General features: G+C 41.5%; 1 protein-coding gene and 1 pseudogene across 1 annotated transcript; one reads left to right on the top strand and one right to left on the bottom strand.

The window, feature by feature from the left end:
- The first annotated feature begins 23830 nt into the window (after positions 1-23830).
- LOC131223613 (U6atac minor spliceosomal RNA) lies at positions 23831-23974 on the top strand (annotated as a pseudogene).
- Positions 23975-44883: 20909 nt separating this feature from the next.
- On the bottom strand, positions 44884-46839 carry LOC131218694 (Bowman-Birk type proteinase inhibitor-like). The gene is made up of 2 exons (XM_058213399.1): positions 46680-46839; positions 44884-45290 (listed from the first exon to the last, which is right to left on the bottom strand). The coding sequence occupies exons 1-2, from the start codon at positions 46789-46791 to the stop codon at positions 45079-45081; spliced, it is 324 nt and encodes a 107-aa protein (XP_058069382.1). The 5' UTR covers positions 46792-46839; the 3' UTR covers positions 44884-45078.
- Positions 46840-60948: the final 14109 nt, after the last annotated feature.

Consider the following 60948-nt stretch of genomic DNA (forward strand, 5'->3'; position numbering starts at 1 on the left):
AGAGAATAGAAGAGAACCTGTGAGAGAGAGAAGGGGGTGTTAAAAAGGTTGTATATGGGCAGGTATAGTAGGGTCTCTTGGATGCCTATATAAGTCACTCTAGAAGAGTCAAATGAACATAAAATAGTGGAAATTGAAAACCACCATTGAAACATTCACGTGTAAAAGATATTCATATGCTTTGACATCGTATTTTAAGGCATCAGCACCAAAATGAGGCCATTCAAAGCTCTAGTGGGCCAAATGACATGGGAGAGAGGATTGAATAGCCACCATTGAAACATTTTGGGCCACCTTGAGATCTCTTTGAACTTTGGATCTACCTCATTTTTGGGCCATGCCCTAGCATGAGTTGGCAAATAGATTGACTGGGTGGGTTTCTCACAAACATCAAAGTCGACCACGTGCGTCGAAAAGAGAGAGAAGATAAAGAACAAGAGATATAACGGGTTTTACGATTGTACGTGGGTGTGTGAAGTAGGTGGAGTTTTAATGAGAGTAACTATGGTATTTTAAAAATATAAAACCAAAAGTGTACGAGGCATCCAAGAGAGTGATCTTGAGAGAGTGATTTTTACCGCGAGAGGATCTTACCGGCTGAGTGACTTGCATAGGCATCTAGTAGACCTATTTTCTAAAGTTCTTTCAGCATTGCATGCCTTTTAAATTATTAGCTATTTAGGTGATATGCGGTTATAAGCTGTTATCCTCCTTATGGCTATTTGGTTTTGTTTTTATATTTTTAAAGAGTTTTAGCCATTCACCGGCCAATCTATCTTCTAGCTATTCTAAAAGACATGCGTACTTTTAAACATTTACCCACTTATTATTTTAAAATAGGGTCAAAAAGTTGTTATTTTAACTTTGACTAACATCTTGCAAATGGGTTAAATTGTTATCTTTGTAAAAAGATTATTTTGCCCCTAGTTTTAAATGAATTGAACCCTTATATCATGGGGAGGTACTTATGTTGAATCCACGTGTACTGGGACAATGTCGTGGGCTCCACAATAATGTCTTAATTTGTTTGATCAGGCCATTTATCCTTGTTTGATAATTATTTTAAGAAATGAGATTAAAAAAAATAAAATTGAAGTAGATCCAAATATTAGGTGGACCCTACCATTGTTTTACAATTGAACATGTATCATGAAAAGCTACATTGGGCCGCTGTAATGTTGACTTGCCATCCAACCCGTTGATCAGGTCACACAGACCTGGAAGAAGGGAAAGCACAAATATAACTTGATCCAAAATGATGTGGCGTACGTACATAATCAGTAATTAGTACAGGGAGTTATAGGGCACGTGTTCAATCACCAATGCTTATAGAATGGTTTATTTGCAAGTGAGGAATTACACCATCCAACATTCGTAGATATAATTGTTGGTTGGAAACAAATTATCCCATCTACCAGTTTATTGGCAAAGTTCATTTTCAATCTAACAATTTATTTTAAGGTATTGAATGCGTGCGATGTTGGGTGAACACAGTGAGGGAGAAAGAGGAACGTTGGATGCGTGTGCGTTGCTTGAACAGCACCAGTGAGAAAAAAGGGTGGGTGAATATGGTATAGGTGAGAAAAGTACACGTGCGATTAAAAAGTAAAATGGCATTTATCTCATTTTTTAAATACAAACAATACTCTCTGGTTAAAACCCCACCTACCTCACCGTACGACCCTCAGAAGCAGTGTCCTTTCTCTCCCCTTCGCTCTTTCTCTCTCTCTCCGTCTTATCTCTCTTCTTTAAACCGTGCATGGCCCTACATTAATGGTTGTCAGAATTCCACCCGCCCGTTTAATTTCCAACCCATGCTAAGGGGAAAGGATTGGCTGCTCCCCTGCCACCAGCCCGGTGGCTGATGGTCGGTGCTCCGTGGGATCCACCATGATGTATGTGTTTCATCAATTCCGTTCATCCATTTTTACAGATCATTTTAGGCTTGATCCCAAAACTGAGAGAGATATAAATCTCAGGTAGACCACACCACATGAAAACAATAGTGATTAGATATCAACCATTAAAATCCTCCTTAAGGCCCACTATACTGTTTATTTGACATCCAATCTGTTGATTACGTCATACAGCCCAGATGAAGGGAAAAAACAAAAATCAGCTTGATCCAAAACTTCTATGACCCCTAAAATTTTTTTTTAATGGTCAACACTCAATCAACACTGTTTCCTGTAATGTGGTCCATTTGAGATTTAGATATAACTCATTTTATGTCTCATACTTTAAAATGATCTATAAAAATAGATGGACAGTATGAATGAAACACATACATCATGGTGAGACACATAGAGCCCCGACACCAGCCAAAGCAATCCAAAGATCAAAGTGACCCTATGTTTCCCCCAGATATTTCGTACGGTCCACTTTTTGGGCTCATGCCCTTTAAAAAAAAGCTAGTAAAATAGACTGTGTGTATAAAACACATGCATCACAGTGGGCCCCATAGAGTGGGGCCGGCAGGGATATCCCTAGCTACGTGGCCCCAAATGCATGTGAGAAATTTACCACGTCCCTCTACTTCTCCAACATGATCTCCATATTAGAACATGTTTCTAATAACAAGGCAGATCCAAAGCTGAAATGGACCACACTCCATGATTTATTTATTTTATGGGCTCCGTCTATCTATTTTATCACATAATTTTAGAGCTTTAGCTTAAAAATGAAGCATATCCTCGGGAAATGGTGTGAATTGAACATTTGCTGTCGAAAAGTTTTCAAGGAGATAAAAGTTTTGAATCAATTTAATATTTATTTTTTCCATTCATGCATGTCTGCGCGACCTAATGAACAGGTTAGGTAATAAACATCAGTGTGGGCCCTAAGAATCTTTCAACCGTAGAAATCATTATCCCCACATAAGCATGACCTGCCAGCACGATGATAATAATAGAGTAAGAATGTGTGGTCACTCTCAGCCAATTAGGACGGGAGTTTACAGCTGGCATGATTCGTACCCTGTCATGAGTCAGGTATTCTGTAAATGGATTGCTAATGAGCAACTCAGTGTGAGAAGTAAACTTTGTGAGGCCCAACATGATTTATTTATTTTATCATCTCAGATCATCTATTTTACTAGATCATTTTAGGACTTTAGCTTTTAAAAAAAAATTAAAATGGATCACACCATAGGAAATAGTGTGAATTGATCGTCCACTGTTAAAAATAAACATCACTATGAGCCTTGGAAGGTTTCCTGTGATGTGTTCACTTGAGCTTTGGATATACTTCAATTTTGGATTCGGCCGACTTGAAAAATGTATGGATGGCATGGATAAACCACATGCATTCAAGGTGAGCCTTCTAGAGTTTGCTCAGTAGGATAAAAGCTAACTAAATTACTTGAATGAAACACCTAACTGCAGCTGACGCAGCACCACCTTGGAGAGTTGGACAGTCATGTCTTTTTAATTTAAAAAGATGAAAAGATTATTTTTCTGCTTTATTTTCTATCTAAGCTTTATTCCAAGGGGTCTTTTTAATGGGAGTGTGGATTAGAGATCTCGGAACCAAGTTAGGTCAGTAAACCCGCTAGACTCAACTCGAAAAAGTTCAACTGAAGCTGAGTTCGAGTTGACTTGAGCTGATTTTTTGAGCGGAGTGCTCGGCTTGAGTCGAACTTGACTCGAATCGAATTGAATCAAATCGGATTCACTTAATATAAATAATTTGTTAATATTTATATATTGAAATCAATTATATATATATATATATATATATATATATATATAGAGAGAGAGAGAGAGAGAGAGAGAGAGAGAGAGAGAGAGAGAGAGAGAGAGAGAGAGAGAGGCATGCTCACCTATGCACGTGTGCACCATTGCACACATGTCCTGGCTGTCTAATCCGAACGGTCCATAAGATGCGGAATCCCATGAAACCTTAGGGGATGATTTTTCACTCTTATCTAAGATTCTGGTGAGCCATAGAAAAGAGAAATGCAAGTCAAGGGAAGAAACTGTTTTTACTTTTCATGGCCCACCAAAGTTTTGGTTCAAAGTAAAAATTGGTTCTGCTTCAAGTGGACCATTCAGATTTTTGACACGAATGATGTGATCTAAAAAGTTTGTAGGACCTCCATGAGAACTGGTTCCCAGGGGAGCATTCTCATATATATATAATCTTAAAACCTAAAGTAGAACCCAGCTTGTAGGCTTGAACTTGAACCCAAACTCAGCTCTAGTTGGCCTGAGCTATTGGCCGGGCCAAGCTGAATTGGCCAATCAAGCTCCAGGACCAAGCCAAGCCATGTTCAAGCTGGTGTAGCCTGGACGAGGCACGATTCGTTCAACTGTGTATAACTCTAGTGAGGATCGTCTAGGTTGAAGGCAACAGAATTTGAGTGAGGTGGCTGAGATCCGTAACTACGGACCACTGTGATGTATGTGCCTTATATCCATACCGTCTATGCATTTTGAAAACACATTTTACACATAATTCAAAAAGTAGATACAAATCTCAAGTGGACCATAATACAGGAAATAGTAGTAATTGACCATTGAAAACTTCCCGTGGGCTATACAAATCTTACTTAATATAAGTCAGGTGCAGATGTAAGTTTTGCCATCAATACCAATACAGCTCTCCGTGAAATTGTATTTTCTAAAATTCTATTTTCTCGTGCCATAGAATTTTTTTTTTTTTGGGTATCGTATCTATGTGTAATTAACTCCAAAAACATAATACAATATGCTCTTTTTGTTGGGTTTGTTTCAAGAGTGACGTGGATTGATCACCTACGTTGATTGTTGCAAATTAATTAAGAGAAACTAACCTTCGTTGTATATTGGCAACAGATTGCTGGTAACCTTCGCAAGCTGTCTCGATGCAATTCATAGTGGAGACAAATACCGTCTTAAAGAAAATAATTCTGTAACATGACTTAAGCCATTTTCCTTTTGCTTTAGTTTACAATTGGTTTATTCTCCTAATAGAGCTTTTCCGAATTTGAATATGTCATTTGAAATGCATTTGGCTTTCTTAAAATTGAATTGCTGAATTCTTTCATGATGTTTGAATGCAGCTGCCCATGGACAAATGCCACCATAAATATAAGGCATACTTGGCATCAATATGCAATCCAATCCATTCACCTGATGTGCCTTGTCAAGATGAAATAATAATAATAATAATAATTTAAAAATCACTTAATTTCAAATTTTAATTGGGCCACACCATGTGAATACAGAGGTTTTAAGTATACTTTTAATAGGGTGGCTCGCTTTAAGTGTTGAATCGACCAGTGCTTTGAGATAGGGGTAAAAAAAGGTGGTGTACCTAATGGATGGTGTTGATTTCATGCAGGTTTATGCTAGTACACCTTTTTACAAGTGCCAGCCCTAGCTAACAGAGGTCATAGGTTATAGCTCATTCTTTTAATTAGACTTGATCTGCAACATATGACTAGTTCAAAACAACTCAGATTCAATCCTACCCCATCTGATTGTATACCAAGACTCTCCCAATCAGTCTCAACCCAGCCAACATCAACCTATCCATTCATCAAGATATCTACATGATAGGAAATAGTAACACTGGCGTGTTATCCAATAATAACACAGCCTATTACAGAGAGAACCGGTCATCCTAGACCAAGCATCATCCTAAGATACTTTTCATTATTTAGACGCGCGCGCACGCGCACGCGCACACACACACATATAAGAGACCGGTATGTTGATCCTTGTTACTTCTCAATGCTTGGGGTCTTGCAAATCTCACAATTGCCCTTGATTACCGTACATGTGCATATGGGGGTATGGACTTGGTGCAAACACAATCATTCTTGCATTCCGAGGGGCAGCAGTTCTTCACATAGGTGCACCAACATTGCGGTGGCCAGATGCGAGGCAGAGGCGCAGAGGCACATGTCACAACATGGTTCATCTTCTCCGCCAAGTGCTAAAAAAACATTATGTTGAGATGTAGAGCCACATCTGGTGGCCGCTCGACTGGTCGAGTAGCCCACTCGACCAGTCGTGGACTGGCTCGACTCAAAGTCCAACGAGTATCGATTTTTTGGGTTCCGCGGTACTTGACCGGTCGAGGCCCATGCTCGACCGGTCGAGGGTCCGCTCGACCGGTTGAGCAGCCTGATCGACCAGTCGAGGTTACGCAGATTCGTTTCCGGATTTGATACGGACTGCGGATTTTTTAGTCGATTTTCGCAGAGGTGCGAAAGGGAAGTTGCCTAAACTATAAATAGGTGTCCCTAGGGCTTTTCTAAGGTATGAGAAATAATTCTAAGGTGTGGGCAAAGGGTTTTCTCTTTATTTCCTAGGGAGAGGTTAATATATTGCCTTGCAATCTTTCTTTTTCTTCATAATAGAAGTTTGTGTCACGCCCCGAACTCGGAAACCGGGCTCACAAAATTTCCGATTGCTGAATCCGGTGCCGACAGCCTCCGTAGAACCCCATTTTCGGATCCCGGCACCCATTCACCAGGTTCCGATCCTGGGATACTACAAGGAGGATTTCAAATCATCAGTCTGATTCATAATGAGCATAACAAAAGCATAACCCACAAATAATAACCACAAGAACACCACCACAAAATCCACTATGAACAAAAACTTTTGAGTACAATGCGATGGAAAGGGAAAATACAATGTAACAAAAGAAACAAAACTCCAGAAGCTCGGCTGCACGCTCCAACTACAGCGAGACTATGGCTGCGACTGCGTCCTAGCTTCACCTGCATGCATCAATCGTGCATAAGCTTATAGAAAGCTTAGAGGGTGGTGTGAGTATGTGCGCAATATAAGCGTGCTCAAAATGCAAGGTCAGAGTAATGCGAAAATCATGGTAATGAGCACATGAATGCAATCAGCCATACCAAGGCTATCCGGTACAAGATATGAATGCTATTGGCCATAATACGGCCATGCGATGCGAGATGCAACTCAAGCATGCCAATCCTCATCATGTATCAGTACAGTTCTCATTCTGGATAATCACCGGGGTTCAATACACTCCAAATGGCACTGTCGCTCTCCTAGCCACACAGTCCAAGTGAGCGTAAGAAACCTCACTATCCGCCTGGCCAATAGTCTGCCAATACCTATCCGGCACGTCGATAGCGGACCCATTCGCGAGCTGGTCAAACTCAGCCTAGTATTGCCCCCTACCCTCGGGCGAGTAAGGCCACACTCCTTTCCAACCGACCACGACACAGTGGGAGACGCGGCCTCCTGGTATTCGGCCCTCATGCGCTCATATATCCACTCGGTCTCGACGTTGGAGTCATCCTCTGGTACCATCGGGTTTAGGAATTTTCACCCAGGGACATCTATGGCGCCCGTATGCTAGAACCAAGTATTTTCGGTATCCAATCCTGCCATCCACGATGTGTCTGTGAAGGCTATGGCCCTGATGTCGCTAGGGCATACAGTAACTACAATCACACAAATGCAAGTGCATGAATCACACTCTCAGTCATGCAACAGTTTTGCGTGTACCATGCACTTATATGGGGCAACTCCGCCTATCAGGGAGCCCATAAATAATCCGCCCGAAGGCATATGCTATGATCGGTCACTCCTCACATCAGACATATATATGGTGCGAATGATCATGAATCATGGATCTATACTAAACATGTATAAAGAGATGGGCTCTACGTATAATGGAGATGGGCCTAGACGGCCTACTTACCATAATTATGGACCTATCAGTGGGCCTTAGGGAGAGTTATAATGCGGACATTTAACCAACATTATCCATTCAATATGGACATCAAACCAACATTGCTCCCAAGGAATGGCCTTCCATGAATCACACATTGTAATGGGCCTTTTGTACATCTAATTGGGCCTTAACCCAAGGACCCAAATACATCAAATGGGCTACATAACATGAGCCTCATATCTATATCAAGGTGGGCCTCAATGGGCCTCATAATATGGGCCTAATATAAGTCAAGGTAGGCCTTAACAAAGACCACCAATACATGAAGATGGGCCTCCACAATGGACCTTAAATTATCTCCAAAACAGTTGGACATTTGGATGAAACACATACATTATGATGGAGCCCACACTAATAGAGGGTGTGGTTTACAATACTTACATAAGTGGGGCCCACCAAAATACTCATTTTCCACCCAGCTTAAGGCCCAATATAATGTTTATTTTCTACCCAACTAAGGCCCAACATAATGTTTATTTTCCACCCAACTAAGGCCCAATATAATGTTTATTTGACGTCCAACCTGATCACAGGTCCACGCAGGAAGGGAGGGCCCACCGAAATGATTATTTTTCATCTAACCTGTTGAGCAGGTACGTGGGCAGGGAGCCCACTGTAATGTTTATTTAACGTCCAACTTGTTTTTAAGGGCACCTGGATGGGGGTGGACGTGGGGCCCACCGAAATGAGGTTCACAAATCCAGCCCATTCATTGTGTGTGTCCCACAAATGGAAGGGTCCAATTTAAGTTTCAATCACATCCAAAACTCAGGTAAGCCCCACCAACGATTTTTATATGTTTTAGGCATGTCTTCACATGATTTTAGATGGTATGGCCCGCCTGAGTTCTGTTTTCGGCTGAGTTTCTGGATGGACGGCTGGTCCGAGGGGACCCATCAAATGCACGGTGTTGATCGTCGAAACGCATCAACGTGGGGCCCACAGCTGGGGCCGTGAGCCCCAGCCCGTCCGTCCGTCCGGTTGTCCAGCGCAGGCAGCGCCTGCGCCTGTGTCAGTGACGGCAGCAGTTGCTGCTTGTTGATTTTATTTTTATTTTTTTAAAAATCTTCTTTCTGTGGTTTTCCACAGGCGGGGCCCACATCAGCAAGATCCACACCATTCATTGGCCCCTGTGGCTCGCTACAAGTCTATCGAGACCAATATTGAGTAGTTTTCTGATATACAGAAGCATCGGGGTGGATTTCAATGGTAGAAAACTTGTTCGCTATGCTATGGCCCACCATAAGTTCAGATTGAGATCATTTTTCGGCTCAACGCCTAAAATGATCTGAGGAAGAGGATGGACGGCTTGGATTACATAGAAGCATCAAGGTGGGGCCTACATGAGTGGCCCACCTCTCCCCTCTCTTTTTTTTTTAAGAACACAACGGGCTCGCCCGTTCAGCGTCCAGTGACGCTGGACAGTGTGGATAATCACATGCCTTGTGGTGGGTCCCACATGGACGTGACCCACCAAATATATACATATAATATATATATATATATTATATTATATATATAATACATATTATGTTATATATAATATATATATATATTATAAAATATAACATATATATAAATATACAAAAAAAATGCATTGGGCCCATCCAAACAGTGGATGGTGTGGATCATCACCTGTAATAGAGTGGGCCACACCGTCTGATGTAGATGGACGGGGTAGATGTAACACATATTGGTGGGATCCACACCATTATAAAGAAAGAGAGAAAGAGAGAGATAGAGAGAGACATACAGTGAGATAGAGGAACCCCGCCACTATGGGCCCTCTAGATTAAATCACATACATCCAAATGGGTCCCACCAACAAGTGGGCCCTACAATTTAAAATAATGGCAAATCACCCACCTTATCTTCCTTCTCCTTGCTCCCTTGGACTCCTTAGCTCCTTACCTTCACTTTTAATGGAGGTTGATGAAAGATGAATGGTTGAGATTGGAGATGCGAGGGTGGGCCACACTTGAAGTTGAGAGAGTATGTTGGATGTGTGAAATTTCTCATGGGATTTGGAAAAATTGCTAGAGAATGAGAGGGAGAGATAGAAATAATGGATGGAGGGATGGGTGGAGTGATGGTTGTAAGAAATGAGTGATGAGAGGTATGGTTTAATTTGAAATTGGTGGAGAAGAGAGATGGTTGTGGTTGAAAATTAGAAAAAGAGGAATGGTGAGGTGGAAAGATGGTGGACTTTTGGAAAAAGAGGGAATGGGTGTAGTACTTGATGTATGGGATGCATTTATGGTTGATTGATGGGACTAATTGTGTAGAGATTCCCTCGAAATTCGCAACGCACGGTGTTTCTTCGGAATAAACGCTGATCGGCATCCTCTTACCTGGGTATCGGTTCGGTGCGCAAGTCACGGCGTTGGAACCGCGGCGACAACGGGGTCGCTATGATACAACTTTCGGATCAAGCCAACGTCGGTGCGTGGGACCTGGCTTAGGATCGTGCGCAAACACCGAATACGGTGCGAAGGTTGCTGGAATTTGACCGGAAGGACCGCGGAAGCTAACGGAACAGTACGGATTAGGACACGGGTCTTACAGTTTGCATTCATGGTTTTTTACCCTTGTTGGCATTTTTTCACGTACATCTTATCTTGTGGTTTGTTTAGAATGCTTTGATTCTGTTTCTAGTCTATATTTCTTCTTGTTTATCGTTTGTGGGTGAGTCCAGAGATTGGATCTCGGTTCACTGCGTTGTTGACGTGCTGCGCAACAACTGGTATCAAACCTATTTGTTTAGTTCTATTGAGAGCGATGACGGAATAAGGGAAGAATAGAATTGAAAAGTTTGATGGTTCAAACTTTGCCGTCTGGAATATGCAGATGGAGGATTATCTGTATCAGAAAGACCTCTATATTCCTTTAGGAGAAAAAGAGAAGAAATCAGAAAAGATGACAGATGATGAATGGTTTTTATTGGATCGGGAGTCTTTAGGAATGATCCGATTCTCTTTGTTTAAGAGCGTCGCCTTTAATATATCCAAGGTGAAAATCACAAAAGAATTAACGAAAGCCCTAACCACCATGTATAAAAAACCCTCAGCGTCCAACAAGGTTCATCTTATGAAACGGCTATTCAACATGAAAATGTTAGATGGTGGAAGCGTGACTGAACATCTAAACGAGTTCAATACAGTCACGAGCCAGTTGGAATCCGTTGACATTATTTTTTAAGACGAGGTCAGGGCATTATTGATCTTGTCCAGTTTGTCAGACAGTTAGGATGGTTTAGTGATTGCTGTGATCAATTCTTCAGGGTCGATAAAACTGAAATTCGATGATATGGCCGGTCTAATTCTCAGCGAAGAATCTAGAAAAAAAGCATTAGGAGTTTGAGGAGATTCAGGGAATACTTTAAACGTTGAAAGAAGAGGAAGATCGCTGAACAAAGGAGGCAATAAACACGAACGTTCTAAATCAAGGAAGAAGTCTAAGGGACCGAAAGATAAAGACGGGTGTTGGCATTGCGGCAATAAGGGGCACATGAAACGTGATTGCATGGAGCTTAAGAAAGAAGAAGGAAGCTCTCAAGGTGGGAAAGATTCAGTGAATCTATCTGAGGAGAGTGACACAGATGCGTTGATCTTGTTTCTTGATGCAAGGAATGAGTCTTGAGTTATAGACTCGGGTGCTTCGTTTCATGCCACTTCGTGTAAAGAAGTTCTGCGTAACTATGTATCAGGTGACTTTTGGAGAGACTACCTGGGTGATGATGAGCCATGCAGTATTGTTGGAAAGGGAGACGTTAATGTCAATCAGAAAGACGGAACGCCTTTGAAATTAAAGGATATCAGACATGTACCGAGTTTGAAACGAAACTTGATATCAATGGGGCAGTTGGCCGATACTGGTTATGTGACGACATTCACCAGTGATTCTTGGAAGATCATAAAATGTGCCTTGGTAATATCTTGAGGAAAGAAGGAAGGTACTTTGTATGTGACATCAGGATCATATATTCACTCGCAGTCGCATCAACTGGAGTGAATGAGCAATTATGACATTAGAGGTTGGGATATATGAGTGAGAAATGGATGAAAGTGCTATTGTCAAAAGGGAAGCTACCAAAGCTAAAGTTTATTGACTTGAAATTCTGCGAGGACTGCGTGTATGGCAAGCAGAAGAGGGTAAGTTTCAGGAAGATAGGACGTGCTCCAAAGACGCATCTGTTGGAGCTTGTACACACTGATGTGTGGGGACCGGCACAAGTATTATCTCTTCGTGGCTCACGTTATTTTGTTTCTTTTATTGATGATGCTAGTAGAAAACTGTGAGTCTATTTCTTAAAGCATAAATCTAATGTATTTGATGTATTTAAGAAGTGAAAAGTTATGGTAGAAAACGAGATAGGTAAAATAGTAAAATGTCTCAGATTAGATAATGGAGGAGAATACTGTGATAAGAGATTTGCGGACTATTGTATATCAAATGAAATCAAACATCAGAAAATGATTCCAGGGACACTACAGCAGAATGGTGTGGCTGAGCGCATTAACAGGACCATCCTTGAGCGCGCTAATAGCATGAGGTTACATGCAGGGTTGCCCAAGACCTTTTGGATAGATGCTGTGAATACTGCCGCATATCTTATCAATAGAAGTCCCTCAACACCATTGGATGGTGGGCTACCAGAAGAAACGTGGACTGGGCAAGAAGTGAACCTTTCACATCTCAGAGTGTTTGGTTGCACTTCATATGTTCACATTGATGCAGAGCACATAAACAAGTTGGATGCGAAGTCCAAGAGGTGCACGTTTATAGGCTACGGGCAGCATGATTTTTGCTACAGGTTTTGGGATGCAGAAAACAGGAAAATCATAAGAAGTAAGGACGTAGTCTTCAATGAAAAAGTGATGCATAAGGACTGCGCAGGAAAATAAGGCCGATGAGAAAGAATTCGTAGAATTGGAAGAGTTACCAGACACGGGTGTTACATCGCCACAGGATGATCATGCACAGGAGCATTATGAGGCAGAGCCACAGACACCGGTTGTGAGGAGGTCTACTCGGGAGAGGAGATCCACGGTCCGATACTCACCCTCCTTACGTTATCTACTGTTGACAGATAATGGTGAACTAAAGTGTTTTGAAGAGGCGTTACAGTCAGATACACGGGTTAAGTTGGAGTAGGCCATAGATGATGAGATGGACTCTCTTGAGTCTAATCGTACATGGGAGCTAGTCACTTTATCCAAGGGTAGGAAAGCTCTTTATAACAAGTGAGTTTACAGACTGAAGGAGGAGCACAATGGTTCGAAACAGTATAATTCTAAACTAGTTGTGAAAGGGTTTCAACAAAAGGCAGGTATCGATTTCATTGAAATATTTTCACCTATGGTGAAAATGTTTACGATTTGCATGGTCTTGAGTATAGTGGCTACAGAGAACTTACATCTAGAGCAGCTAGATGTTAAGACAGTCTTTCTTCATGGGGACCATGAAGAAGAGATATATCTGCATCAGCCGGCAGGATACGTGGCACTAGGAAAGGAGAACAAGGTGTGCAGACTGAAGAGGAGTTTGTATGGCCTGAAGCAAGCCCCGAGGCACTGATACAAAAAGTTTGACAGTTTCATGTCGGAAAACGGTTTCAGGAGATGTCATGCAGACCACTGTTGCTATTTGAAGAAGTTTGATACGTCGTATATTATCCTTCTTCTATACATTGATGATATGCTTGTGGCTGGTTCAAGCATGAAGGACATATTAGATCTCAAAAGACAACTGTCTAGAGAATTTGCCATGAAGGATTTAGGAGCTGCAAAATAAATCCTAGGCATGAGGATAAAATGTGACAGGGAAAACAAGAAACTAGTTTTGTCACAAGCAGAGTACATAGCCAAGGTACTTGATTGATTCAATATAGAATGTGCTAAGTCGGTTAGCACTCCATTAGCCATCCACTTCAAGCTATCAAAGGAGCAATGGGCAAAGATGCAGGAGGAACGAGACTACATGGCTAAAGTCCCATACGCGTCAGCTATTGGGAGTCTCATGTATGCTATGGTGAACACGAGGCCAGACATTACTCAAGTAGTGAGAATTGTTAGCAGGTTCATGAACAACTTCGGGAAGAAACATTGGGAAGCTGTGAAGTGGATCCTCAGATACCTGGTAGGTACTAAGGATGTAGGGCTGTGTTATGGAGGATCGAAAATCAAGCTACAAGGCTACGTGGATTCAGATTTAGCAGGAGATATTGATAGTAGAAGAAGCACTACAGGTTATGTTTTTTCTCTAGGTAGTGTTGCAATCAGTTGGCTCTCTCAGTTACAGAAGGTAATATCTATCAATATGATAAAAATAGAATATGTTGCGGTTATAAAAGCGTGCAAGGAGATGGTATGGATGCAAGGTTTCATGAAAGAGTTGGGTAAGAAGCAAGCAGATTGCAAGCTGTATAGTGACAGTCAGAGTACAATACACTTGGCTAAGAATTCAACCTTTCATTCAAGGACCAAGCATATTTCCATCAGATATCACTTCATATGTTCGTTACTGAAAGATGGATTGATTGCTCTAGAGAAGATTCATACAAGTGAGAATCCTGTGGATATGCTGACCAAGGTGGTCACATGGGAGAAGTTGAAGCTCTGTTCAGTTTTGATTGGTCTTCTGGCTTGAAGACGGGGAGGTGATGCACTCCGAATGTAGAAGACGAATGTTTATGGCGATGTGTCTCCAAGTGAAAAATTGTTGAGATGTGGAGCGATATCTGGGGGTCGCTCGACCAGTTGAGTGCCCTGCTCGACTGGTTGAGTGACCCACTTGACCAGTGGTGGACTGGCTCGACTCAAAGTCCAGCGGGCATCAGTTGTTTAGGTTCCGCGATAATCGACCGGTTGAGGCCCATGCTCGACCAGTCGAGGGTCCGCTCGACCAGTCGAGGTTATGCAGATTCATTTCCGGATTTGATGCGGACTGCAAATTTTTTAGTCGGTTTTCGCAGAAGTGCGAAATGGAAGTTGCCTAAACTATAAATAGGTGTCCTTAGGGCTTTTCTAAGGTATGAGAAATAATTCTAAGGTGTGGACAAAGAGTTTTCTCTGTACTTCCTAGGGAGAGGTTAGTATATTGCCTTGTAATATTCGTTTTTCTTCATAGTGGAAGTTTGCATCCGTGGTTTTTTTACCCTCGTTAGGGTTTTTCTACATATATCTTGTCTTGTGGTTTGTTTAGAATGCTTTGATTATGTTTCTAGTCTATATTTCTTCTTGTTTATCGTTTGTGGGTGAGACCGGAGATTGAATCTCGGTTCACTGCGTTGTTGGCGTGCTGCGCAACACAATAGTAATTTGAACTGTTATTATTTTAATATTATCATCATTACCATTAACCATCATATCTTCTGCGTGCATTTGAGGAAGTAAATATGGGTTTTGCGATTCATCACATGCTTTCCAACTCGTTAGTAACAACCATGTGTTGGAGCTGTGTTGGGGCCCACAAGGAGGTGGGACTGCCATCCAGCCTGTTCATTAGATGAGCCCCACCGTGTTAGGCTTAAATATGAAGGTACCAATTTGGGAAGTTGGGAGGGTGACGATCCACTGTTGAAACTTCGAGATGAAGTGTGGGCTCTACCGTGTTGTTTATGCCATCCAACTCCTTCATCTGAGGTAAGGGAAAAGACTTAACCTCAGACCATTCTGACATTCAGGTGGGCCAAACCACCTAAATATATTGCTTTTACGAGTGATTCTATATTTCTCCCTGTGGTGTATGCCATCTGAGTTTTTGGATCAGGTTAATTGTTTGGATGTACCGTGAACTTGAGGAGACAAACAAGATGCATGGTTTGGATTCTTAGATATATAGCTTGAAAGCATCTCATCATTCTGGTTGATCTACTCATGGCATGGTCAAAGCACTCGGCGACTCCATTCAGCTGTGAAGTCAGGAACCACTGGAATCATAGATGAATCGGCCCAACATAGCCGGAAAACTTATTGGCTGCAGCACCCACCAATATTCGACCCAACTTTAGCCGGAAGCAGTTTGCTTGGGGGCACCACTCTGTAGTCACCATGATATATTTGTTAGATCCATGCCATCCATCCATTTTGCCTGCTCATTTTAGGGCATGAGCCCAAAAGTGAGATAGACACAAGGCTAAAGTGGACCACCCCATAGAAAAAAGTAAGGATAATGACAAGATATTTTAGGCGGACACCTATGTATAGGATCCCTGGCCCAAGAATCAGTAATTAGTTAGCTTCAGATCGCCCAGTGTACAAAACAAATGGATGGCTAGAAGGGTTAGCCAATGGTCCAGATATAATGATCATGTGGACACCACCTCATGAGCAAGCTTGTCTGCCTTCTGACCCAGAGAACCTACGTAATGGGGCCCACTTAACAGAAAAAATAAAAATAAAAATAGAGGAACGTGTGCGACGTAGGGACACGAATGGACGGTTAGAAACTTAAAACAGGGGTTAGGCAATTCAATCCGCCAATGGGAATCGCCAGATCTGATGGACCACACGTTCCTGCATGCTTGCCACGTGTATGGTGAGCATGAAAGCACTATATTACCTCCAGTAGTAAATGCAGTGAATAAGTCCACGCGAGCGTGAAGCTCCAGGAAAGAGGTGGCAAGGAGAGCCACTGTCAACATAACGCTCGAACCTTTCTTTTCCATTCCTATCTCCCTTTGCTGAAACTTTTCTCTCTCTCATAGCTCCGACTTCTTGCCCTGGGTGGATAGCTGTTCATCGCATTTTTAATTTATTATTTTAAAAATGAAAAGATTCAGTTCTAGCTTTGTTTTATTTCTGAACTTTTTATTTCTAAGAGTGTTTTTTTAATTGTGGAAACTTATCTCCTACCAAGGTTGAATATAGAAAGTTGATTAGATGATAATATTTTGGCATGTAAGGCCAGTGTGCGAAACTTCACCCGAATAGTGTGAAACACCGTCCAAGCACACTCGACGTGAGCAACAGGACTGCTTGAGTGCCTTCGGCGCACTTTTCACTTACTCATCTTCCCAATGCAATCCAAACCGGAGTAGAGCCGGATGCGGTTTGGCTAGTGACGCTGGCACCAGCCAGGTGGCTACCGGTCGGTGTTATGTGGAGCCCACCATGATGTATGTGTTTTATCCTAGCCGTCCATCCATTTTGAAGGATAATTTAGGGCTTGACCTCAAAAATGATGTATATGTTTTATCCATGCCGTCCATTCATTTTGAAAGATGATTTTAAGGCTTGACCCTAGAAATGAGATAGATATAAATCTCGGGTAGACCACACCATGAGAAAACAGTAGTGATTGAATGTCCACCATTAAAAACCTCCTAGGGCCCATTGTAATGGTTATTTGACATCTAACCTGTTGATTAGGTCATACATACTTGGATGAAGGGAATATATATATATATATATATATATATATATATATATATATATATATATATATATATATATATATATATATATATATATATATATATATATATCAGCCTGATCCAAAGCTTTTGTCGCCCCTAAGAAGTTTTTAATGGTGGGCATTTAATCAACGTTGTGCAATCCACTTTGATCAACTTCATTTTTGCGCTCATACCATAAAATGATGTAGAAGAATGAATGGATGGCATGGATGAGACATATACATCATGGCGGAGCCCACAAAGCATTGACCACTAGTAATTGGCTAGTGGCAGGGTGAGTAGCCAATCCATTTCCAGTAAAGCCATGTTGTAAACCATGGGTCTGACTAGGGATTTGGGTCATGCGAAATGGTTGCTAAGTTGATTGATTGATATGTTCTGCTAACATTTTGCCCAAGCGGCAGTTAATCAAACCTATATATTGCATATCCAAACTAAGATGAATTTTGAATGAATTAACAATTACAATATTGATCAGTTTGAAAAAAATGTGCATTGAATGGTCCAAAAGTGTCATGAATGGGCATTTTGGATGCCTATACAAGTCAGGTCCAGATGAGGGAATAGAAGAGAACATGTGAGAGAGGGAGAGAGAAAAGGGGGTTCACGGTGGTTGAAACATTTTGGGGCCACCTTTGAGCTCTCTTTGAACTTTGGATCTGCCTTATTTTTGGGCCATGCCTTAGCATGAGTTGGCAAACAGACGGACCACGTGAGTTTCTCACAAACATCAACGCAGACCATGTGCTTCAAAAAGAAATAATGAAGATAGAGAAAGAGAGAGATAATGGGTTTTATGAGGGGTCCTACGTGGGTGCGTGAAGTAGGTGGAGTTTTAATAAGAGTAACTTTTGGTACTGTAAAAATATAAAACCAAAAGTGTATAAGGCATCCAAGAACGTGATCTTTATTGTGACAGTGATCTTATAGGCTGAGTGACATATATAGGCATTCAAGAGACCTATTTTCTAACGTTCTTTAAGCATTGCATGCCTTTTAAATTATTAGCTATTTAGGTGCTTGCTGTTATTAGCTGTTAGCCTCCTTATGCAGCATAAGTTATGCCTATTTGGCTTTGGTTTTATATTTTTAATTAGTTTTAGCCATTCAACAGCTTATCTATCTTCTAGCTATTGTAAAAGACATGCCTGCTTTTAATCGTTTTCAAATACGCACTTACTATTTTAAAATAAGGTCAAAAACTTATTATTTTAACTTGGACTAACATTTTGCAAATGGGTTAAATAGTAATTGTCTTTGTAAAAAGATTATTTTACCCCTTGTTTTAAATGATTTGAACCCTTATATGGTAGGGACGTACATATGTTGAATCCTGGGACTTTGTTGTGGTATCCATAAATAATAATGTCTTTGTTTGATCAGGCCGTTTATCCTTGTTGGATAATTATTTTAAGAAAAGAGGGGAAAAAAGAAGAAGAAGAAGTAGATCCAAATATTAGGTGGACCCTACAGTTCTTTTACAATTGATCATCTATCAAGAAAAGCTACAAGGGGCCGCTGTAATGTTGACTTGCCATCTAACCCGTTGATTAGGTCACATGGACGTGGAAGAAGGGAAAGCACATGTATAGCTTGATCCAAAATGATGTGACTACATAATCAGTACAGGGAGCTATAGGTTACGTGTTCAATCACCCATGTTTACGAAATGTTTTATTTGCAAGTGAGGAATTACACCATCCAACCTTCCTAGATATAGTTGTTGGTTCGAAACAAATTATCCCATCTATCAGTTTCTTGATAAAATTCATTAACAATTTATTTTAAGTTACCCAATGCGTGCGATGTTAGGTGAAGATAGGAGGGAGAAAGAGGGACGTTGGATGCGTCTGCGTTGGTTGAACAGTACAAGGGATGCACAAGGGTGGGTGAGTGAATATTGGCTAGAGAGAGAAGTACACGTGCGATTAAAAAGTAAAATGACATTTGTCTCCTTATTAAAATGCGAACATTACTATCTGGTTAAAACCCCACCTACCTCACCGTACGAACTTCAGAGCCACTGTCCTTTCTCTCCCCTTCACTCCCTCTCCCTCTCCCTCTCCCTCTCTCTCCGTCTTCTCTCTCGTCTTTGAACCGTACATTGGGCCCTACATTAATGGTTGTTAGAATTCCACCCGTCCATTTATTTTCTAGCTTATGCCAGGGCATGAGCTCAAAAATAAGGCAATCCAAATATCAAAGTGGCCCCATGGTCCCCCAAGATATTTCATGCGGTCCACTTTCGGGGCTCATGCCTTGAAAAATGCTAGTAAAACGGACACAGTGTATAAAACACATGCATCACACTGGGCCCTATAGAGTGGGGCCAGCAGGGGTATCCCTGGCTGCATGGGCCCCAAAATGTCCGTGAGAAATATACCCCGTCCCTCGACTTCTCCAACATGATCTCCATCTCATGTTAGAAAGCTAAAATGGACCACACTGCAGGAAACAGTGGGGATGGAACACCCACGAGCCTTGATAGGGCCACAAAAGTTTTGGGTCTGGCCACCGAAGTAGATTGGCTGGTGGCTATCACTCGTGTTTTCAGTTCATCACATATAAATAGGTGGGCCAAGGGAAGGTTTCATCCATTTTTGTATGTGTTTAATTTAGGGGTGCACATTTAACTGTTGGAACCATGTAACTGGACCGGAACCGTTGGATCAGTCCGGTTTGGTCCGGTTCCAAGGTGCTAACGGTCCGGTTCCGGTTCCAATATTTAGAGAACTGCTCCGCTTATGTTAATATTTGTGTGCTTGACACTTATCTTGTGCACTGTAACGCCCTGAAATTCGGGTGTCAAGCATAACTCAGCTCCCGAGTTCCAAAACATCACTTATGCAACATAATTAATGAGAGATGTATGTTGACTGTATTAGTGCATAAAACATGGAATAGATTAAGCCAAAACACAGATATGATTCAGGGATAAGTGAATAAAGCAAGCGGAAGACTTATAGCAAAATATGTGTACAAGTGTAAATCCCTGAATTACATATACAAGCCAGATCGTATGGAAGTGTTATTTAACGAAATTATAAGTATCAATTACATCGTTTCAGTTCCAAAAATATAATCCCAAAGATCCCGCGCAACAGACCGAGGCTCGCTAGAACCCGTCTGAAAACTGCATATAGGAGAAGGCAGCCTCTTCGTCATCCAGCTCCCGCTCTGTCTCAGACGTCGCATCCACATCTGCAACATCAGGGCCTAAGACAGAGTCTGGTGGGTGTGTAACACCGCCCCAGAAGCGTGGGAGTGAGTGATCAACTCAGTGGAACAATAAGGCACTGGTTAACATGTTATCAGTTCAATCAAACAGTAATGATAAAGCAGGACAATTAAATAAATCCTAAGTACTCTTGTTAATGCAAGGATGAATGCAATATGATGCGTGCCCTCACGCGTACACCCTCAGCTTCTTCATCTTACGTTACGCATGACATCGCCTCAAAGTGCGCCACATCTACAAAGCACATGCAAATGCAGTGTATGGATATGATTACCAAGTTGTTATTAGTCCATTTCACACAGCAGGATTGGGAAGCTAAGAGACCTTCCTCATGTCACCATCCAAACAGTGATCCATTCTAGGGTCGTCAATCCTAGACATCTCATACGATCATATATTTGAGGTCGTAGCAAAGGGCTCGTCACCAATCAATGCACGCCTTTCATGCCTTTCCTACCACAATTTGGCTCGTCACCTCCTTGCGGTATCCAGGTATGCTCGAGGTCACTACAAAGGGCTCGTCACCAATCAATTTAGGCCGACAGCACGAATATAGTGTCCCATACCACCATAATCGGCTCACGAGTTTAGTTGCTCACTGGTCACTACGGGGAGGCTCGTCACCCCAGCGTAGGCCGACAGCTCAGCCATGGTGTCCCATACCACCATGTCCGGCTCATGAGTCTTAGCGGATCAAGTACCATAGTTAATTAGGATTTCACTGGTAAGTTCGGTATCCTAGATTCAAACAGTAGCGTCCATCCATGGTTAACATACAATGGACAATCGGGTTACTTGACGAACTCGACTAGCACGAGCGCACGTTGAATTGAACGACATAGAGTGCGCAAACACTCCGCGTGGCCAAACCACTGCCGACAACTCTAATACGACTCGGGTTCGTCTAATACGTCCTACGTGGCGAAAGCAATCTCAACCACGAATCATAGGGTCAATTACCGATTTCCTGGACTAAGGCATAGTCCCAAACACTTTACACTACTACAGATATTCATATGGAATGTAAAACAGTAATGGAACAACGACTCAAATCATGGTACATACGCATCTGAAGAATATCAACTTAACATAAATGTAAGCATAGGAGATGCTTGAATTTAAATAACTTGGAATGTAACTGCATAAAGGAAATCATGCACATCAACAGGAGTGTTGAGAATCACTTCTCAACGCCCACTACTAGTGTAATCAGTTACACTTAGGTCATTCATGCATTTCTACAAACACTTAGCATATATGGAACAACATACATGACGTATGTTGGAATATATGCACTTAGACAATTCCTGTTACCAAGGAGTTGTCATACATGCATCTAGCATACATACATGACAAATAATCATGGCAAACACAAGTGCGTATTTTATACGTATACGGTACTTTATAAATACACAGAATACACAAATCTCAATATAGCACATGCATATCAAGAAAGCAATGTAAACATAACATTTGACATGTGAAATCTCATCCATAACAAGAATAAATCACTAACTGGGATTGAAAGCCTTGAAAACCATAACCTATACACGTAAAGTCCTCACCTTAAGCGAAGAAAGAACCGCCGAGCTGATTTAGACGAGTTGTCTTCGTCAACGGTGCTAGAATACCCTAAAATAAAGATGGAAATGAGATACAACAACACCAAGTCTAGTCTAAGCTCTAACACAGGTTAGGGTTAGGTTAACTTACCCCAAAAGAACTCAGAATCGTCGGGAGAACGATTCAAAGCGAAGGTTCAAAGATGAAGATGAACAAGGAAGAAATCAAGATGATTCACCAACTTATCTCTCTCACTTTCTCTCTCTTTTCCACTCTCTTTCCAAGCTAGGGTTAGAGAAAATCGTATGGAAAAGAGAGCTAGGGTTTAAGGACTATAAATAGGCCTTTATTTGACGAAAATAACCCCAGGGTCAAGGTATACTTAGGTTATAACCAAAGTAAGCCTTTCTCGATCCAACGAAGCACTTCTGGTGGGCCTATAGCCACGAAAGGTCAGACTTAAGCTCCTTGACTATGGATCTAGGTCAAGCTGAGTTTTCATACCGACCGGCTCTTCAGATCAGCCGTGGCGGACCACACTCAATTCAACGGTCACGGAATCTCGATTAGGTCCACAAGCACTAGGATATGCCTGGGCCAACTATCCTGATCAGTGGGTGAAATTGGGTCAAAATCCAGAATGCTTAAAATCGTCGCGCAAGCGACACGACTCAGATTTTAATAAAAGCTTAATAAATTCCAACCGTTCTCACACTCTTCACTCCGAGCTCAAGCAAATCAACCCAGAACATCACATGGACTTGATTTTCGAGGTGAAGATCAAGCCCAACTCAGTGACCGCAACAGCCTAAGATCATCGCCATCGGACTTTCGACGCGCGGTCCAGGTCCGATCCAGATCTTCTAAAAATTCTCCAAAACAACTGGATTTAGCGATGGATCCCAGATTTCAGAGTAACGTAGCGCTCACTAATCTACACGTTTAGAGCCATGCAGATACAATTTAAAGTGATTGATGTGGATTTCATAAGCAATCGAGTAAAGCGCTAATTACCCCAAAACAACTACTTAAGAAAAGATTAGCACAAAAATTTCAAGGTCGTTACAGAACCGTTAATCGAACTGTTAATCCGAACCGTTAACCGAACCGTTGATCCGAACAGCATATCCGAACCGTAGAACCAATCCGTGCAGGAACCGTGGATCCAAACCGTGATCCGTATTTAAAAATAAAAAAAACCCTAACATTACATAGCCCTGCCCTCTTTCTTGCGCCGCACTCCCTGCCCCTGCCCTCTCTCTCTCGTTGCACTCCCTGCGCCTGCCCTCTCTCTCTCGCCAACGTCGCCGCACTCCCTCAGTCCCCCCCTCTCTCTCTCTCTCTCTGTGGCTCGCCGTCCCGGTCCCGGACACCGGCACTCGTGCGGCGTATCTGTTGTCTGAGCTCTCTCTCTCTCTCTCTCTCTCTCTCTCTCTCTTTCTCTCTCTCTCGCCGTCCGCCCTTCCCATCTCCCAATCACCAGAAAACCCTCTCTCTCGCCGTCCCAATCACCGCGACGCTCTCTCTCTCTTTCGGTACGCCATTTTCTTTCTAGATTTTTCAAATTTCTCTCCCCTTTCAAAACCCTAGCTCGAAATCTCTAATCCGTCTCGAATTTCTCCCCCATTTTCTTGTATTTACAGTGGTAATCTTCTCTTTGCAGGGTAAATAGTTCAAAAAAACCACGTACAGCCATCCCTCTCGCACTGGCCGCCCCTCTCCGATCGTCCATCGCTGGCCGTCTCTCTCTGGCCATCTCGAATGTTGATCCGAACTTCAACAACGGCTTCTTCATCATTCTCTGTGATGGTAATTAGCAATTATCAATGTTATTGATTTTCTACAAATGTTTTATTGAATATGAACCATTGTTGCATTTGTTTTCTTATACTATTTGCGGGCCACTAGTGTTCGTTGTAAGGAGAGACGGTTGACATCTCCCCTGATAGGGACGAGAATAGCTTTCGGGCTGTCCTGTTACCACACATCCCTATTTGCGGGCCACTATTCCAAGGGTTACAACTCTGGACTGCCTTGACAAAGAAATTTTTAGGTGGCAGGGTCCATGAGAGCAATGGTCTGGATAATTGAACCATGGGCCTGCTTGCTCAAGCTGAAAACTTAAAGTCCAACTTCAGATAAATTCCTGGTGGTTGAAGGGTGCATTTGATTGCACTAAATACGAAGAAATCTCTTGTTATATCACTAACAGCCTAAAACAGTTATTGGGGTATCTGTTTGGTTGAGTTTTCAGTTTTGAGAGTTTGTGTTTTGAAGACTACTAAGTTTTTTAGGTGGTTTTTGTTTTGCCTTTTGTTACTTGCAATGTTAACTGAACATGATTTTAGATCTTAATGGTTGGATTTTAGAGAGCCATTATGTAATGCCTCTAACTATTTGATAAAATGGCTTAACAAGAAATGTTTTGTGTGGATTGTAGTATTTTATATTTAGATGTGATCTTGAGTTGGTAAATGTGGTACACTCGACTGCAGCCACAGTAGTCAAGTGTACTTCCATTGGCAACTTTGAAGCTACAAATGTTTTATCTTGAGGCATACTTGCATATGCCTTACAAAGAGCTAGCATGGTATTGTTATTAAGTCATCATCTGCTTTCTTTTGTTTTGCCATTCTCATGAATGGATGATAAATGGAAAAGGCTTTTTCCTCCATGATTGGTTAATATGTTCTCCCTTGTTTCTAAGCTAAGTTTGCAAAAACTGTATGTATGGTTTCTTCCTTCTGACATGCAGAATTTCGATTGCAGATGGAATGAAATGATAATTTACATTGTTGTTATTGAATGTTTTAGGGTGTTTGGTTGCAACCAAACACATTACATCAATGTTTTATTGAATGTTAGGTGTTTTATTGATTTTTTTTTTTTTTTTGTATATCTTAATTCTTATTAGATGTCAAGTACTGGAGAGACAAATAATCCTCAAGAGCTCTCTATTACTAATTCTCCATCTCATGCAAAGGTATGTCATCCTAAAGACAAGGGTCGTAAATCTGACGTTTGGGATCATTTTACAAAAATTGTAAATGACGGGGATGGAAAAGTAAAAGGGGCTAGATGTAACTACTGTAGTTCATCCTATGCATGGTTGAGTGAGAATGAGACTAGCACTTTGAGAAAACATATATCAAAGTGTCTCAAGAATTTCCAAAATAAAGACAAGAAACAGAAACTTTTGTCAATGCATTCAATATCAGAAGATGGTGGTAGTACCCTTGGTGTGTGGAAATTTGATCAAGATCTATGTAGAGAAGCACTTGCAAAAATGATAATCGTAGATGAGTTGCCTTTTAAGTTTGTTGAGCATGAAGGATTTCGTTACTTTTGTAGCGTCATGCAACCTAATTTCAAAATATTATCACGTACTACAATGGCAAGGGATTGTATGGCATTGCATGTGAGTGAGAGAAAAAAATGAAGGATTTATTAGTGAACTCAAATCAAAGAATTTGTCTCACTACAGATTCATGGACCTCAGTGCAAAATCTTTCTTACATGTGCCTTACAGCTCATTTTATCAAAGACTGGAAATTGCATAAAAGAATTTTAAACTTTTGTGTGATTTCTAGTCACAAAGGTGAAGAAATTGGTCGAGTAGTGGAGGCATGTTTAATGGAATGGGGTATAGAGAAACTATGCATGCTTACTGTGGATAATGCAAGTTCCAACGATGTTGCTATTTCATATATGAAAAGAAAGATGTCTAAGAAGAGTGATACTTTCGTTTTAGGCGGCGAATTCTTTCACATGAGGTGTTGTGCACATATTCTTAATTTAATTCTGAAAGATGGGTTAATTGAATTAAAAGATTCATTAACTCAAATTCATGGGGCAGTGAGGTATGTTAAGAGTTCTCCACAAAGAGAACAACGTTTCAAGGCATGTGTAGAGAAAGAGAGAATAACATATAAAAGTTGTTTGTGCCTAGATATTCAAACTAGGTGGAACTCCACATATCTCATGCTAGATGCTGCAACAAAGTTCCAAAAAGCATTTGAGAGATTAGAAGAGGAAGATCCACATTTCACCATAGAACTTCATGATGGACCGGCTATCACTAGTGATTGGGATGATGCTCGGGTTTTTACAAAATTTTTGCAGAAATTCTATGATGCAACTGTTCGCTTGTCTGGTTCTTTATATGTCACTTCTAATTCATATTTTCATGAAGTTTGTGCCATTGAAAGTTTCTTATCCGAATGGTCAATCAGTATGGATTCTACTTTAAATGCCATGGCTAAGAAAATAAAGATTAAATTTGAGAAGTATTGAGAAAATATTGGCAAGGTGAATATGATGTTATTGATTGCTGTTGTGTTGGATCCCCGTTATAAATTGAAATATGTGAAGTTTTGTTATTCTGAAGTTTACGAACCTGCCATGGTGATTGAGCTCACTAAGAAGATAAGAGAGACATTCAATCGTATTTATGATGAGTATCAAAAGTTGCAGTCAGTTAATTCTTCTTCAAGTCAAGCCATTTTTGACATGGATGTCGACCAATCAATTAGTTGTACAAGTGAACAATTAATTTCTCTCAAATCGAAGTTTCAAAAACATTTGGAAGAAGAAGAGAATTATGGAGGCAAGTTTGAAGTGGAGAAATATTTGAAGGAATCTTGTGAAAAGGATAATCTAAACTTTGAAATTTTGAATTAGTGGAAGGTGAATAGCTCAAAGTATCGAGTTCTTTCTCAAGTTGCAAGGGATATTTTAGCCATTCCTGTATCTACCGTTGCTTCTGAATCGGCTTTTAGTACTGGAGGTCGTGTTCTAGATCAATTCCGTAGTTCTCTTACCCCTAAGCTTGTGGAATGCTTAATTTGTGCACAAGATTGGTTACGTGCTTCGCCTCTCCCAATTCAAGTTGAAGAAAATATGGCTGAAATTGAAGCTCTTGAATCAGGTAAACGTTCATTTGATCAATATAATTTTGTCATATGATTTACTTTTACTTATTGTGTTCTTCTTGATTTTAATAAATTATTATATTTTTGTAGCCCTATCTTCTATTTGAGGACTTTCATATCAAGTTTACTTTGGTGAGATTCAATTGACTATAATCTACAGGTTGGTTTCCTTCTGCTTTGTGTTTTCATGGTCTTTTCATGTTTATTGAGCATTTGCTGTTTGTTGGGTGTTAATGTGTTTTAATAGGATTGTTGTTATTGTTGGTTTGTTGAAGTTTCTTTCTTCTTTTACTGGTATATTAGAAAATTAGGGTAAGAATGGATTTCTAAAGCATGGTCCCACTTGTCAAAACTGAAAATTTATGTATACATTACCAACAATCTTCTTTAACATCTAATCTGTTGATATGTTGAAGTTGTTTAATTTTATCTAAAGTTTATTCCACCTTTTTAACCTTTTTGGTACACTTCTATGGACTGTTGGAAGAGTAGGATTGGTGAAAAAGGTGAGGTTTGGTAGTTGTTTAATTGTGACATGTTTAAGGCAGATTCTAAACTGCTGGTTGCATCGTGGTCATATAATCTTGGTGAGGTTTGATAGTTTTCAAAGGCATTTCTTAGTTTTAAAGGAATGGTCATGCAAATCAGATGACTCTACAGTTTGTCCTGGTGTTAATTATTAGATAATCTTTTCTCTATTTGGTTGAGATTTCCCTAGGTTTATATATTTGGAAAGACTAATATGAGGACACAGTGCAATTTGCAATTTCTGCTAAGTTTCTTCAATCTATCCAATTTTTTTATTGCAATGTGAGTTGATACCATTAACAATCCATGGTTAATTCTGTCAGTGACCTGCAGAGCAACCAATTTACTGGATCAGTTAAATTCTTGGCTGGTCTCCCTCTATCATACCTGTATGTCTTGAACTAACTGTCTTACTTTGTATAGATTGTCTATTCTTCAACACCTTTTAAGCCTGAGTACAAAGTTCTGATTTTAACTGCTCTTAAGTTTCAGTAGTGTATTGATTTTGAGATGAAAGGCTATTGTGATTAGGCCTTTCTATTCTAATAAACATATTAGTCAAGGCTAGTAATAAATCATGTACTAATCATATGTATTAATGAGAAAAGAGATTCATGATGGAATAAGTTTGGTGCTTTCTTAGCAATGTATTAATGTGTAATGTACAGGTACAGTTCAGTGCTGGAGAGTCCACTTATCTCTTTGGTAGAAATGATTCAAGGGCATGCCTGGAAACAGCACGTCCAAAAAATCAAAAGCTCCCTTATAATGGATTGCTTATGATTCTAACGAATCACTTTCAACAGATGATCTTAACCATCCATCCATGGCATACAACTCAGATAAAAGATGGTCATAAAAAAACAGACGGCTACTTTTCAGGTGGATAGGATCATCTGATTGGTGTGATTCTTTCAGGGCGTCCCATAGGTTGTAAGTTTATAACTATGGACAGTCCAGATTCATTCCTTGAAGACAGTTGCCTAAAAGTAGAAATTGTTGATGGCACTGTATGATGGCTGATAGATGAATTTTTATGATAGTGGTTGGTTTAGTTAGTTGATTTTGTCATAAGAAGCTCAGATTTTCTATAATTTAATATGATTTCAGTTTGTATAAATATGATTTCAGATTTTTCTATATCTACAAAAGATTATAAAAATCTTATGGTTTTATGATTTGTGATTTACATTTTCAATCCTCTTGCTATTTTGTGATCCGACTTAACTTTCAAAACATTGCTCATGAATGGACATGTTGCACCCATGTAGCAAGCAACAATGTAATCCTAACCATTCATGTGGCAAACAACTTCCAACTGACAGGAACCTTATGGAAATCAGGAAGCTTAGTTGAAATAATTGGAGTGTGTTTCCATGTTCAGACACGGAACAATGTTTTGGAACAATATCATACTACCAATATAGCTGCAGAATCTGAAATTTCATTCAATAGGCTTAACAAAACCCAGCTGCACAGACCTTCAAGCTCTTCAAATCTAAGGAGCATGAGTAGGTGAATGGATACAATTCAGTCGTTAGTATGTGGAGAAGAGTAAGTAATCTTCTTTGTTGCTTCTTAATTGCGAATGGTCAATCTTACTAGAGTTTCTCACCATTGATGTTAAGTCATTTGTGCAGCTTGAGGGATCTTTTTGTTAATTGGGCCACACATGGCTGGGTCCATTTTTGTATTAAAAAAATTAAAAAATCCCCAAGTGACTTCTTATTAAAAATTAAACAACCAAATTGTAATTTTCTCTATCTGCTTTTAGGTACCCATGTGACTTGAATTGCAAATGCTCTGATTTCAATGGATAAGGGAAACAGATTCGCTACTCCCATTGCCACCGGCCAATGGCTAGTGGTGGGTCGTGCTATGTAAGCCTCACCATGATGTTTATGTCTCATCCACGCCGTTCATTTATTTTTCTAGATCAATTTATGGTATGAGATCATAAACGAGGTATATTCAAATCTCAAGTGGACCACATTACAGAAAAGTGTTGAATGAACGTTGATCATTAAAAACTTTTTGGGATCATAAATGTTTTGGATTAAGATGATCTTTGTTTTTTTCTTTCATCTGGGATTGTATGACCTAATCAACATATTGGATGTCAAATAAACAGTACAGTGGGCTTTAGGAAGATTTTAATTATGGATATCCAATCATTATTGTTTTCCCGTTGTGTGGTCCACCTGAGATTTATATCTCTCAAATGAACGGACGGAATGGATTAAACACATACATCATGGTGGACCTACAGATCACCGACATTGGATGGTGGCAGGGGGCCAATCCTTTTCCACGGATAAGCAGGACCAGGAACCGTACGGTAAGAGTGTGTGGTCACTTTTAGCCAATTGAGACTTGAATTTACAGCTGGCCTTACATGCGTGGTCACGAGGAACGTGTACCGGAAGTGGATTGCATGTTGAGTATCTGGGTGCTGCTCAAGGTGATTTATTTATTTTATCCACTCGGTTCATTCATTTTATTGTATAATTTTAGAGCTTTAGCCTAAAAATGAAGCATTTCCAAAGCTTAAGTGGACCACACCTCAGGAAATAAGTATGAATTGAACATTCGCTCTTGAAAATATCTTGATGTACACAAAAGTTTTAAATAATTTAATATTTATTTTTTTCCATTCATCCATGTCTGCCTTATCTAATGAACAGGTTAGGTAATAAACATCAGTGTGGGCCCTAAGAATCTTTCAACCGTGGAAATCATGCATTATCCCCACATAAGCATGACCTGCTAATAATAGGGTAAGAATGTGTGGTCACTCTCAGCCAATTAGGACGGGAGTTTACAGCTGGCATGATCGTACGTTGTCACGAGTCAGGTACTCTGGAAGCAGATTGCTAATGATCAATTCATCCCGAATCAGGTATTCTGGAAGCAGATGGCTAATGAGCAACGCATGTACTAAAGCCCCGTTTGTAAAATCTGAAGTCTAAAGGTCAGAATCTGAAATCTGTAGTCGGAAATACGAAGTTGAAAAACGTATTTGGTAATTATGGCTGAGGTCTGAAAATTGAGTACTGAATTTGAGGGTTCGAGTCCTTACCTTAGTGGTAGACTTTGATGAGTTTCAACACTTGGTCTTGGGTTCGATACCCATAGGTGGTAAAATCCCACTACGGCGTGCGTGGGTGTGTGTGTTAAAAAAAAAAAAAAAAGTACTGAATTTGAAATAATTTGTTTTTTAACAAACATCTGAAATGTCTGAAATATGTTAATTTGACACATTTGCCCTTATCTATCTCTTGTTTGGAAATGCTTTACATTATAAAGAAATTATTTTTTATTAAATGAAAATAAAATTATTCTATTTAATTCAAATAAACTATAAAGTACTTAATAGAAAATTAAAATATCATTATTCATAAAAACAGATTAAAAAAATTAATGATTTGTATGTATAAGTGTAGCGGCAATTTCTTCTCGCATATTGGATATAATAATTTGTTCCATGCTTGTTTGGTCAAGCTTGACCCTGACATACCACCCTTATGTGCTTCTTCAAAACAACAATCAATAAATATTTTTTACTTTTTCATTTCATCTAGGCATGTATGACCTAATCAACATATTGGATGTCAAATAAACAGTATAGTGGGCCCTAGGAGGATTCTAATGGTGGATATCCAATCACTATTGTTTTCCTGTGGTGTGGTCAACCTGAGATTTATATCCCGCTTATTTTTGGGACAGAGACATAAAATGATATGTAAAAAATGGATGAGCGGAATGGATGAAACACATACATCATCGGGGCCACAGAGAACCGACAACCACCCCTTGGGGTCACAGATTTATATTCCTCTCATTTTTGGGATCAAGCCATAACATGATCTTTAAAAATGGATGAACAGAATGGATGAAACCAATACATCATGGTGGGTCCCACAGAGCACCGACCACCAGCCACAGAACTGGTGGCAGGGGGAGTAGCCAATCCGTTTTCGACGCTCCTCGAGGTCGGGTTGTACGAACGGTTCAAAGAGATCAAAGTTACATGGGCCCTACAATAATGTATTTATTATATCCACACCGTTCATCAAATTTTCGAGATCATTTTAGAGTATTATCCAAAAAATGAATCATATCCAAAACTCAAATGGATCACACCAAAAATAGCAGCAGGATAATGATTTTCACCGTTAAAAAATTCGCAGGGCTCAGTATAACATTTATTTTCCATCTAATCTATTCATAAGGTCAAAATATCTGGATGAGGAGGAAAAACAAATTTCATATTGATCCGAAACTTCTGTGACCCCAAAAAGGGTTTCAATGGTAGATGTTCATTCCCCCATTGTGTGGTCCACTTTATCTTTAGATCTGTCTTATTTTTCGGCTTAAGCCTTACGACAAGCTCACAAAATGGATGGATGGTTTGGATATAACAAATACGTCATGATGGGAACTACAAAACTTGCTGACATCAATACACCAGCCAATCTGCTTCCCAATCCGTCCCAGCCCATCCGCTTCGAACGTGGATTGCATCCTACCCCCGCCCGAACGGATTACCGTCCGGGTAGGGCTCTGTGGGGCCCACTGTGATGTAAGTATTTTATTTAAGCCGTTCATCATTTTTCTCATATTAGTTTAATATATGATACGAAAGATGAAGCAGGTCCACAACTTTAGTGAACCACACCAAAGGATGCTGCAGTGATAATGACATCCACCGTTAAAACCTTTCTAAGAGCCACTGTGACATTTTTTTTACCATCCAACCTATTCATTAGGTCATGTAGACGTGGATGAAGTGAAAACACGAATATCAGCTTGATCCGAAACTTCTCCAGCTCCCAAGAAGTTTTTAACGGTGGATGTTCAATCCCCACCTTATGGTCTGATCCTTGGACATGCTTCTTTTATTGGCTCACACCTTATATGATTTGAAAAAGTTGATGGACGGTATGGATCAAACACATAAATCATGGTGGTCACAGGTTAAAGGTTGATTTTGTATTGTGCAAACAATTTAAAAGAAAAAATTGCCGTAGTAACTTGAAAGGGGTAATTTTGGAAGCAAAAATTTTTGTTTAATGAAAAATCACGAAGCGCATTCCGCGTTCGCCATTAAGCCAGACTCCTATCATGGAAAGAATTCAGTGAAAAATCACTTAGCGCTTTCCTTCTTCCACGTTAACAATGCATTAACAAACACCACTAAACACGGAACATTTTCCCAATTCCGCGTTAAGTGCAAAAAATCATCGTTAACAAACACGCCCTAAGTCAGGTATTCTGGAAGCGGATTGCTAATGAGCAACTCAGTATGAGTCGTAAACTTTGTGAGGCTCGCTATAATTTATTTATTTTATCATCTCGTATCATCTATTTTACTATATCAGTTTAGGACTTTAGATTTTTTTTAAAAATAAGTATATCTAAAGCCCAAGTGGATCATACCATAAGAAACAGCGTGAATTAATCATCCACTGTTAAAAGTTTCTTAGGGATTAGGAAAGTTTTAGATCAATCGGATATTTGTTTTTTACTTGTATCGGTGTAGTGTGACCAGGCTGGATGATAAATAAACATCACTATGGGCCTTAGTAAGGTTTCCGTGTTGGAAATTGCAGTGCAAAATCTAACTTTTAACGTGTAGAAGAGTAAGAATCCCACTACAGCGTTGAGTGTGTGGTGCTGTGTGTGCGTGTGTAAAAAATAAAAATCAAAATCAAAATCGCAGTACACAATTTAACTTTTATCGTGTGAAGCTTCTCTGGCCCACCACAATTTGTGTTAGAACCATACTACCTATCAATTATTTTCAGACCATTTCAGAGCGTGAGTCCAAAAATGAGGTACATTCAATAGTAAACCTTATGGTGTACCCTTGAAGATTTCAAGGGTAATAATTCAATCCCTGTTACTTTATGTGGTGTGGTCGATTGGAGGTTTGGATGTGCCACATTTTTGGGCTCTTGCTCTAGAATGATCTAGAAAAATCAATGAATGGTGTGGATCTATAACGCCCCGACTTTTCAGGACCCGAGTATATGACTCGTTTCTTAAAAACCCGAGTGTTAAGTTTAAAGGATGGTCAAATCAGCATAAAGAAAAAATTCATTTACATTTGAAATATACAAGAAGCTGCCCATAATGATGTTACAAACAAATGTCTCAAACTTACAATTACAAGTAAAATGATGTTACATGTAACCAAAGAAAAATATAACAAATCTAGGACTGTAAACCATGTAGCAACTCTTGACAATATAATCATGCATCTTCAACAGTGATACTATGATCCTTATCAGCCTGAACCTGAAACTCAATTAAGCCACCTATGCTGCCTGTACGGTTATATATTTGATGGATGAGTAGCCAACTCAGTGTGAATTCCTCTTAAGATTACACACCGCCGCATTAGGAAAGCATAGTTATAAAACAAAGCATACAAAACAATACATGATGCAAGTCTTATTAGATGCATGGATGCGTGAATGCAATCATCGCCCTAGGGATGCTCATCCGTACGAACAGTGGGCTCGTCACCAATGCAATCATTGACCTGGAAAAATCATCTAGTCGGACAAATACGTACAATAACAATAGACGCTGGTCTGTGCCATGTATGCATGATTAGCCAAACAATTATTAGTCCAGTTACAATCAGCCAATTTAAATAAGCTCAAGGTCACTACGGGGGCTCGTCACCTGCGTAGGCCGACAACTCGGGCATGGGTCTCATACCACCATCCCCAGCTCATGAGACTACCATTTTAGGATGTTTAATGGAAACTCGTCGACTAGTGGCCACTATATTACAGTATATGAGGCTTACCATCGCATGGTTGCACAGTATAAAACATCGAACTTATATAAGAAAAATACCAAAACAAATCCACGTAGGGCCAATATCAAAACAAACCAAATAGGGTAAATATCAAAATAAGTCACATAGGGCGAGTATCAAAACCATGCGATAAAAAACCATCCTCGAAAATTACTTAGAAACAACAACTCTGGATGGTTGGTCCACATCAATGATCCATCTAGACAACCACTTAATAACTACTAGATCGAAGGTCCATTATAATCACCATCAATCGAGTTACATCCCAAGTATGGGTGTACATTTATAAGTAGAGTTTTCCCACTAATGTACCAGTTTAAATCTTAGAAGCAATCCATAAGTAATCCAATAGCATAAATTAAATATACAGGATAAACATTAAGCATGTGATGTAGTAACTTAATTCCAACAATTAATACATGTGGTTATAGAATGGAGATATTATTTATAAATTAAAATAAAACTATAACTTAAGCTAATGGGAAAATGAAAAGCTCGGGGGGGAGAATCATCACTTTATGCTTTGAACCGTTTACATCATCGCTAGGAGGTGCGTGCGCCCTTAGGGTTGAATCCTACCATGAGTTATGAAATTGTACGATTAGATTCAAGTTCTATGCACTAATTAGGGTTTAATGTATAATTAGGGTTTCATCCTTAAGTTTAGTCCTAAACTTAGATTTTAGGATTTGAATCTTGAATTATTATTATTATTATTATTATTATTATCGTTACTGTACAATATTGGATCAATTAATATTCAAAATGGGAGTATTAATCAATCAATATTAACAATGACGACTCACAAGTTCATATTTAAATACACCAACGTTATCTAATATTCCTATAATGACTAATAATCTATTAGATAATACAAGTAATAATACTAAAATTCTTACTAACAGTAATATGATAAGGACTAATACTAACAATCATATTAATGAGAATTTTACTAATCTCATAATGGAAATGATAATAACAATAGCTATCATTAATCAATCTAGCCATGATAATATATATGTATTATGATCTACCATTTAGGATAATATTTAAGAGAGTTAAATAAAATACCTTTATTTGATAATTACAACCTTGCTTATAATACTCGTTTCAGCGTAAATACTCTACTAATGTCTAATCATATATAATATTAGAAACCCCCATAATAAGAGTGATAACAATGATATTAACGCATCAGAACAAGTCTAGCTTAGGAAAAAGAGATGTTGACTCACCTACGTTGATTCGGTAGCTCAACTCAACCTCAACAAGGCCTAAACTAGGCCCAAACATAGCCCGACATTAGCGAAGTCCGGACCAGGCCCAAGCATGTCCCGGCCCATCTAGATTCAGTCCCAACCGAGTTGACTCGGCTCAACTCTTCTTCTCTCCCTCTTTCTTCTCTTTCCTTCCTTCTCCCTTTTCTTTCTCTTTTCTTCCTTCTTCCCCTGCTACTGGAAAACTCCAGCGAGAAGACTGACCGGTTCGAGCTGTGACTCAAACCGAGTCGAGTCCAGTTGACTCGGCAGCAACCAAACCCGACTCAACTCCCTTTCTATCCTATCTTCTTCTTTCTCTCTTCTCCCATTTTCTTCCTTCTTTTACATTTGTTGGTTTCTTAGCATAGCCCGAAATAGACCCGACTCGGACCAGCACACCAGCAGGGTCCCTGGCCTAACCCGGACCCAACTCAGGCGGAACTCGGCCGGGTCGAGTTGGTGCAACACGCACCACCTCTCTATTCTCTCTCCCTTTCTTCTGAAATGACCAGGAGGTCTGGAACTCCATCTGGACCCCAAACGCAAGTCAGATCGTTCACCTGAGTCAGCCAACGAGTCACAGGCTTGGTTCGAGCTGAAATGAGTTGGCAGCGGCGCGATTGCCCTGACTCGACTCAGCTCACTCTCTCTCAAGATCTTCTTCATTTTCTGCTTCTCTGGATTCTCAGCAGACCCCAAGGCTCAACCCGATTTCGCCCCGACTCGAGTTGGCAGCGAGTCGCGGTGCAGTGCATCCCAGCTCGAGCCGAACCTCCCACTTATCCCCATTCTTTCTTTTCCTTCCACCCACCTCCAATCTGAGGTTGAACCGGCTTGGAATCGCAGCAACTCGGTGAGCCGAAACGGTGGTCGTGCATGGAGTTTTGGCGAGGAAGATGACTAGCCATTAATGGCGGATTCCACTACTGAGCACGTTCCTTCGAAACGAGCGTGCTGGAGGGTCTGGATCATTGCTTTGAAGCTTATGGATGCCTTAAATCGAAGCTCCATGAAAGTTTAGGTGGTGGTTTTGAAGGAAGAAGAAAACGGCTGTTTTTCTCCTTCCGGTCACGAGGAATGGTGAGGAACCCTAATATGCTCGATCTGTAGCTATTTTTGGGGTCTCTCTAACTATCCTAAACCGTAGGATCCGAAATGGGTGGCTCGGATGGTGTTGTCCTTGCAACGGCTCCAAATACCGCCAGTAATATGAAACCGGTCGTGGTTTCTCTTCACCGCAGGTAGAAAACTCTAAGACAGTTTTGGATGGTCTAAAACAGGGATCTGTGATTGGAGGAGAGATCCTTACACGGATCACAACAGCTGGCCGGAGAAAACTGTGGGGATAGTTTTCCACTTTTGGAATGGGTCGTGTGAAGGTGTTTTTGGGCCGGATTTCAGCACACACGCGTATATATGAAATTATGTTGGGTCCACCATCCTGGATGGATTTGAGAGGCCTACAACATGAACGGTTTGGATTGGCTCAAGGTGGCCCATGTAGATAAAAAATGATCGGTTTTAAGAGGGCTGGAAACACAACTTTGTTTGTACGCATGCCCAGTTCAGCTGGACTATGCACATCCTCGTGGGCTTCAACGCAAAAAATTGTTGTGTTTTAGTAATACCCAATCCCTGAACACGATGGACGATTCAGATTGATCATGTGGGACACGATGGTGGGCCATTGATTGAGCAAAAACGTCCGTCCGTTTGAAACAGACGCTAGCGGGAAAACAGGAGAGGTCTTTGCCTCTTTTGGCTAGGCACGGGTCAGAGGCATCTGACCGAGCCCCTTGGCTCAGTGCACAGTGGGTGCACACCCTGTTGTGCACGCTCACGACCTAGAGGTGGGGTCCACTTAGCTGTTTTTCCTTATCCACATCACGCATTCGTTCCTAGGAGTCCACTCAGGGCCTTTAGCCAAATATTAGGTAGATCTAAAGTTTAGGTGGGCCCCACAACTTGATTTGGGCCCTATTCATGGATTCACGTTGATCTGATGATAAGGTCATTCCGAAATCGATCGTCAATGGTTAACTAGAAATTTGTGGCTGGATTGTGGATCGGATGGCCTAATACACATTATAGTTAATTACAATGTTTTTAATATTGTTATTATTATTATTATCATTACTATTAGTTTATTTTATTTTATTTTAAAGTTGTTTAGGTGGGTCTCATCTTGATCATCATCATTTATTTACACTACAAGAAAGAGGGTTTTCAGTGACGAAACTTTTTTCGTCGCTAAAGACTATACACAGTTTTTGAAAAAATCGAAAGGTTTACTTTTAGCTATGAAAATTTTCGTAGCTAAAAAACGTGGACAAGACTTTTAGCGAAGAAAATTTTCGTTGCTAAAGGCTGTAAACAGCTTTTGAAAAAAATCGAAAGGTTTACTTTTAGCTACGAAAATTTTCTTCGCCAAAGGCAGTATCGAAAGGTATACGTTTAGCTACGAAAATTTTCATAGCTAAAAAACGTTAATGAAATATTTTTCGTACATAAAAAATATTCCATATCAAATTTCCTGATATGCATCTGTTAGAATATAATTCATCATATTCTTCCTGATATATACCTGTTATATAATATATTTCATCATATTCACAGTCACATCCATCTAAACCCATACTACGTAAATTCATCTAGACATAAGCTACATTCATCCAAACATAAACTGCATCCATCCAAACACAAACAATCCTATGAAAAAAAATAAATGAAAAGAGAGAGAATATATGAGAGGTGATCCAGACAAATGAAAAGAAAATTAACCTAACCTAAACCTAAACATATAACCTACACTTATAGGTTTAGGTTATAGGTTTAGGTTTAGGTTTTAGGTTTAGATTAAGGTTAGGTTATAGGTTATAAGTTTAGGTTATATGTTATGGGTTATATGTCATAGGTTTTGGTTTAGGTTAAGGTTATGGATTTAGGTTTAGGTTAAGGTTTAAGTTTAGATTATAGGTTTAGGTTATAGGTTATAGCTTTACGGAATTGAGAATAGGTTAAAGTTTAGGTTTAAGAAATCAAGTTCTGGTTCTGGTTTAGTATCGGGTTTAGGTTTCGGTTTTCAAGTTTAGGTTTAGGTTTAGGTTAGAGAGTTGAGATTAGGATTAGGTGTAGGTTTAGGTTTATGGATTTGAGAATATATTTAGGTTTTAGGTTTAAGTTATGGGTTTAGATTTAGGTTATAAGTGTAGGTAATAGGTTTAAGATTAAGTTAGATTATAGGTTAAGGTTTAGGGAATTAAGAATAGGTTAAGGTTTAGGTTTAGGAAATCGGGTTCGGATTTAGGTTTGGGGTTTTAAGTTTAGGTTAAGGTTAAGGATTTGAGATTAGATTAGGATTAGGTGTAGGTGTAGGTTTAGGGATTTGAGAATACATTTAGGTTTTAGGTTTAGGTTATAGGTTTTGGTTTAGGTTATAAGTGTCGGTTACAGGTTTAGGTTTAAGTTAGGTTATAGGTTAAGGTTTAGGTTTAGGAAATCGGGTTTGGGTTCGGGATCGGGTTTAGGTTTGGATTTTCAAGTTTAGGTTTAGGTTTAGGTTAGGGAGTTGAGATTAGGATTAGGTGTAGGTTTAGGTTTGGGGATTTGAGAATACATTTAGGTTTTAGGTTTAGGTTTAGGTTTAGGTTTTAGGTTATAGCTTTAGGAAATTGAGAATATGTTAAGGTTTAGGTTTAGGAAATCGGGTTCAGGTTCGGGATCGGGTTTAGGTTTGGGTTATTGGTATAGGTTTTTGTATTTGAGAATAGGTTGAGGTTAAGGTTATAATTATAGGTTATAGGTTAAGGTTTAGGTTTATGAAATCGGGTTCGGGATCGGGTTTAGGTTTGAGTTTTCAAGTTTAGGTTTATGAAATCGGGTTCGGGATCGGGTTTAGGTTTAAGTTAGGGAGTTGAGATTAGGATTAGGTGTAGGTTTAGGTTTAGGGATTTGAGAATACATTTAAGTTTTAGGTTTAGGGTTTAGGTTTTAAGTTTAGGTTTAGGTTTCGGCTATAAGTATAGGTTGTGGGATTTGAGAATAGGTTTAGATTAAGGTTATAAGTTTAGGTTAAGGTTATAGGTTATAGGTTATAGGTTATAGGTTTAGGTTAAGGTTTAGGTTTAGGTTTAGGTTATAGGTTATACATATAGGTTTACGTTTAAGTTAAGGTCTATGTTTAGGTTATAGGTATAGGTTTTGGAATTTGAGAATAGGTTTAGGTTAAGGTTATAAGTTTAGGTTATAGGTTTAGGTTATAAGTGTAGGTTTATGTTTAGGTTAAGGTCTAGGTTTAGGTTATAGATATAGGTTTTGGGATTTGAGAATAGGTTTAGGTTAAGGTTATAAGTATAGGTTATAGGTTAAGGTTTAGGTTTATGAAATTGGGTTCGGGTTTGGGATCGGGTTTAGGTTTGAGTTTTCAGGTTTAGGTTTATGTTTTAATTTATATGTTTAGGTTATAGGTTTAGGTTTAGGTTAAGGTTAGGTTATAGGCTATTCTCAATTCCCTAAAGCTATAACCTATAACCTAAACCTAAACCTAAACCTAAAACCTAAATGTATTCTCAAATCCTTAAACCTAAACCTACACCTAATCCTAATCTCAACTCCTTAACCTAAACCTAAAGCTAAACTTGAAAACCCAAACCTAAACCCGATCCCGAACCCGAACCCGAACCCGATTTCCTAAACCTAAACCTTAACCTATTCTCAATTCCTTAAAGTTATAACTTATAACCTAAACCTTAACCTATTCTCAATTCCCTAAAGCTATAACTTATAACCTAAACCTTAACCTAAACCTATAACCTAAACCTAAACCTATAACCTTAAACTAAACCAAAACCTATGACCTAAACCTTAACCTATAACCTATAACCCATAACCTAAACTTATAACCTATAACCTAACCTTAACCTTAACCTAAACCTAAACATAAAACCTTACCTATAACCTAAACCTAAACCTAAACCTAAACCTAAAACCTAAATGTATTCTCAAATCTCTAAACCTAAACCTACACCTAATCCTAATCTCAACTCCCTAACCTAAACCTAAACCTAAACTTGAAAACCCAAACTTAAACCCGATCCCGATCCCGAACCCGAACCCGAACTCGATTTCCTAAACCTAAACCTTAACCTATTCTCAATTCCCTAAAGCTATAACCTATAACCTATAACCTATAACTTATAACCTAAACCTAAAACCTAAAACCCAAACCTAAACCTAAAACCTAAATTTATTCTCAAATCCCTAAACCTAAACCTACACCTAATCCTAATCTCAACTCCCTAACCTAAACCTAAACCTAAACTTGAAAACCCAAACCTAAACCCTATCCTGAATCCGAACCCGATTTCCTAAACCTTAGCTTATTCTCAATTCCCTAAAGCTATAACCTATAACCTAAACTTAAACCTAAACCTAAACCTATAACCTTAACCTAAACCTAAAATCTAAACCTAAACCTAAAATCTAAATATATTTTCAAATCCCTAAACTTAAACCTTAACCTATTCTCAATTCCCTAAACCTTAACCTATAACCTAACTTAAACCTAAACCTATAACCCATACTTATAACCTAAAACCTAAATGTATTCTCAAATCCTAATCCTAATGTCAACTACTTAACCTAACTTAAACCTAAACCTACACCTAATCCAAACCTTAACCTAAACCTAAACTTAAACCTTAACCTTAACCTTAACCTAAACCTAAACCTATACTTATAAATCCTAATTTATTTTATAAAAGTTCATTTACGGTTAAGTTATTTTCTTAATAAGTTTATTTCCTTAATCTATTATTTACGAAACTACAGGATAAATTTGACTTGGATTTGAGTGTTCCGCACATCTCTCATGCTGTCGACAACATGATCAAGGAGCGGTTCAAGGATTACCGCGGTAAGTTGTTTCAGCCTCTCGCTGCACGCTTACCCATCGATGCCCCACCACCTCTGCCTTCATCTTTGTGATTTTCTGTATTTTTATTTATGATATTAAACTTATATGTATTTATGCGTGAATGAATGTGATGTGGATAAGATTGTTTGTGTTTGGATGAATGTACTTTTATGTTTGGATGGCTAGTTTGGGTTTATATGGATGTGAATGTGAATGTGAATATGATGAAATATATTATATAACAGGTGTATATCAGGAAGAATATGATGAAATATGTATATATTGTAACAGGTGTATATCAGAAAAAATATTCTAACAATTTTGTGCTGGAATATTTTTTTTTAAAAAAAAGAGACTTTTACCTACGAAAATTTTCGTATGTAAAAGTTTTGTAAAAATTTTCATTCCTAAAAGTTTTGTAATTATTTTTAGCAACGAAAATTTTCGTCGCTAAAAGTTGAAGGAATATTTTTTAGCAATGAATACTTTCGTTGCTAAAAGTGGAACGAATATTAGGGGTGCACATTTAACCGGTAGAACCGTGGAACCGGACCGGAATCGACCAAACAGTCCGGTTTGGTCTGGTTCTAGAGTGCACCGGTTCCCGTTTCGGTTCCAAAAATCAAAGAACCGGTGATATCAGTTCGGTTCTCGATTTGGGGGTATGTAGAACCGAACCGAACCGTGAACTAATCCGTAGAAACAAACCGTGGATCTGATCCATAGAACCGAACCTCGAACCGAACCGATGTATTTTTGCAAACCTTATAATTATTTTCTCTAAAATAATTATTTTCATAAATATATTTTTGCACACCTTATACAATATCTAAACCATTCATCAAATAGACTTCAACATGGATGGACATGGGCTTGCAATTGGGCTGGATTATAAAAAGCCGAGAACCGTGGAACCGATCCGGAGCCGAATCGGTTTTAACGATTCGGTTCCGATTCGGTTCTAGGGTGCCAACGGTCCAGTTCTGGTTCCGAATTTCCTAGAACCGTTAGGAACGGTTCGGTTCCGGTTTCACCCCAGAACCGGACCAAACTGAACCGTGTGCACCCATAGAAAATTTTCGTCGTTAAAAGTGGGATTTCTTGTAGTGTTACTCACTTAGTCCCTATAGCGCTTTGATCAGAATTAAATTATTTTAATTTGTAAGTAAGCCACACTTGTGATCTCACGGACAACTAATGATTCACGCTAATCCAACGGTTGGATTTCTTCTAGATTTGATCACCATCGATCAAAAGGGTTTTAAGGGCCCAAGGGCTATCCATACTGTGATTATTAGTGGGATTCAAGGCTTGTAAATCTCAGTTGTGTTTACTCCCAACTTAACCTTGAAGCTGGTGAACAATGGACTTGGTGATTCGGGCCTTTCAAATGATGTTCTTTTGAGATCTACACCATCTAGGATGTTATATATTTTCAAGTAGTAGATCCAGCCAAAGGTGGGGCGGATCCAATGCTCAGGTGGACCATACAATTGAATTTTGAGTCCTACTTGTGGATTCTCGTAAATTCAGCGATCATCTTCAGATTTGATCTTCATGGTTCCTAGTGGTCCTTAGTTGATCATAGGAAAAACTAACAGTTATTATCCTAATCAGATGGTTGGATTAGGGATTAGATGTCCTATTATACATTAATAACCTTATTATCACTTATCATTTTTGTTATTATTATTATTTTGTGTCACTTCTTCCACTCCTCTATAATTTGTGGGTCCACCCTTATCAGTGTCGTTTATCCCTTCTCCTATATGGCTTTGATTAAAGATTTGGCTATTTCAGTTTGTAAGCGGGTCATAATAAATAGGCCTCAACTTACGGTTATCGACTTATTTTAAATTGATGGTTGAAATCGTGGATTTTGTATTCTATCAATTGAGGTTCAGTAGTGAGTTGTGATTTATCAAATGATGGTTACTAATGCTAAGGTTATTATGTGTCTTCACACCGTTATGCAAAATTTGGATTATTGGTAACACCCGAGTACGCAAAAGTACAGGGTGTTATAGGATCTAATGCACAAATTATGGTGGAGCTAAGAAATGTACCACATATTAAAAGTTATGTTGTGTGGTCCACAATCTATTGGAGGGAGAAAATCGAACTGGTGTAATTAATGAGCGATAACACGGAACAACGACAACACTCAACTGTGAAAATTTATTTCTTGCTAAGAGTTGAATTTAGAAAGTTAGTAAGGTGATGGCATTTTGCCATGCAAGGTCAATGTTTGAAATTACACAAGAATAGTGCGAAACACCAACTGTTCACATGTGGCTCTGGGTAATAGGGCAGCTTGGGTGCATTTGGTACACTTTCAATTAGCCTTCAAGTTTTACCAATGTGATCCAGACTCTATTGTAGCCGTACGTGTTGCAAACCATGGTCTGATTAGGGATTTGGATGGTACGAAATGGTTCCTAAGTTGATTTGTTGACCTCTCCATTGACATTGCACCTAAGTGGCCGTTGATCGTGCCTGCACGGCAGATCAAAATGTGCATTGAATGGTCAAAGACTGTCATGAACTAGCATGTGCAAGGCCTCTTACTTATATAAGTCAGGTCCAGATGTAGGTTTTTCCATCAATACCAATACAGCTCTCCGTGAAATTGTATTTTCTAAAATTCTATTTTTTTCGTGCCATAATTTTATTTATTTTTGGTATTGTATCCATATATAATCAACTCCAAAAACATAATACAATATGCTCTTTTTGTTGGGTTTGTTTCAAGAGTGACATGGATTGATCACCTACATTAATTGTTGCAAATTAATTAAGAGAAACTATCCTTCATTATATAATGGCAACAGATTGCTGGTAACCTTCCTAAGCTGTCTCCATGCAATTCGTAGTGGAGACAAATACCATCTTAAAGAAAATAAATCTGTAACACGACTTGGAGCCCATTTTCCTTTTGCTTTAGTTTACAATTGGTTTATTCTCCTAATAGAGCTTTTCTGAATTTGAATATGTCATTTGAAATGCATTTGGCTTTCTTAAAATTGAATTGTTGTGTTCTTTCGTGATGTTTGAAAGCAGCTGCCCATGGACAAATGCCACCATAAATATAAGGCATACTTGGCATCAATATGCAATCCAAATCCATTCACCTGATGTGTCTTGTCAAGATGAAAAAAATTAATAAAAATTAAAAATCACTTAATTTCAATTTTTAATTGGGCCACACCATGTAAATATAGAGGTTTTAAGTATACTTTTAATAGGGTGGCTCGCCTAAAGTGTTGAATCGACCAGTGTTTTGAGATAAGGGCAAAAAAGGTGGTGTACCTAATGGATGGTGTTGATTTCATGCAGGTTAATGCTAGTAAGCCTTTTTCCAAGTGCCAGCCCTAACAGAGGTCACAGGTTATAGCTCACTCTTTTAATTAGACTCTGATCTGATACATATGACTAGTTCAAAACAACTCAGATTCAATCCTACCCGATTTGATTGGATACCAAGACTCTCCAGTCAGTCTCCAACCCAGCCAACATCAACCTATCCATTCATCAAGAGAGCTACAGAATAGGAAATATATAGTAACACTGGCGCGTTATCCAATAATAACACTGCCTATTACAGAGAGAACCGGTCATCCCAGACCAAGCATCATCCTAAGATACTTTTCATTATTTAGACATATATAAGAGACCGGTACTTTGATCCTTGTTACTTCTCACTGCCTGGGGTCACGCAAATCTCACATTTGTCCTTGATTACCGTACATGTGCATATGGGGGGTATGGACTTGGTGCAAACGCAATCATTCTTGCATTCCGAGGGACAGTAGTTCCTCATATAGGTGCATCGGCATGGTTGCGGTGGCCAGATTGGAAGGCAGGCGCAAAAGTCACAACATGGTTCATCTTCTCCGCCAAGTACTGAAAAAGCATTAGTAATGTGAACTGTTATTATTTTAATATTATCATCATTACCACTAACCATCATATCTTCTGTATGGATTTGAGGAAGTAAATATGGGTTTTGGGAATTCATCACATGCTTTCCAACTCATTAGTAACTACCACGTGTTGGAGCTGTGTTGGGCCCACCAGGAGGCGGGACTGCCATGTTAGGCTTAAATATCCAGATGACGTCCATTGTAGAAACTTCAAGATGAAATGTGGGCTCTACCGTGTTGTTTTTATGCCATCCAACCCCTTCATCTGATGTGCCACAACAGGATGAAGGGACATGACTAAACCTCAGACCATTCTGAAATTCAGGTGGGCGAAACCACCTAAATATATTGTTTTTACAAGTGATTCTATATTTCTCCCTGTGGTGTATCCCATCTGAGTTTTTGGATCAGGTTAACTGGTGGATGTACAGTGAAATTGAGGAGACGAACAAGATGCATGGTTTGGATTTTTAGATAGCTTGAAAGCATCTCATCATTCTGGTTGATCTACTCATGGCATGGTCAAAGCACTCAGTGACACAATTCAGCTGGTTTGAACCCAGGTGAAGTCAGGAACCAGTGGAATCATAGATGCTTATTGGCTGCAGCACCCACCGCTAGGGATATTCGACCCAACTTTAGTAGGAAGCAGTTTGCTTGGTGGCTCGACTCTGTAGTCACCATGATATATTTGTTAGATCCATGTCATCCATCCATTTTGTCTGCTCATTGTAAGGCATGAGCCCAAAAGTGAGGTAGATACAAGACTAAATTGGATCACACCACAGAAAAAAGTAAGGATAATGACAAGATATTTTAGGCGGACACCTATGTATAGGATCCCCGGCCCAAGAATCAGTAATTAGTTAGCTTCAGATCGCCCAGTGTACAAAACAAATGGATGGCTAGAAGGGTTAGCCAATGGTCCAGATATAATGATCATGTGGACACCACCTCATGAGCAAGCTTGTCTGCCTTCTGACCCAGAGAACCTACCTAATGGGGCCCACTTAACGAACAAATCGGATGGCACACATTCGTGTCAAGGTTCTCACGTGTTGGAGGACCCGATCAATTCATCTCAATGTAGTGGTAAGGAGCCCAGGCCACCGTTGACTGGCTGGGCATAACAGAAAAAATAAAAATAAAAATAAAGGAACGTGTGCGACGTAGGGACACGAATGGACGGTTAGAAACTTAAAACAGGGGTGAGCAAAGTGCTCAGAAACGTCCCACATGAATGGGCCTGAACCAAAAGACATAAAACGGTTAGGCAGTTCAATCCGCCAATGGGAATCGCCAGATCTGATGGACCCAGCGTTCCCACATGCTTGCCACGTGTATGGTGAGGATGAAAGCACTATATTACCTCCGGCAGTAGATGCAGTGAATAAGTCCACGCGAGCGTGAAGCTGCAGGAAAGAGGTGGCAAGGAGAGCCACCATCAACATAACGCTCAAACCTTTCTTCTCCATTCCCATCTCCCTTTGCTAAAACTCTTCTCTCTCTTGTAGCTCCGACTTCTTTCCTTGCCCTTCATCTCTCATTTATACACGACGGAACAGTCAATGGGACCAATTGAAAAGTAACACGTGTATACTTCTTTTTTTTATTTTTATTTTTTTTTCTAACCTTATTTTTATGCAATCACGTGCCACCTCTATCCTATGTTGAAGAGGCATTGAATAAGAACCGCAGGTGCAAGTGGGAAGATAATTATCATGTGGAAAGTATGTCTGAGGATAATTATCACGTGGAAAGTATGTATGAGATTTCATTGGCTACTGAGCAGGACACGCAACCACGGTGATAACATCGCTCCTACATTTTATTTAGGCATCTTCACAACGATCAGCAGGAATCTTAGGGGGTTTGGCTCACGGTGTTATATGAAATTTGGAGGGATAGAATTGCATTTGGTACCATGCAAATTTCACCCTGTATTTGGGAGGATCGGAAAGGCTGTAATTAGGTCAGATGACTTTCTATTTGATTCCTATTGAATTAGGATGCCTCCTGCCCTAAATGTTTAAATTATTATTTTTTTTTATAGATGTGAGCAAGGTCTATAGGTCTGTGCGCGATGATGTATGGATTATTTCCACAATGTTCACCTATCCTTTGCAGAAACCCATATCTCTCTTATAGCCCCGACTTTTTTCCCAGCCCTTCATCTCCCATTAATTTATACATGATGGAACAATCAACGAGACCAATTGAAAAGTATCACGTAGGCAACCACATGCCACTTTTATCCCACGCTCAAGAGGCCGTGGATGAGGACTGATCGCATGTCTAGAAATACTATGGAACCATGGCCATCTAATCCCATGTTTGGGATAAAATTCTTGCTACAGGGAAAACACTGGGTGAATCGAAATCTTGTTAGGTGGCCATGGAATTGTAATCCACGACAGTCACTTGTACACATATATAACCAGAATGTCACGTGTAAATGGTGTATATGGATGGACGGCATGGATACACATATGTAGGAATGTGGGGCCCACATGTATAGTGGATTTCAAAATTCACAAAAACCCCGCATAGGACCAATTGCAATTCCATGGGATCAAATGCAATTCCATCCCACCTAATCCCAACCTTTTCCATCCCACCGGGATGATGGATGGAATTGCACGGAACCAAATGCAATTAATTCTATCCCACCCAATCCCATATAATACCACACTCCAAACACCCCCTTAGATGATGATATTTTGGCATGTAAGGGCAATGTGCGAAACTTCACCAGAATAGTGTGAAACACCATCCAAGCACACATGATGTGAGCAATAGGGCTGCTTGAGTGCCTTCGGTGCACTTTTTACCTACGCATCTTCACAAGAATCATAAGAAGTCTTTAAAGTTTTCCGAATGTGACCCAAAACCAAGTAGAGCCATGGTGCAAACTATGGGTCTGACTAAGGATTTGGGTCGTGCAAAATGGTTGCTAAGTTGATTGATTGATATGGTATGCTAACATTGTGCCCAAGCGGCGGTCGATCAAACCTATATTGCAAATCAAAATTAAGATGATTTTTGAGTGAATTAACAGTTACATTGATCTGTAAGAACTCTATAAGGTGGGCCTTATTGATCAATGATCTAGATTGTCCTGATAGTTGGACTGTGTGATCGGGTAAACTAGTGGACCCCACTTTAGTGTGATTCACGCAGAGTATCTACGTATGAATGCGTAAGGGGTTGGAGTGCTATAGCTTGATACGCAGAGCTATTTGAGTTTGCACTGGGATAAGACAGTGTGGAGCCGTGAAAGAGAGTTGTGATGGGTTTAAACTCTCATCCCCACATAATCTATATAAGGTAGCTAGGTCCCCGATCCTACACCATCGTAGAAAGATAAATCTCATCTACTGTTCTGCAAATGGGTGTGAAGGAGAGGAAGATCCTAGCATTATTTTTCTGGTATTCTGCTTCTTCGTCTATGGCGTCTTAGTTAGGTAAGCCATCTAAACCCTAGATCTCTATGTCCTATGCATAACAAGATCTCTGGGACCTCCACATTAAGCTAAAATAACAGTTAGTATCAGAGTCATTGTGCATAGGTATGGATGATCAAATTCATCTATTACAGATTCAGATTCAAATTAGGTTTTTCGAATTCGAAACCCATATTGGAAAGTAGGGTTTTCCAATTCAAAACCCATATCAGATATTAAAGTTTTTCGAATTCGAAACCCATATTGGTAATTAGTTTTTTTATTTTTTCAATTCGAAGCCCGTATTAATAATTAGGGATTTTCGAATCCCAAGTCCAGAATTAGGGATTTCAAAACCCAAACACAGAATTGGGGATTTCAGTTCAACCCCAAATCCAGTTAAAATTAGGGATTTTGAATCCCTATATCCAGAAGTCAATTAGGGAATTTGAAATCGAATCCCATATCAATGTCTAGGGATTTCGAAACTTGAATCCCTAATTGGAAAATTCAAATTCTATTTCCCATATTCAGATTTGGATTTTTTGGATTTCGAATCTCGGATCGGCAATTTGAGGATTTTCGATTCGAATCCCATATCAGAAGTCAAGGATTTCTGTTTCGAATCCCAAATCTAGCATCCATCAGGGATTTTGCAACCCCAAAATTAGATGTTAGGGATTTTAATCTCCAATCTCAGTATTAGGGACTGTGATTCCCAAATTACTATAGGGATTTCAGATCTTACATCCCGAAATTTAGTCACGGATTAGGGATTTCAAAATACCTAAATCACAAGTTAAGATTTCGAACCTGCATCCTCTGTTGCCGCCTATGTTGACTGTGATAGAGGAAAACAGTAGCTTGATCTTCAGCCACAGCACTCTCTTCTCGATCTTCCCTCTCTTCCATTATTCAGAGTCCTTCTAGAGATTCTGGTGAATATGCGACTCGTTATCCAGCCCATCTGCAAGTAGCCTATCGCCGAAAACTATGGGGATGTCGTCCAACATCTTCTCACTTCCAACATGAGATCGTTGACCCCGAGAGAGAGAGAGAGAGAGAGAGAGAGAGAGAGAGAGAGAGCATTGCCTCGACCCTCTGCAGCTCATCGTCGTTGGAATGAAATTAGGGATTTCTTTCCCTTTTTTCGGACTAAAGATGTCACGCCCCAAAATTCGGGTACAGAGTGTGCACCCTCAGACCTGAGTTTCGGTTCGTAACTCATGTACAAAGTGTATTAACTTAATTCTTTAATTGGTTTAATCGCACGTGATAATTACATTCAATATAAGATCCACCATAATCTCAATCACACATACATAACACTTAGCACCAATCAACCAAGCATATATAAACCTTGACGACCCTTAAAATAAAATAAACCTTAAAATTATTCATTTATTATACCATTATACTATAATGATGTTTATTCTATGCTAACACTGTTTCAAAGAAATAAATCTAAATAATTTTTTAAAGTCTCAAAATCAATACCAATATACATTATATGTTAATCAAACTATGCTAACAAATAAAACATATAATCAAAAATTGTTTAATGCCACCACTTCATCTTCAGATAAGTATGGCCAAGTTTCAGGTGGGTCGTGTTCAGGTACGATAGATCTTTTCGGTTCTTCCGCCACATCATCTGTTAATGGCTCCTCTGTACGGTTTTTCCATCAATAAAAATGTAAGCTGGCCAGGCTTAGTGATATAACCCAGCATGGTTCATAATCATAACAATTAAAATAATACATAAATACATGTACAATGATATGAATGTAAAATGGTATATGAATGCATCAGATGGGATGATCGTCCATCTTCTTGGGTTGGAGATCATCAACCCGCATACACCCATTGGGTAGGTTTTCACCTTTCGGTAGGCTTGGATGTAAGCCCCGTATCCTAGACCGTACCGTTCCATAGGCTTCCGCGGTCTTTCCGGTCGAATTTCGGCAACTTTCGACCTTTAACCGGTATTTGCGCGCGACCTGGATTCTCGTACCGTCAACCCGAGTCAACTCAACCTAGGGCTTGTACCTTAGCGACCGCGTCGTCGCCGCGGTTCCGATGCCGCGACTCGCGCGCTGATGCAATGCTCTGGTTGGGAGATGTGGGCCAGCGTTCAGTGCGAGAAAACGCCGCGTGTGCGAATTCCGAGGGAATCTCTACAAGGTGTCACATCAATCAATCAATCCCATCAATCCCATCATGTCAAGTACACATCACCTTTCACCATTTTCCAAGCAAGCCCCTAAAGTCAAAAGTTTCTTACAACCCATAACTCCTCTTACACCTTTTGCCAAAAAAGTCATAAAGTTCTTACACCCCCATCCCTCTCTCCCATCCATCACTCCATCACCCATCACTCCCTCTCTCTCTCTCCCTTACAAGTCTCTCTCTCATTCAAACTCTCCAATAGCAAAAATTCATACGTATGGTCCTCCCATGGTGAGAAAATTGCATTTGTGAGGCCCACCTTTCCCACTCCTTCATCTTTCATCTCAACCATCCATTTCTCATCTTCCTCCATCAAAGAGGAGCACAAGGAGCTAAGGAAGCCAAGGGAGCAAGAAGATCAAGCGGTGGGTGTTTTTATAGGGTAGATTTTGATGTTTTTAAGATGGGCCAAGTGAGGCCAACCGATCAATGGTTTGGATCTCACTTTGGACCCTAAGGTGTGGCCAATGGCCCACTTGGATCATCATGATCGTTCCATGATGGGGCCATTCTCCATGGACCCCATCATGATGTTCATTTCCTTGTATGCTTAGGGTCATCTAGACCATCTATTTTAGTGGAGAAAGGATCTCCACCGTTGGATTTCAATTCCATGGACCCCACATGTAATGGGACCCACTTGATGTATGATTTAGTGCAAGGGAGGGCCCATAGTGCCGGGGTCCCTCCATCACGCGGATCTCATTCTCTATCTCTCTCTTCTATCTTTTCTTTTCCTTATTTTCTTTATCTTGCTATGATTGTGTGGCCCACTTGAATGGACCCCACCATGAAGTATGTATTTTGTTTAAGCTATTTATAAGTCGGGCCCACCTTATATGTGTAGTACCCACACCATCCATCAGTAGTGGCCCACCTGAACAGGCCCACCTCAAATGGCCAGACCGTCCAGCGTCCCTGGACGCTGGACGTTTAAATGGGAAAACACAAATATCAGCTTTTGTCCCAAGCTTTGGGGTGGCCCACTTATGTAGGCCTCACCTTGATGTATGTATTAAATCCACACCATCCATTCTTTTCCTAAGTCCCTTTTAGGCGTTGACCCGAAAAATGGAATCAATCAGACCTTCGGGCGGGCCATACCATAGTAAATGGTGGTTTTCACCATTGGAATCTTTCTTGATTGTGTGTATGCTGAAATATGCCCAATATTGGGCTTGTTTTGCCTGTCGTGAGGCATGGAGAGCTATTTGACGGAGTAGATCTGCAAGAGGTGGACCCCACCTGTAAAATCCTCATAATACCATTGAAATCAAAAAAAAAAAAATAAGAACCCATGCATGCAGCAGCTGCTGCTGTTGTCAACGTTGCAGCAGGCAGCGCCTGCGCACGTCCGGGCGGTCAGCGGACGGACTGGCAGTAGCCACGGCTGTAGCTGTGGGCCCCACCTTGATGTTTGGCCCACCCCAAAATCAGCCAGATCCAAGACTCAAGTGGCCCACACCGTAAGAAACAGTGGGATTAGACCTCTACCTTTGAAATCTTTTTGGGGTCCACAGAAGTTTTGGATCAGGGTGAAATTTGTTTTCACCCTTCATCTAGGCCCATGGGACCTTATCAGCGGGTTGGATGGCATAGAAACAATACGGTGGGCCCCACATGGAGCCCACAGTGATGTAAGTGTTTTATCTTCACCGTCCGCCTGGACGGTGGAGCCCTGTGATGAATTTCGTGGAGCCCACTGTGATACGTGGAGCCCACTGTGATATGTGGAGCCCACTGTGTGGGTGAGTGCATGTGTGTGTGTGCGTGCGTGTGTTGTGTGCGTGTGTGTGTATATTTATATATATATATATATATAATATTATATTATATATAATATCATATGTATTGTGTATATATATATATATATATATTATATTATATTATATATATTATATCATATTTAATATAATATTGGTGGGAGGCCCACCTCAGTTTGCTTGTGGCCTGTGATTGAGGCCCACCTTGATATAGATGCAAGGCCCATTTAATGCATTAGGGGCCCATGGGTCGAGGCCCATTAAGATGTAATGGGGCCAATGGGTTGAGGCCCACTTGATGTACATATGGGGCCCAATTGGTGTGGCCCATTTGATACTCATAAGGCCCATGAGATTAGGCCCATTTAATGCATTCTAAGGCCCACGGGTTATGGCCCATTGCAATGCACATAGGGCCCATTGGTGCGGCCCAATGATGTGGCCCACTTGATGAATATAAGGCCCATATGATATGGCCCATTTGACGTATTTAAGGCCCAATGGGATGTACCTAAGGTCCATTGCAATGTACGATCCCGATATGGGTTATGATCGGGCTGTACCTTGGGAGCAATGGCGGTTTGACGTCCGCATTGCAAGTATAGTGTTGGTTAAATGTCCGCATTATGACTTTCCCTAGGGCCCATTGTTAAGCTTGTACGTGTTATGTGTAAGCCGTCTAGGCCCATCTTCGTTATGCACATCATCCATTCTATATAACATGTTTAGTTCCATGATTCATGATCATATGCATCATACGTATGCTTGATATGAGAAATGACTGATCATAGAATATGCCTTCGAGTAGGGGCCCGTACAGGGGGTGTTGCCTACATGAGCGCACGATACGCGCAGATTGGTATGACCGGATAGTGTGATTCATGCATTCGCATTGTGAAACGCCCTGCGAATCGGGTGCCTCCCGAGTATCGTGGTGGGGATTGATACCAAAATATTTTCTACATGGGGTGCGATAGATATCCCTTGGTGAAAGTCCCTAAACCCTTATGGCACCAGGAGGTTGCTCCAACGTCTAGACCGAGTGGATGCATGAGCGCTGAGTGCCGATTACCAGACGGTTGCGCTTACCACTGTGTCGTGGTCGGTTGGAAGGGGGTGCGGCCTTACCCGCCCGAGAGTAGGGGGCAATTCTAGGCTGAGTCTGACCAGCTCGAGGAATGGGTCCGCTATTGACGAGCCGAGCCCGATATTGGCAGGCGGATAGTGAGGTCTTTTCCACTCACCTTATTGCACGCGATGGGGCGGCAATCTGGCTTGGAGTGTACTAGACCCCGGTGATATTCCAGATTTGAGTCGTATTGACATGTGGACTTAGATGAGGATTTGCATACTTGAGTTGCATTTTGCACTGCATGGCCTTGGTACGGCTAATGGTATTCTTGGCATTCATCAGCATGTTCCGCATTACTCTGATACCGCATAACTACATTACCACCTTGACCATACACTTTCACCACCCTCTAAGCTTTTTATAAGCTTATGCACGACCGTTGCGTGCAGGTGACGTTGGATCGCAGCAGCGCTGAGGCTTGGACGCATGGCTGATCTTTTTGGAGCTTTTGGTCGATCATCATTGTATTTCTCTTATGCTCATTGTACTTGTAAAGTTTTTGATTATAGTGGAAATGTGATGGAGTTTTTGGTTGTTGTTGTGGGTTATGCTTTTGGTTATGCTTATTACGAATCAAACTGATGTTGAAAATCCTCCTTGTAGCATCCCAGATCAAACTGGCGAATGGGCGCCGGGAGCCGAGAATGGGGTTCTACGAGGCTGGCCGGATTCGGCGATCGGAATTTTGTGAGCCCTTTCGAGTTTGGGGCGTGGGTTGGTATCAGAGCATAACTCGGGAATAACCAAGAACAACATTACATGTCTGCTATGAATGATTTAAGTCTTAAGTTTGGATAGCCTAGCGATCTTTTATTACCGACCCTTAACGAGTGTGCCTTCGAGAGTTTTCAAAGTTGATAGGCACCTTCGCTCTTTCCTGTAAGACATGACGCGCAGGAGAGTGACCCGATCGACTCCCGCACCACCACCTGAGATACTTCAGCTCCACCACTGGGCCCGCACTACCACCTACGATTTCTGCTCCACCACCCGAGATTCCGGCCAGGCTGAGGATGCCACTCCTCTACCAGGATTCATGCGCCGCCTATGGGTGCGCTCCTCCACCGCAGACGTGCGGAGCCGCCGTATCTGAGTGTTTCCCGATTCGAGAATCTGCCGCAGCCGTTGGCACCCATCGCGGGGCGAGACCCGATCCCTTTCGAGAGTTCCGACGCCTCGATCCCCGACATTTTCAGGGTCACCGACCGTGGCTGAGAGATGGCGCGCCGATGTGGAGAAGATATTTGAGACGATGGGATGCGCGACTGAGCGGCGAGTCCGATTAGCCGTATTTCTTCTTCATGGTGAGGCTGAGCACTGGTGGGCGTCTGTCTCCCGAACAGCAGGCGCTGACTTTATATGGACTTGGGAGGATTTTGTAGATCGGTTTGACCGACAGTATTTTCCTGATCACATCCGACGACAGCGAGCGTTGGAGTTTGAGGCCTTGGTGCAGGGCGATATGACAGTGGCTCAGTATGCCGCTCGTTTTGTAGCACTGTCCCGATTTGCACCTTATTTAGTAGATGATGAGGAGCAGAGAGCCCGTCGATTTGAGGGCGGCTTGCGTTACGGTCTTCGAGGCCGTGTTATTGGGCATGAGATCCCGACCTTCGAGGAAGTGGTGCGGAAGGCCCAGATTTTTGAGGCTGAGTGGGACGGTTCTGGTCGATCGCGGTCGGAGGAGAGCCGGAGAGGCGAGCTTCTTCCGGTGATACCGGCAGGTCGACCTCGGAGAGGCGCACAGTCGCCCGCCTTCCGGCGCCCGGAAGACCCTCCAAGACCTCCACTACCTCCGAGGCGGTTCACCGGCACTTGTTTTAGGTGCGGTGCGGCAGACATCGTATGTGGGAGTATCCTCGTCCCCCCGCGGAGAGAGGTCCAGCGCCTCCACCACCGCGGCGGCGAGACCCCCCACGGCGGCGAGGCCCCCACGACGGCGGCAGCGCCCCCACCACGAGGCCACCTCGGCGGCCTCAGCCACCTGAGCCTCAGCGCGCGAGGCAGCGGCGATTTCGACCGCCTCGGCGCAGCAGGCGGACGCTCAAAGAGGACGAGGCACCTCCCGTAGGCTAAGGCTCTATTCTATGCAGCCCAGATCCTCCGTCATCTGGAGGAGTCGTTGAGGGTATACTTCAGTTCTGCATGCATTGCAGTGTGTTGTTTGATTCGGTGCATCGCATTCTTTTATGGGAGAGTTTTTGCCGATCGATGGTTTGCCATTGGAGTCGCCGTGAGGGGTTAGTATCAACTCCCTTGAGAAAGACTGCATGTTGAGCCGATTTTGCTCGTCTTGCCCGTTTAGTTGGGGATATGTTTTTGCCTGCTGTTTGCTTTGCCGATGTCCGAGTTCGATGTCATCCTGGACATGGATTGGCTTCGAGTACCTCGCCATATTGGATTGTTCCGCGAGGGATCACGTTTTGTATACAGCTTGCCGCGATTCGATTCATTGCTAAGCCAGAGGAGAGCCGTCTTGTTTGATGTCTTGTGCCTTAGAGAGCCCTTAGCGGTGAGTGTCGACCAGTTTGCCCGTGGTTTGCGATTTTCCCGATGTGTTTCAGGAGATTCGGGATTACCGCCTCGTCGACTCACCGAGTTTCAATTGATCTTGCTTGGTACCGCGCCTATTTCAAAGGCCCCGTATCGTATGGCACCTTTGGAGTTGCGGAACCACTTGGACGAGTTGCGTGAGTTAGGCTTTATCCGTCCGAGCGGTTCACCGCGCCGGTGCTCTTCGTGAAGAAGAAGGATGGCTCGTTGAGGCTCTGCGTAGATTACCGCGAGCTCAACAAGGTCACGATCGATCAGTACCCGCTCCCGAGGATTGATGATTTGTTTGATCACCTGCAGGTGCAGTTCTTTTCGAAGATTGACTTGCGTTACGGTTATCAAATTTGGTCCGAGAGGAGGACATTCAGAAGATTCAGGACGCGTTATGGTCATTTCGAGTTTGGTCATGTCCTTGACGACCAATGCGCCGCGTGTTCATGCGATTGATGAGCGAGGTCTTCCGTCCATATCTCGATCGGTTTGTTGTAGTCTTCATCGACGACATTGATTTATTCGAGGACTCGTGAGGAGCATGAGCGGCATTTGGAGGTTACGTTGCAGACCCTATCAGCTGTATGTAAAGCCGGAGAAGTGCGAGTTTTGGCGGAGGAGGTGAAGTTCCTCGGTCACGTGGTGACGAGGAGGGTGTCGCATGGACCCCTCGAAGGTTGAGGCGGCGTCGGTGGGGCGGCCAGTGCGTCAAGATCCGATTTCCTTGGTTTAGCGGCTACTACGGCGTTTTATTGAGGGCTTCTCTCGTATCGCAGCCCGTTGACCAGGTTGACCGGAAGGCGCGGAGTTTATTTGGAGTGGGCTGCGAGCGAGCATTTATGGAGTTAAGGACCGCCTCACGTCCGCTCCTGTCCTCACTCTTCCCTCCGGGAGTGACGGATTTATTGTATTCACCGATGCCTCGCATATTGGTTTGGGTCTGTCCTGATGCGGGGAGACCAGTGGCCTTCGCGTCTCGCTAGCTTAAGGTCCATGAGTGAACTACCCCACGCATGATTTAGAATTGGCTGCAGTTGCTTCGCACTCAAGGTGTGGAGACACTATCTCTATGGGGTTAGGTTCGAGCTCTTTTCGACCATAAGAGCTTGAAGTACCTCTTCTCACAGTTCGAGGAATATTAGTCAAAGGCGTTGGATGGAGCTCTGAAGGACTATGATTTCGATCTCCGGTACCACCGGGTAAGGCGAACGTGGTGGCGGATGCCCTCGGCCGTCAGCCACGAGGCCTAGTGGCGCATATGATGATTCGGGAGTGGCGGATGCTCGAGGATATAGCGAGTACGACTTTGAGTTTGGCTTGCAGTCTTCTATTGTGCAGTTATCGAGCCTGCCGATTCAACCCTCTCTTGTCGCAAGGGTGATCGAGGCTCGGTAGACAGACGAGTCGTTATAGGATTACCGAAGGCGCATCCGAGGACGGATTGGCAGATTGGTACGGATGGTGGACTTCGCAAAGGCCGATTATGTGTCCCGGATATTCCCGAGTTACGTAGGGATCTTATGGCCGAGGCACATCGATCGCGGTTTTCTATCCATCTGGCTCGGCGAAGATGTACCATGACATGAGGCGCCAGTATGGGCGGGGATGAAGCGCCGGATCGCGTTTGTGGCCGAGTGTGACACGTGCCGGCGTGTCAAGGCCGATCATCGGAGACCCCTTGTCTATTGCAACCGTTGAGTGTCCCGATGTGGAAGTGGGAGCACGTGTCGGCATATTTCATTGGCTTGCCGAGGACTCGGCGTGGTCATGACGCCATCCGGGTTGTCGTTGATCATGACGAAGTCGGCACATTTTATTGCGATACGTGCGACTTGGCCTTTGGGCCGGCTTGCGAGATTATTCATCGAGGATATTGTGAGCGTACGGCATTCCGGTCTCGATCGTTTTGACCGAGACCGAGGTTCACGTCTCGATTTTGGGGAGCTTCCAGAGAGCGATGGGTTCTGATTTGCAGCTCAGCACCGCGTACCATCCGCAGACCGATGGCCAGACCGAGAGGGTCAACCAGATCCTTGAGGATATGCTTCGGGCCTGCGCGATTGATTTCCGGGGTAGCTAGGATGAGCATCTGCGATTGGCTGAGTTCGCATACAATAACAGCTATCAGGCGACCATCGGCATGGCTCCTTTCGAGGCACTATATGGCAGACCATGCAGATCACCGAGTTGTTGGACCGAGATTGGAGAGCGTCGTCTCTTAGGTCCCGAGCTTGTGCAGGAGACGTCAGAGGCTATTGATATCATCAGGCAGAGGTGCGCACAGCTCAGAGCCGACAGAAGAGTTTTGCTGATCGTCGGCGTCGTCCCTTGGAGTTTGATGTAGGGGACCATGTGTATCTCAAGGTCTCGCCCATGAAGGGCGTAGTTCGATTTGGAGAGAAGGGCAAGCTTGCCACGAGATTCATAGGACCTTTTGAGATCACTGGGCACGTTGACGCCGTGGCCTATCAGCTTGCCTTGCCATCTCAGTTGTCTGGCGTCCACAACGTTTTTCATGTCTCTATGTTGAGGAAGTGTGGGTCAGACATCGTTCCTGTTATCGATTGGCAGCCGTTAGAGGTTCGTGAGGACGCTTCTTACATCGAGGAGTCAGCCCGTATCCTTGATCGGAAGGAGCAGGTCCTCCGGACCAAGGTCATTCCGTTGGTGAAGGTTCAGTGGGGTCACCATTCTGTTGAGGAGGCTTCTTGGGAGCGCGAGGTTGAGATTCGAGAGCGTTATCCCCATCTTTTTGATGATTGATTATGTGTTGTATGTTATATGTTATCTCTGATTTTATATAGCGATGCTATGTTTCTTTTCCCTCTTGAGTTCTGCCTAGCTGCAATGATTGTGTAAATTTTGAGGATGAAATTTCTATTAGGAGGGGAGAGCTGTAAGCCCCGTATCCTAGACCGTACCGTTCCATAGGCTTCCGCGGTCTTTCCGGTCGACTTTAAGTTTGCGCGCGACGGATTCTCGTTGCCAACCCGAGTCGACTGACCCAGGCTTGTACCTTAGCGACCGCGTCGTCGCCGCGGTTCCGATGCCGCGACTCGCGCGCTGATGCGATGCTCTGGTTGGGAGATGTGGGCCAGCGTTCGGTGCGAGAAAACGCCGCGCGTGCGAATTCCGAGGGAATCTCTACAAGGTGTTACATCAATCAATCAATCCCATCATGTCAAGTACACATCACCTTTCACCATTTTCCAAGCAAGCCCCTAAAGTCAAAAGTTTCTTACAACCCATAACTCCTCTTACACCTTTTGCCAAAAAAGTCATAAAGTTCTTACACCCCCATCCCTCTCTCCCATCCATCACTCCATCACCCATCACTCCCTCTCTCTCTCTCCCTTACAAGTCTCTCTCTCATTCAAACTCTCCAATAGCAAAAATTCATACGTATGGTCCTCCCATGGTGAGAAAATTGCATTTGTGAGGCCCACCTTTCCCACTCCTTCATCTCTCATCTCAATCCATTTCTCATCTTCCTTCATCAAAGAGGAGCACAAGGAGCTAAGGAAGCCAAGGGAGCAAGAAGATCAAGCGGTGGGTGTTTTTATAGGGTAGATTTTGATGTTTTTAAGATGGGCCAAGTGAGGCCAACCGATCAATGGTTTGGATCTCACTTTGGACCCTAAAGTGTGGCCAATGGCCCACTTGGATCATCATGATCGTTCCATGATGGGGCCATTCTCCATGGACCCCATCATGATGTTCATTTCCTTGTATGCTTAGGGTCATCTAGACCATCTATTTTAGTGGAGAAAGGATCTCCACCGTTGGATTTCAATTCCATGGACCCCACATGTAATGGGACCCACTTGATGTATGATTTAGTGCAAGGGAGGGCCCATAGTGCCGGGGTCCCTCCATCACGCGGATCTCATTCTCTATCTCTCTCTTCTATCTTTTCTTTTCCTTATTTTCTTTATCTTGCTATGATTGTGTGGCCCACTTGAATGGACCCCACCATGAAGTATGTATTTTGTTTAAGCTATTTATAAGTGGGGCCCACCTTATATGTGTAGTACCCACACCATCCATCAGTAGTGGCCCACCTGAACAGGCCCACCTCAAATGGCCAGACCGTCCAGCGTCCCTGGACGCTGGACGTTTAAATGGGAAAACACAAATATCAGCTTTTGTCCCAAGCTTTGGGGTGGCCCACTTATGTAGGCCTCACCTTGATGTATGTATTAAATCCACACCATCCATTCCTTTCCCAAGTCCCTTTTAGGCGTTGACCCGAAAAATGGAATCAATCAGACCTTCGGGCGGGCCATACCATAGTAAATGGTGGTTTTCACCATTGGAATCTTCCTTGATTGTGTGTATCAAAATATGCCCAATATTGGGCTTGTTTTCGTCAGTCTGGAGGGAGCTATTTGATGGAGTAGATCTGCAAGAGGTGGACCCCACCGTAAAATCCTCATAATACCATTAAATCAAAAAAATAAGAACATGCATGCATGCGCCTTGTCAACGCGCCAGATGCCGCCACGTCCGGACGGCTGACGGATGGAG

The sequence above is a fragment of the Magnolia sinica genome, chromosome 1 (assembly GCF_029962835.1).
Source record: "Magnolia sinica isolate HGM2019 chromosome 1, MsV1, whole genome shotgun sequence".
In the NCBI taxonomy this organism is placed as follows: domain Eukaryota; kingdom Viridiplantae; phylum Streptophyta; class Magnoliopsida; order Magnoliales; family Magnoliaceae; genus Magnolia; species Magnolia sinica.

What these genes read in the sequence shown, in the direction of transcription:
- LOC131218694 (XM_058213399.1), bottom strand. Translation starts at nt 46,791, where the DNA reads ATGGGAATGGAGAAGAAAGGTTTGAGCGTTATGTTGATGGTGGCTCTC. An exon ending in CACTGCATCTACTGCCGGAG is followed by an intron (nt 45,291 to 46,679) that starts GTAATATAGTGC and finishes ATGCTTTTTCAG; the next exon opens with TACTTGGCGGAGAAGATGAA.